General features: G+C 38.8%; 4 protein-coding genes, 1 non-coding gene and 1 pseudogene across 5 annotated transcripts; 2 read left to right on the top strand and 4 right to left on the bottom strand.

Annotated features, from left to right (window-relative positions):
* Positions 1 to 15386: 15386 nt before the first annotated feature.
* On the bottom strand, positions 15387 to 19934 carry LOC130041240 (olfactory receptor 11H6-like; the record flags this gene model as incomplete). Its single annotated transcript, XM_056133307.1, has 2 exons — positions 19034 to 19934; positions 15387 to 15409 (listed from the first exon to the last, which is right to left on the bottom strand). Coding segments are annotated over exons 1-2 (840 nt in total), but the record flags the coding sequence as incomplete, so codon positions are not given.
* A 35-nt stretch (positions 19935 to 19969) lies between these two features.
* Positions 19970 to 26657, bottom strand: LOC130041698 (toll-like receptor 11; annotated as a pseudogene).
* Positions 21378 to 21484, bottom strand: LOC130042118 (U6 spliceosomal RNA). The gene has a single exon (XR_008795095.1). It is a non-coding gene; the product is annotated as a U6 spliceosomal RNA (small nuclear RNA).
* Positions 26658 to 44759: 18102 nt separating the features above from the next.
* LOC130041699 (olfactory receptor 11H12-like) lies at positions 44760 to 45716 on the bottom strand. Its single transcript, XM_056133944.1, has one exon. The coding sequence runs from the start codon at positions 45705 to 45707 to the stop codon at positions 44760 to 44762; it is 948 nt and encodes a 315-aa protein (XP_055989919.1). The 5' UTR covers positions 45708 to 45716.
* An 11488-nt stretch (positions 45717 to 57204) lies between these two features.
* LOC130041700 (olfactory receptor 4Q3-like) lies at positions 57205 to 58182 on the top strand (the record flags this gene model as incomplete). Its single annotated transcript, XM_056133945.1, has 1 exon — positions 57205 to 58182. A coding segment is annotated over one exon (978 nt), but the record flags the coding sequence as incomplete, so codon positions are not given.
* Positions 58183 to 67605: 9423 nt separating this feature from the next.
* On the top strand, positions 67606 to 68541 carry LOC130041234 (olfactory receptor 4S2-like). Its single transcript, XM_056133300.1, has one exon. The coding sequence runs from the start codon at positions 67606 to 67608 to the stop codon at positions 68539 to 68541; it is 936 nt and encodes a 311-aa protein (XP_055989275.1).
* The last annotated feature ends 3548 nt before the right edge of the window (positions 68542 to 72089 follow it).

Raw genomic sequence — 72089 nt, forward strand, 5'->3', positions numbered from 1 at the left:
TTGTGAGTTTCTGACTCCAGCTCAATTCCTGGCACCACATACGGTCCACTCAGTACCACAGGAAGTGATTTTTGAACGCACACACACATATATATATATATATATACATATATATATTTATGTAGGAGTGCTGCTATTTATTCAGCCATTGATTAGGCTGATTGAATTTTGCATGAACTTCACCTTACTTTTTTCCCCCCATTTTTTATAATTTTATTTATTGAATCACCATGAGAGCAGTTACAAAGCTTTTGGGTTTAAGTCTCAGTCATACAATGAATCACCCCTACCTTTACCAGTGCCCATTCTCCACCACAAAAACCCCAGTATACCCCCAACCCACACCCTCCCCCTACCTGTGGGGCAGATGATTTCCAAATCATTCTCTCTATACTTTGATCACATTCAACATTTCGACATCACACCCACCATTATTATTTGGGATTTTACTCCAACACTCAGATCTGTTGAAAAGGCAACAGTAGACAATTTGTTTTCTATTGCTGGTCATGAATAATATATGATGTCACATGCTTGCAGTAGTGGCTGCGCAATTTTGAAATTCCGAAATTTTAACAATTAAATCTGGAGGGATTTCTGCCGAAACCTGCTGGGTTCTGAGATTTGCTCCTGAGTCTCTAGGATCATGGCCGTTAAGCAGCTTGATTAGGAACCAGAGAGGCCGTTTGTGGGCTGCGACTGGCGGTCTTTTTGGGATGGGGAAGAAAGGCCCGGCTCCACCCCCATGCCATGAGGCCCCACATGTCTTGTCACTGCGGGCCCGAACCTGACTGTTCAGTGGTCTCTGGGGGATGGCGGCCACCGAGCCACCAAGAGGGAACAGGTCAAAGCACAAAACCTATTCCCACCTGGGGTGGCCCAGAGCCGGTAACCTACTGAGTGGCCCACACACATTTCTGCCAAAAGCCGTTGGGTTTCGAGATTTGTTTCTGAGTCTCTGGGATCATGGCCATTAAGCAGTTCAATCAGGAACCAGAGAGGCCATGCCTCCAATTATATAGTTGAGCTGGAGGTGGCTTGTGGGTGTGTCTCTCACATACCTAACTTTTGGCCGTTTACTTTCTTGGTAAACTTTGCCCCAAGGTTTTGGGGTCTAGCCAAAGGCACAGCAGCAATTTTGGGGTATCTAGAAGTCTGAAGGCGCCATGAGACTGCTGATGTACTCGCCTCACAGGTACATGTTGACCTGCTGGTGGCACCATACCCCCAACACTTCTATAATTTGAACCAAAGTAGCTATTGAACATTATTGGGAGTATTTTCTACAAATTCAGTTTTTTAAAAAATCCTATGATAGTCCTCAAATAAGTCACATAGTAGAAGTATTAAACCATAATGTTAGAATCTATTCTTTCTTTCTTTCTTTCTTTCTTTCTTCCTTTCTTTCTTTCTTTCTTTCTTTCTTTCTTTCTTTCTTTCTTTCTTTCTTTCTTTCTTTTGCTTTTTGGGTCACACCTGGCGATGCTCAGGGTTTACTCCTGGCTCATGCACTCAGGAATTACTCCTGGCGGTGCTCGGGGGACCATATGGGATGCTGGGAATCGAACCCGGGTTGGCCATGTTGGCTGCATGCAAGGCAAATGCTCTACCCTCTGTACTATCACTCCAGCCCCTAGAATCTACTCTTTTTTTTTTTTTTAATAGTGAGACATCATGAGGTACAGTTGCAGACTTACACATTTTTGTGCTTGGGTTTCAATTATACAATGATCAATTACCCATCCCTCCACCAGTGCCCATTTCCCACCACCACGGATTCCAGTATCCCTCCCACCCTCCATCCCCCATTTCACCCTGCCTCTGTGGCAGGGCATTCCCCTTTGTTCTCTCTCTCCTTTTGGGTGTTCTGGTTTGCAAAAGAGTTAAGCCTGATTTTCAGGGAGAAATGTTGGATGATTTACTTTCCATTGATCACTTTGTATTTAAGGAGATGTTGCGCGGTTTGGAAAAAGTGTCCTGGTACCCGCATGCTAGAGCTATGCTTGTAGGAGCTCATGGTCACCGGGGTTCCATCCGGAGAAGGCGGGACAGCAGCACCTATCCAATCTGGGACCTCCTGGTGATATCGCCTCTGTTTGGGACCTGGAACATTCTCTGGGAGCTGTGAGGCCCTCCAGCTGGTTTTCTTCTTTGCTGCTGTGTGCTGTAAGATGGTGCTGGGGGTCGAGTTGTGGGCGTGACTTCCGGAATCAGAGGTTGCCTGGGAGCCGGGACAGGCCCATTGCAATTTGGAAAAAAATGTCCTGGTACCCGTATGCCAGTGCTATGCTTGTAGGAGCTCATGGTCACCGGGGTTCCATCTGGAGAAGGTGGGATGGCAGCACCTACCCTATCTGGGACCTCCCAGTGATATCGGCTCTGTTTGGGACCTGGAGCATTCTCTGGGAGCTGTGGGGCCCTCCAGCCTGTTTTCTTCTTTGTTCTTATGTTTTTATAAAGACACATGCTATATTTTGGCAAGTTAGATTTCCTTTAAACTGGAATCTTTGTTACAAATCAGTATGTTCCAGTAGAAAACTATTTAGTATCAATTCTCAGTGTAGTTTATTGGTATCCATTACATATGTATTAACTAAATTAATTCAGTAATAAAAAACAGATTCCTCTTCTTAGAAATTGAATTACCTACTAGAAGGACCACAAAATTGAATTAATATTAAAAACTTAATTCAAAATTATAGTATATTCTTATGTAAGACTAATGCATGTGGTAAATATTATCACTGAAAATGATAATAGATATTATATAGTTTATTAATCAAAAATAAACTTGTAGAAAATATAGTTTAATTTTAGGTGAAATGAGAAGTGAAATTTGGCTCTCATATATGTTTTGTGGATACCTTGTTCAGTCCTGAAGATTTTCCTAAGGGCAGCTTTCATCTCCTTATTTCTGAGGCTATATATTAGAGGATTACAGAAAGGTGTTATCACAGAATAAAACAGTGTAATAATTTTTTTATGTTTTTACTGGAGATCCTGATCCAGGCTGTTATACATCACCATAACTGACCCAAAAAACAGAATGACCACTGCCAGGTGAGAAGAACAAGTAGAGAAAGCTTTGCATTTGCTTGCTGCTGAGGGCATTCTAAGCACAAACATAATCAACAGAGCGTAGGAGCACAGAACAAAGAGAAAGGTACCATATCAGGGACAGTTGTGGTGACATAACCTATTTCCAGGAGAGAGAAATTCCCCAAGAAGATGTACATGGGTGTGTGAAGGCGTCGGTCCCACCTCACAGCACAGGCAATGGCTGCGTTCCCCATCAGAGTGAGGATGTAGGTTACTGAGAAGAGCCCAAAGTAGAGGAGCTGCATTTCTGGGCTGGAAGGAAAGCCCAGGAGGATAAAGAAGCTGACAGAGGTGGTGGTTTCTCTGCCAGACACATTCATTGGTCTGGAAGACATGGAGAGGACATTGATTATTCCACTTTAATTGGGAATGCGGGTTCTTTCTGAAGTCACCAGATTTCTTTAGATTTTATCCCAAAACAGCTTTGCTTAAACATTAAAACAGTGACTTTTATGACACAGACTTTGAACATACATATACTGATGTCATAAATATTAAAAAATAGAGATAACTTTAGTTGAGTGACTCCCCCCCTCCCTTCTTTGTCTGTTTTTGAGCTGTGCTCAGCGCTTACTCCTTGTTCTGGCAGAGCTCAGGGGACCATGTGGGGTGCCAAGAACAATAGCTAAGTCAGCTGTGAGCAAAGCAAGTGTCATACCTGCTGTAATATCCAGTTCCTTTAGTGTATACTTTCACCTTGTTAAGATTATTAGGCAAAGTCCTAGTCTTTTTGTTGTTATGAAAAATTACCTATTAATCTGCTTGTTCATTTGTTTACTTGAACTGTTGAGGCTACATTTCTTTTTTTTTTTTTTTTTCTTTTTTATTAGTGAAGCAACATGAGGTACAGTTGTAGATTTACAAATTTTGTGCTTGGATCTCGGTCATACCACGATCAAATACCCATCCCTCCACCAGTGCCCATTTTCCACCACCAGGATAATATCCCTCCCCCCCCATCCTCCCATCCCCCCATCCCCCCCTGCCACTGTGGCAGGGCATTCCCCCCTGTTCTCTCTCTCCTCCTGGGCGCTGTGATCAGCCAAAGAGGCATTGAGTGGCGAACATGTTCAGTCCAGTCTACTTTCAACCTGCATCTCCCCTCCTGGGAGGATCCTCCAAACACCCTCCACTTGGTGTTCCCCTTTCTATCTGAATTGTCCTTTCCCCTAGAATACCCAGCTGGCCTCTAAGTTATGGAGTAATTCTCCTGGTGTTGCTCTCAGCTATTCTTGGGTATTAATCTCATATTTTATTATTTTATATCCCCCAGATGAATGCTATCTTTCTATGTCTATCCCTCTCTTTCTGACTCATTTCGCTTAGCATGATACTTTCCATATTGTACCACTTGTATGTAAAGTTCATGACTTCATCTTTTCTAAGAGCCACATAGTACTCCATTGTGTAGATGTACCAAAGTTTCTTTAACCAGTCATCTGTTCTTGGGCACTCAGGTCTCTTCCAGTTTCTGGCTACTGTAAAGAGTGCTGCAATGAACAAACAAGTGCAGATGTCACTTCGGCTACACGTTTTTGCCTCTCTGGGATATATTCCCAGGAGTGGTATCGCTGGGTCAAATGGGAGCTCAATTTCTAATTTTTTGAGGAACGTCCATACTGTTTTCCAGAAGGGCTGAACCAGTGGACATTCCCACCAACAGTGAAGGAGTGTCCCTTTCTCGCCACATCCGCGCCAGCAGCGGTTGCTTTTGTTCTTTTGAATGTGGGCCAGTCTCTGAGGTGTGAGATGGTATCTCATTGTGGTTTTGATCTGCATCTCCCTGATGATTAATGATGTGGAGCATTTTCTCATGTGCTTTTTTGCCATTCGGATTTCTTCTTTGAGAAAGTTTCTGTTCATTTCATTGCCCCATTTTTTGATGGGGTTGGATGTTTTCTTCTTGTGGAGTTCAACCAGTATTTTGTATATCCTTGATATCAACCCCTTGTCAGATGTGTATTCGGCGAATATTCTTTCCCATTCTGTAGGCTGTCTTTGTATTTTGGTCACTGTTTCTTTGGAGGTACAGAAGCTTCTTAGTTTAAGATAGTCCCATTTATCTATCTCTGTTTTCACTTGCTCAGCCAGTGGCGTGTCATCTTTGAACATACCATTAGCCTCAATGTCATGGAGGGTTTTGCCAACTTTGTCTTCAATGTATCTTATGGTTTCTGGTCTGATGTTGAGGTCTTTAATCCATTTTGATCTTACCTTTGTACATGGTGTTAGGCAGAGTTCTGAGCCCATTTTTTTGCATGTAGCCGTCCAGTGATGCCAGCACAATTTGTTAAAGAGGCTTTCCTTACTCCACTTCACATTTCTTGCACCTTTATCAAAGATTAGATGATCATATGATTGGGGGGTGATGTCAGTGTATTCAACTCTGTTCCATTGGTCTGCAGTTCTGCCTTTGTTCCAGTACCATGCTGTTTTGATTATTACCGCTTTGTAGTAAAGTTTGAAGTTCGGGAGGTTGATTCCTCCCATTTTCTTTTTCCCAAGAATTGCTTTAGCTATTCGTGGGGGTTTATTATTCCATATAAATTTCAGGAGTGTTTTCTCCATTTCTTTGAAGAATGTCATGGGTATCCTTATAGGGATTGCACTGAATTTGTACAGTGCTTTCGGTAGTATTGCCATTTTGACAATGTTAAGTCTTCCGACCCATGAGCAGGGGATGTCTTTCCATTTCCTCATGTCCTCTTTTATTTCCTGAAGTAGCGTTTTGTAGTTTTCTTTGTACAGGCCGCTGGGCGGCCTGCCGAGCGTCCGGGTTCAGGGGCGGGGCTCCGCTCGGGTCCTCCAACCCACCTGGATGGGAGGGGCCGGTGTGCTGCCGGGCGCGCTGCTCCGGATGGACGCGGGCTGGGGCTTGGGGTCGCTGGGGGTCCGCGCTCTCCTCCCTCCTCCGGCTGCGCTCGCTGGGCGGCCCTGAGGCTACATTTCTATCCAGGTGAACTTTTTTTAATTGTACCAGAATAGTACTAGATATGACATAGAATACCTAAGACTAGAATACCTAAAATATGATAATTAGGAGCGATAGCACAGCAGTAGGGTATTTGCCTTCCGCGCAGCCAGCCTTGCCAAGCTGTGTTCGATTCCTCTGCCCCCTTCGGAGAGCCCGGCAAGCTACCGAGAGTATCTCACCCGCACGGCAAAGCCTGGCAAGCTACCTGTGACGTATTCAATATGCCAAACACAGTAACAACAAGTCTCACAATGCTACTGGGCCCACTCGAGCAAATCGATGAACAACGGGAGAACAGTGCTACAGTGCTACATCTAACTATTTTAAAAGATCACATCTAATATAATTACTCAACAGGGCACAATTTTATGATTGCTTCATTTGCAGCTCATACTGCTTATTCATTATGATTCTGTGTGATATTAAAAAAACTGCTATTATTCTTGAATATGTGGTGTTTATGATGAATGTGTGTGTCATCATTTAGTATTAAAAACTGCTTTGAAAAAAGCAATTGGATACATTATACACTTTGAGAAAGAATCCTGTACTTTGTCTCTAAATTATCCCAATTGAGCATCTTGGTATACTTCCATCTGAATACACACAGGTATGCCTATTTAGCTCAATTGACTTTAGATATACAACTGATTTGAGAGACTGTAACCCATTCAATGTGTCTGTACAATGTATCCATATTTCATGTGGCTACCTTTAAAATGGACCGACAGGTAATTTTCATTTTTTTGCAAATGTTCTCTTTAAACTATTTTGTCTCCCCTCCCACATGTGTTTTCATATTCCTTTATTTGCAACCCTTTCCTCGTGTTTTCTTTCATCCCTTTTAAATGGACCTTAGGTATTTTTTTTTACATCCCACTCTAATGCTCCACCTGATTTTTTCTATAGATAAATCTGAAACATGGGGTCTTTCACTTCTTTTTCTCTGCTTAGTTCCACATTAAGATAATTGCTAGTAAATCATGACCAAATTCTTCTATTTCCTTATGACCATATTTTTGGCCTATTTTTTTAGGTGAAGTAATTCTTCAAAAACATTTGTTAGGCATCTTTATTTTGAAAATAAAAGCAGGGCAGGAAAAAAACACCCAGGATAGTATCTGTAGCTTTTGTAATCAAGCTGTTGACAGCCAAATCATAAAATATTTTTGCTGAATTCTTGTTTGTCCTTCCTGGAAATATTTTCACATTTTCAAAGATTATTTAATAAATCAAGGAAGGATTTTCAAGGAGAGAATGTAGGACCATGAGGTAGGAAATTTCTTTATATATTTATATATAGGGGCCTGGAGCCATAGCACAGCAGGTAGGGCATTTATCTTGTACAAGGCTGACCCAGGTTCAATTTCTCCTTCCCTCTCAGAGAGCCTGGCAAGCTCCCGAGAGTATCCAACCCGCTCTGCAAAGCCTGACAAGCTACCTGTGGCATATTTGATATGCCAAAAACAGTAACAAGTTTCAAAATGGAGACGGTACATGTGGCTGCTCAAGCAAATCTAAGGGGCGATAGTGCTATAGTGCATTTATATATAGGAAATTATAACAGAATTCCTTGGTCAGACTGTGTATTTCACACTCTTTCATCTAACTATTGAAATGATAGCTAAACATAAATGACTACTGCGTATAGATTCTTATTGATCCTGGGACTGTATAAAAGTGAATGTATAGTCTATAAATTTCATAAAACAGTCAGCTGAATGAATTTTAAAGAGAATTCATTTATATGGGTCTTTGGGGGAGTAATTATATCTACCAATATCTTGAATTATATTTTTATATTTTAATGAACTGTCTTTTGGTTCTTTAGACATTCTTGTGTTCTGTTTATTTAGGGAAATTCTTTCTCTTTTTTTAATGAATTGCAGTTACAGACTTACAAACTTGTATGATTACATTTCAGTCATACAATCATCGAGTACCTATCCCCCTACCAGTGCCCATTTTCCACCACCAATGTTCCCAGTATCCCTCTTGCCACACGTGACCTCCACCTGCCTCTGTGACAGGCACATTCTTTTTTACTCTCTCTCTCTCTCTTTCTCTCTCTCTCTCTTCCCCCCCCCCCCTTTGGGTGTTATGGTTCACTGCATTTCTTTAAGTTTTCTCAGGTAATCTATTTTATTTAGAGGTCAGAGGCAAAAGACTTATTTCAAATAATTGTTGGTACTCACCCTTTCTGTTTTTGAATATTTCCTGGAGATAATAATTGTCAATTTAGTGTAAATCCTGCATGTAAGTGCAACAAAAATAATTACCATAACCCCAAACATGATGAATATATTGTTATTTACAGAATTATTAGTACACAGTATAAAAGAACTCATAATAAGATGAAGGTGAAAAGCAATATACAAATTAGTAAGAAAAAATATCATGGAAAAGACCTTTAATACTGGTGTCTGCTCAAACAAATCAATGAACAATGGGACAATAGTGTTGCAGTGCTATTTTTCCAGGAAATCACTTGAAATCCTAAGATTCCTTGTATATGCATCTATTTTTTGGGGATTGGGGGTTGAAAGTGGCTTGAACCACACCTGGCAGTGCTCAGGGGTTACCTCTGGTAATACTTGAGGGACAGTATGTAATATCAGGGATTGAATTGGGGTCAGCTGTATATAAGGCAAGTAATTTAACCCAAACAGTGTCTTTCCAGACCTATACATCTCTTTGTCGTCTCTCAAAGGTATATGTGAATTTATTTAAAAACATTCTTCAGATCTCAGGGAAACAAGAAAATTAATATTTTTAGTTTAGTTTTTTTAAAACCAATGTTTCATTCAAATAATTGTTTTCTCATGGACAAAAACAAATAATATTTGCAGAACTTCGATAAATGTGGCTCATTATATTGAACAGTTCATACTCTTTGAATGATTGCTGAGAAAGTTAGAGATGGAAAAAATTATGGATCACAAAAGCATATGGAAGAATTAAAAATATTTTAATATTTTAATATTTAGTTTGTAATCTGGTGAATTGCCAAGAGTGAACACTAAAAGATGCCATTCTTTTCTAACTCAAAAGCACATGTTTGTGGTACATAAGCACATGTTTGTGGTACATAAGCACATGTTTGTGGTACATACAAGCCAAGATGAAAATGTTTTATATATGTATATATTAGCTAGCATCATCGTCTTGTGACTTGAGACTCTCTCCCTCTGTCTTTATTGATTTAATGTTTATCCTTTATTATTTTTGGAATTTTTTACTTGCAGTCAAACACCAAAGTTTATTATTATTCCCCAAAGAATAAGGGAGAAGTAGAAGGAGATTTTTATTTTTGTCTTTCTTTTGTGTCCTTGTTTTGTAGATGGTTTCTGGGGAATAATTAAGAGCTATGGTCATAGGAGCAGCCATGGGTTCTGGAGGGTGACCATTGAGGAGATTATATGGTGTCAGCAGGGTGTGGCTTATGGGTGTGACCCCTGGGTCGCTGGAGACTGGGGGAAGTAGGCAGAGGATCTCTGCTGCTGGGTCCTGTTGAGCCCTGAGTCCAAGGTCACATTACCTGGGTTTCGTGGGACTTCTTTCATGTGTGAGGCTTGACCCAGCATCCGGAAGATGGCCTGGGGTGTGGCGGCAGTTGGGCTGTGGAGGACTGCTGCTGGGGCTGGGTCCCTTGGGGCGGGGAGGATTCTCACTCGCCCCCCTCAGGGGCGCCTCGAGTGAAAACAGCCAGGCGCAGAGTCCCAGACGGGAGTATAAAATGAGGCCCCATGGCCATGCCACCAGACTTTGCACCAGGCTGTTTTTACTTGGGGCGCCCCAGAGGGGGGTGGGTGAGAGCTCTCCCTGCCCTAAGGGACCCAGCCCCAGCAGCCAAACTCCATTACCCAAATGACGTCAGGCTTCAGGCTCCTTTTCGGACATGTCATAAGACACTTCCTACCCATTTTCCATAATTACCATGCCATTTTTTTATGGGGTTCAGACAGTAGGCAACAAATCATAGAAATATACCTCTCGGAAAGACTGCAAGCTACCTAGGGTATCCGCCCTCTCGGGCAGAGCCTAGCAAGCTCCCTGTAGCGTATTTGATATTGCAAAGCCAGTAACTATATCAGATCTCTTTCCCCTGACTCGGAAAGAGCTTCCAGTTGTTGGGAAAGATGAGTAAGGAGAGGCTGATAAAATCTCAGGGCTGGGAGATATAGAGATGCTCCTGGCACCCGCTCCAGTAAATTGGCGAACAACTGGATGACAGTGACAGTGACATGGTGATAGGAATTGTCATAATGACTACATGGGAAGTCTGCTATTAGTTTCTCTATATTTATCCTGAAGAAGAAAAATTATTCTTTATTCATAAAATATCTTTAGCTCATTAAATTTAGTATAAAGAATGAATAATTGTCTTTATACATGTTCAAGGGCTGGAGCGATAGCACAGCGGGTAGGGCATTTGCCTTGCACGCAGCAAACATGGCCGACCCGAGTTTGATTCCTCCGCCCCTCTCGGAGAGCCCGGCAAGCTACCGAGAGTATCTCACCTGCACGGCAAAGCCTGGCAAGCTACCCGTGATGTAATCGGTATGCCAAACATAGTAACAAGTCTCACGATGGAGACGTTACTGGGCCCACTAGAGCAAATCGATGAACAATGAGAGGACTGTGATCGTGACCATACATGTTCAATAAATTTAGTTTGCTTTTAATTATCCAGTGGATATTCATTGAATGCATACCAGGTACAACATCTTTGTCAGGTCCCAACACTATTTTAGAAATATGCCAAAAAAAATAAAGTTTTCTCAGTTTCAACATTCTATTTGAGGGAAAGGAAAATATAAGTAATTACACAGTGTATTAGAAGTAAATATGGAAAAAATAAGCAAGGATTTGTTAGAAAGAAGAATTTTCACTATAAGTAGGGAAATAAGGAACACTTAAGAGAAAAGGTGATAATTAAGTAGTGTTTTAAAATGGGGGGTTGGAGTAATAGCACAGTGGTAGGGCGTTTGCCTTACAAGCAGCCAACATGGCCGATCCGAGTTCGATTCCTCTGCCCCTCTCAGAGAGCCTGGCAAGCTACCAAGAGTATCTCGCCTGCACAGCAGAGCCTGGCAAGCTATCCATGACATATTCGATATGCCAAACACAGTAACAAGTCTCATGATGGAGATGTTACTGAGCCCGCTCGAGCAAATTGATGAACAACGGGAGGACAGTCATACAGTCATGCAGAAAAAATGAATGTAGAGATTATTAATAGTCCTAAAATGTCATATAAATCAAATTGTTATTAATGATAAATTCTACCACACATTACATTGGAAATCTAAGAAAGCATATCCTAAAAGTTCTTACACAAAATGAATTTGTGATGTGATAGATGCTAATAAACTTAGTGTGGTGATCAGTTTTGCAAATTATTATTTTGTATAGCTTAAATCAACACAGTGCTGTATGTATTTGGTATATAAATAAAACAAAAATTAAAATTGTATTCATCTTTGATACATTTCCCACCATTTTCTATTCCTAAACTGTTTAATTCATTAAATAACCATGAAATTTTGAAATCTAATTTTAATAACTTGATGTACCTTAAATCTTCAGTATTTTAGTACTGTCTTGAAAATCATTTACTTTGTGGGGTATGGTGCCGCCAGCAGGTCAATCTGCACCTGTGAGGCAAGTGCATCAGCAGCCTGATGGTACCACCAGACTTTCAGATACCCCAATATTGCTGCTGTGCCTTTGGCCAGACCCCAAAGACTTGGGGCAAAGTTTACAAAGTAAACGACCAAAAGTTAGGTATGTTGGAGACACACCCACAAACCACCTCCGGCTCAGCTTTATAATTGGAGGCATGGCCTCTCTGGTTCCTGATTGAACTGCTTAATGGCCATGATCCCAGAGACTCAGAAATAAATCTAGGAACCCAAAGGATTTTGGCAGAAATGCATCCTGTTCCTGCAGTAGGTTATTGGTGCTGGGCCACTCCAGGTGGGAATAGGTTTCATGCATTGGCTTGTTCCCCTTGGTGGCCCGGTGACCACCATCCTCCGGAGGCCACTCTATAGTCAGGTTTGTGCCTGCAGTGAAGAGACATGTGGGGCCTCACCAGATGGGGATGGAACCAGCCCTTTCCTCTCCATCCAAGCGAGACCCCAAGTCGCTACCTACAAGCGGCCTCTGTGGCTCCTGATCAAGCTAATTAACAGCCATGATCCCAGAGACTCAGAAACAAATCTCAAAATCCAGCGGCTTTTGGCAGAAATGCATCTGGACCATACAAGGTGGTCGCCACCTCAGAGCTTATTGGAAAGCCAGGTATGAGCCGGCGGTGACAGGGCAACTGCAGTCTCACGGGAAGGGGGGCAGTACTGGCACATCCTTCACGCCCTACCGAGGTCACGAGTTGCCCACCTCCCCCCGCCCCATGAGCAGCTCTGTTGCATGGTCATGGCTCCAGAGGCAAAAGGACTTAATCTAGAGCCCGGCAACTTGTGGCAGAATAGTGAATGGACCATGCATTAAACTACAGCACCATGCCTCCCCGGGAGGGAAAGGGTGTTGCTCCTTGGAAGAGCTTATTGGAAAGCCAGACCTTATTGGAAAGCCAAGTATGAGCCAGTGGTGACAGGGCAACTGCAGTCTCATGGGAAGTGGGGCAGTACTGGCTTGTCCTTCATGCCCTACCGAGATTACGAGTTGCCCCCCACGAGTGACTCTCCGGCACAGCCATAACACCAGACGCACAGAAACCAATCTCGTAATTATCTGGCTCTTTGCAGAAATCCAAAATCGCAAGGCTGCTATTACGGCCATGCGAGATTATATGATTCTCATAACCAGCTATAGAAAACAAAGTATTGCACAATGCCCTGTCAGCAATTCTGATTGTTGGGGGGGGGGAATTCTAAACAATAATGGTGCATCTTTTGTCGAAATAATGAATGTAATCACTATAGAGAAGAGTTAAGAGGAAATCATCTGCATCACAGGCATTGGGAGGGTTGGGAGGGGGAATATATTGGGGTACTTGATGGTGAAAAATGAGTACTGGTGAAGGGAGAGGTGTTTGATTATTGTATGACCAAGACTTAAACCTGAAAGCTTAGTAATTTTTCCCACAGTAATTTAAACCTGAAAGCTTAGTAATTTTTCTTCCCAAGAAATAAATAATAAATAAATAAATAAATAAAATTATGAAAAAAAAAGTAAGGTGGAGTTCATGCCCAATTCAATCATTCAATCAGCTAATCAGTGGATGAATAAATAGCAGTACTCCTACATTAAAAAAATTATTTACTTTGGTACAAGTAAGGGATTCTATCACATTTATATATTACACGGTTCTTAACAGTTAATCTATTGGTAGGTAATTTATTTACAATTTTGGTTAATTTTCCAAGATTTATTTTCTATTGAGTGAGCCTTAAGGGAGGAGATTAGGTAGGAAAAAATGTTGGTGATATGAATGCCATATTGAGGGAAGTCTTAGGGAAGAGTGCAATATCAGGTAATGCAAACTTCTGTCATACTCTATTTACTCTATGATGATTATAATTCTGGATTCTGTTAAGAGGACACTTATGAGGTCCCAACTACAACATGTGCTTCACTCAAGATTCTTGAGTCCTAAATGAGCTTTAGACAGCAAGTAAATTTCCAAGACTATTTATAGAAAAAAGTGATCATACAAAGTTAATTTTGTATATGTTTATTTTGTATATTAATTTTTTCCTTGAAGGATAGATATATGTATGTATATTGGTTCTGACAAAGCTTTCATTGGTGGGGTTGCATAAGGTCTAAGACTTTGATGCTGAAGAGAACCTGGTGGTTGCTTTAGCCAGAAACATACAAGACTCCAGAATATAGTCCCATTATGTTAACTCAGATTTTGTTCCTAAAGTAAAATACTTTCTCCTTCACTACTAGGGAAGAATTAGAAATAAGGACTAAATATTTTTTTAAAAAGTTTCAAGTGGAGATTTTTAAAGTTCTAATTAAAAATAAATTAAAAAGGCATATAGTAAACTTAGAAAATATATCAAGAAAAGAACCCAAAATCACTCATAATTTTGCTGAAAGATTATAATTGTGTCATCACTTGATCATTTGACATCCTGTTACTCATTGATTTGCTTGAACAGGCACCAGTAACGTCTCTTTTTGTCCCTGTCTCGTGCTAGTGTAGCCCAATGGCGTCTGCTCGCTCCAGGAACACAAAGAGCCTCAAACCATTCATTCAGGGTCTTGACAAAATCTGACCATCTTGTAGGTGGGCGGCTTCGTGATCTTTAGACTCCCATGGAATCCAGTCAGTAATGGCTCTTGTCCAGCAGTCGTCTCCAAACCTCATTACATATCTAGCCCATCTGATTTTCGATGCCTTGGCAAATGAGACAGCATCCCTGATTCTTGATTGTCGATGGAGGTTGAAACTCTGGATTCCTTCTCTCACTTGAGTGAAGTGTGATACTCCAAGCATAACTCTTTCGGTTCCTCTTTGGGAGACCCGAATAGCGTTCTCATCCTGTTTTCGTAGGGCCCAGGTCTCTGAGGTGTATACTAATGCAGGAAGAACAGTAGAATCGAAGAGAGGTGCCCAAAGCCAGAGGTTCTTCGTCCTCTTAGCTATTTCTTCGATGCTCTTGAAGGCTTTCCAAGCTGCTCACTTCCTCCTGCGCAACTCAGGTGCCAGGTCATTCATCATGTTGACTTTTTGACCTACGTACACATAACTGCTGCATTTGGAGATGTTCATTGTGTTGAGACTGAATGGAACATCAGGAATGAGTCTGTTTCTCATGGACATTGTCTTCGTGAGATTCAGCTGCAGTCAGCTGTGTTATATAAAATGTATTTCTTTTTTATTGCCCTAATTTCAAAACAAGTTTGGAAACAGTAGTGAAATATTTTCTATTTGGGAGAAAAATTAGACAGCAATATGTTGTTATAGTTTTTTTTCATTTTTTATAATTTTATTTATTGAATCACCATGAGAGCAGTTACAAAGCTTTCGGGTCTAAGTCTCGGTCATACAATGAAACACCCATACCTTCACCAGTGCCCATTCTCCACCACCAAAAACCCCAGTATACTCCCATCCCACACCCTCCCCACGCCTGTGGGGCAGATGATTTCCACATTACTCTCTCTCTACTTTGATCACATTCAATATTTCAACACCAGAACCACCATTATTATTTGAGATTTTACCCAACACTCAGATATGCTGAAAAGGCAGCAATAGACAATTTGTGTTCTATTGCTGGTTATTAATAACATATGGTGTCCGTGGCTGCAGTAGGGTCATGTGACTTTGAAATTCCGAAATTTTAACACTTAAATCTGGAGGGATTTCTGCCAAAAGCCACTGGGTTTCGAGATTTGCTCCTGAGTCTCTGGGATCATGGCTGTTGAGCTGCTCGATCAGGTGCCAGAGAGGCCGTTCGTGGGCAATGACTTGTGGTCTCACTGGGGTGGGGAGGACAGGCCCAGCTCCACCCCATCCCGTGAATCCCAACAAGTTTTGTCACTGTGGGCTCAAGCTTGACTGTCCAATTGCCTCTGGAGGATGGCGGCCACCGAGCTGCCAGGGGGAAACAGGCGGAGGGACAGCACCCTTTCCCCCCTGGGGTAGCCCGGCGACAGTAACCTACTGCAGGGTCCCGACACATTTCTGCCAAAAGCCACTGGGTTTTGAGATTTGTTTCTGAGTTTCTGGGATCATGGCCGTTAAACAGCTGGATCAGGAGCCAGAGAAGCCATTCGTGGGCGATGACTTTGGGTCTCGTTGGGGTGGGGAAGACAAGCCTGGCTCCACCCCCATCCCGTGAGGCCCTGTGTGTCTCGTCACTGGGGGCCCAAACCTGACTATCCAGTGACCTCTGAAGGATGGCGGCCACTGGGCCGCCAGGAGGAACAGGCAAAGGCATGAAACCTATTCCCACCTGGGGTGGCCCAGCACCAGTAACCTACTGCAGGGACTGGACGCATTTCTACCTAAAACCCCTGGTTTCCAAGATTCGTTTCTGAGTCTCTGGGATCATGGCCATTAAGCAGTTCAATCATGAACCAGAGAGGCCTTGCCTTCAATTATATAGCTGAGCTGGAGGTGGTTTGTGGGTGTGTTTCCCACATGCCTAACTTTTGGCTGTTTACTTTCTTGGTAAACTTTGCCCTAAGTTTTTGGGGTCTGGCCAAAGGCACAGCAGCAATTTTGGGGTATCTGGAAGTCTGAAGGCGCCATCAGGCTGCTGATGCACTCACCTCACAGGTACAGATTGACCTGCTGGTGGCACCATACCCCCTTGTTATTATAGTTTTCACCAGTCATCAAAACATGATTTTTAAGGCCTATATTATTAGGATATTCTAGAATTTGAATGTATACCAATTCATCTAATTAATCTCTAATATCAACATTAAGTATGATTTTTCTATCTTTTGTTTTTAACTTTTAATTTTTATTTATTTATTTATTTTGTGTCACACCTTGTAATGCACAGGGCTCATGCACTCAGGAATATGCTCGGGGACCAAGTAGGATGCTGGGAATCAAACCTGGGTCAGCCGCGTGCAAGGCAAACGCCCTAACCACTGTGCTATCCCTCCAGCCCTATTTTTAATTTTTTGTTTGTACCTGGGCTGGAGAGATACTATGGGTAGAGTGTTTGCCTTGCATGCAGCCAAACTGGTTTGATTCCATCCTTCTCAGAGAGCAAGGCAAGCTACTAAGAGTATCTTGCGTGCCCAGCAGAGCCTGGAAAGCTACCCATAGCGTATTGCATATGCAAAAAAAAAAAAAAAAACTCAAGCGGGCCCAGTATCGTCTCCATTAGAGATTTTGTTGTTACTGTGTTTGGCATATTGAATACATCACGGGTGGCTTGCCAGGCTCTGCTGTGTGGGCGAGATACTCTCGGTAGCTTGCTGGGCTCTCCGAGAGGGGCGGAGGAATTGAACTCAGGTCAGCCATGTTGGCTGCGTGCAAGGCAAACGCCCTACCGCTGTGCTATCGCTCCAAAAAACAGTAAGAATAAATCTCACAATGGAGATGCTACTGGTGCCCGCTCGAGCAAATCTATGAACAATGGGAGGACAGTGCTACAGTGCTACCTGGTAGTGTTAAGAGGCCACTTCCAACATGGGACTTGAAAAGCTGTATGGTGCCAGTGACTGAACCCAGGCCTTTGGCATGCAAAGCACGTACTCCAATCTTTTGAGCTATGTTCCATACACTGATTTGGATGATATCACCATTATTTTATCTTCATTCAATTCATCAATTTATTTGGGACAGAAAGATTTTTTACTTTTGATTTTTGGGTCACACCAGGTATTGCTCATGGCTTACTTCTGGCTCTGTGGTTGGAGTTTATTTCTGGCTGAGGTCAGAGAACTGTTTGTGGTGCTGGGAATGGAATCACATCATCTGCATCAAGGCAGTCACCTTACCTGCTGTACTATCTCTCTGACCCTTGAAAGATATTTACAACATTTATATATTCCATTCAGAATGTTATATTCTGTGTATCTCCATTGATTCACTTTTGTTTTTTACTGTTCCAAATAAAATATTTTCAGTTTGTCTTATATAAACTTAAATTCTCTTTGGTGAATTTACTTTTGTGTTATTTATGAATTTGCTCGAGCGGGCCCAGTAACATCTCCATTGGAGACTTTGTTGTTACTGTGTCTGGCATATCGAATACTCTCGGTAGCTTGCCGGGTTCTCCGAGAGGGGCGGAGGAATCGAACTCGGGTCGGCCATGTTGGCCGCCTGTAAGGCGAACGCCCTACCCGCTGTGCTATTTACGAATGACATTTTCCCTCCGTTATATTTTATTATTTATTATTTTTTTATATATTTACTTTACATTTGGTCACAATTGAAAAGATTCTTACAGATCATATTCACCTTTTGGAATTATTTTTTGTGAAAATCTGCATTAAATATCTACTAGTCTTTGGTAAAGAAATAAGGCAGAAAAAGTAAATTTCAGAGTCAATTCGTGAGTACTGAGGTACTATTTATTTATTTGTATACTTATTTATTATTTTTGGAGGTCAGTCAGAAGTACATGAGATAGAACTTTCAGTTTTTGGGTCAACCAGGTGACACAAAAGCCAACTCCTTAACTCATGTACTATCTCTCTGGTCCTGGTACATTGTGTTTTAAACACTATCCTCTCTTTTTTAGTGTAGTTCGAAGGTGAAGTTCTTGCCTTTCCTTTTCATCTATTTCTAATGAAAAAATTCAAGAAATTGTATATTGCTTTCTGCTTTCCACTACTGGGAATACTGTGTAAGGGACTTCTAGCTGTTCACATGTGAAAGAGCTTGTTTGAGAGGAATCTAGGAAACCCCAAGCGTGAGGACTGGAGTGTGTTTGATCTTGAAAGAACTATTGAATGATGGGTGAGATAGATGCACACCTAAGTTGATGTGATCAAAGCTGGGCAGAAACTGGATTCAGGAGTGGGAGGAGACAAGGATACTAAACATACATGAATGGTGTATGCGCCTAAGTGTATGTGAGATAGTGATGGGTACAATAGATGTCTAATTATTTTGAAACTGGTTTTAGAAGCAAACTTATCCAAATTTGCAAAGTATAGAAACCTGACCATTTTTTTTTGAAACCTGACCATTTGATATCAAGGTTATGTTTAGTTTTTCTTCAAAAAGTTCTGATGGCACCTGACATTTTCTTGTTTTCATGTACACACAAGACTACTAGATAATAAAACCTACCACAAATTATTTATGCAACTTCTGGTAAGATCTTCTTTGATATTTGCCTCACTGAAACATAACCCTAAATGTATTTCAGAAAATCTAGGAAACATATTTACCTTTCAAATTTATTTAAGACTATTTCCTCCACTAATTTCCTATCACTGTACATATCGCACATAAGTAAATTCAATTCTTGAGAGTTTGTCTTTGACCAAATCTGATAACCTTACACAGTTTTTTCAGGGCCTCCTTCATCTCCTTATTTCGGAGGCTATAGATCAAAGGATTAAAAAAGGGAGTCATCACAGAATAAAATAAAGTCACAATTTTCTGAATCCCAGATGGATTATCTGCAGTTGGGCTCACGTACATCACCATGACAGAGCCATAGAACAAGGCCACCACAGCCAGATGGGAGCCACATGTAGAGAAGGCTTTACGCCGACCTTCTGCTGAAGGAACCCTTAGTACAGCTCTGATCACCAGGGTGTAGGAGCTGGTAATGAAGAGGAAGGTGGAGAAAATGAGGACAGAGTTAAAGATGGCACAGGTGATCTCAGTGGCAGGAGATGGCACGCAGGACAACTTCATAAGGGGTCCTGGGTCACATAAAAAGTGATCAATAGTATTGGGGCCGCAAAACGGAAGTTGGGCTATGAGATAAACTGGGAGGAGGAAGCAGGAGAAACCACACACCCAGCAGCAACCTCCCATTCTGATGCAGCGCCCAACAGTCATGATGGTGGGGTAGTGCAGGGGTCTGCAGATGGCGAGGTACCTGTCGTAAGCCATGACAGACAGGACAAAGATCTCAGTAGTGCCCATAGAGAAGAAGAAGTAGAATTGGGCAAAGCAGCCAGAGAAGGAGATTGTGTTGGTCTCAGAGAGGAAGTTGGCTAGCATATTGGGGACAGTAGAAGTGACATACCAGATCTCCAGGAAAGAAAAATTGGCGAGCAGGACATACATGGGAGTATGGAGGTGATGGTCCCACCACACTGCACTGATAACGCATAGGTTTCCAATTAGTGTCAGGGCATAGATCATTGAAAAGAATGAAAATAGGAGGATCTGAATCTTCCAGGTACAAGAGAATCCAAGAAGAATGAATTCACTCACAGGGCCAGAATGGTTATTTTCTCCTGGATTTTTCATTATTTTTTCTCTTAGACCTGCAATAACAAGACATGCCCATAAAGGATTCTGTAGAAGTTTTCTGTAGAAGTTTAGATGTTGTCTGGATTTCTGTTAAATTTAATTAGTAGAGTAGTTTAAGGTCGCTTAAATATTTTCAACATTCTTTGCCTGGTGTGACTTTGAGGAAATAAAGAACTTGGGGTGTCGGTGCATATTTTAACCTTTACTGAGTGATTACATGGTTTTCATCAGTCATGAAAACATGCTTTTGCTTAGTGTCCTAAGTACTACACAAAACTCTCCACTACTATCTTCGCGTCATTTTCAGTAATCTTGATTTTTTTCCTTCTCTTTTCAATTCACTCTCAATGATCTGTATATTATCCCTTGGCATGAAAACCATTCATGTGAGATGAAGTCAAAATTTATCTTCCCAGTTATGAAGTCTGTTCATTAAAACCCTGATTTATCTACCCAGTTTCTTACTCAGTATTTCCTTTTTGGAATCTAATGTAACTAATACTTAATATACCTATGACTGCACTTAGGATTATTCTTTTTTTTTTTATTTATTTTTTTATTTTTTTTAATTTAATTTAATTTTATTTTTTTTATTTATCATTTTTTTTTATTAGTGAAACACCATGAAGTATACTTATAGACTCACAAATTTTTGTGCTTGGGTTTCAGTTATACAATGATCAAGTACCCATCCCTCCACCAGTGCCCATCCTCCCCCACCACGGGTCCTATCATCCCTCCGACCCCCCATCCTCCCCCCCCCCCCCCCCCCGTCCCACCCTGCCGCTGTGGCAGGGCATTCCTCCCTGTTCTCTCTCTCTTCTTTTGGGTACTGTGTTTTGCCAGAGAGGCATTGAGTGGCAGTCATCTTTGGTCTATAGACCACTTTTAGCATGTCTCTCCCACCCTGGGAGGGTCTTCACAACACCCTTTATTTGGTGCTCTCTTCTCTATCTGAGCTTCCTTCTCACCTAGCACATGTGGCTGGCCTTCAAGTCATGGAGCAAAATTCCTGGTACTAATCTGAGCCCTTCCTGGGTGTTAGTCTCCCGTTTTGTTGCTTTATGTTCCCCAGATGAATGCAATCTTTCTGTGTCTATCCCGCTCTTTCTGACTCATTTCGCTTAACATGATACTTTCCATGTAGTACCACTTGTATGTAAATTTCATAACTTCATCTTTTCTAACAGCTACATAGTACTCCATTGTGTAAATGTACCAAAGCTTCTTTAACCAGTCATCTGTTCTCGGGCACTCAGGTTTTTTCCAGATTTTGGCTATTGTAAAGAGTGCTGCAATGAACAAACAATTGCAGATGTCACTTCGACTATACATTTTTGCCTCTCTGGGATATATTCCCAGGAGTGCTATAGCTGGGTCAAATGGGAGATCGAATTCTAATTTTTTGAGAATCGTAAAAATATGGAACGCTTCACGAATTTGCGTGTCATCCTTGCGCAGGGGCCATGCTAATCTTCTCTGTATCGTTCCAATTTTAGTATATGTGCTGCCGAAGCGAGCACAACACTTAGGATTATTCTTATCCTAAATTTGATGATCCTTTTTTCTTCACTATATCACCAAATGGCACCTCCGTTTAATTCATTTACTCAAGCCACATGATATCCTTTTAGTACTCTACAACAACAAATTTTCTACGTCTTATGTTCAAATAGTTCAGAATCTGAATAATTTTTAGCTTTCTCATCAGCTTTCTCTAAAATGAAATTTTCCCTTAAACAAGTACAAAAGGCATTAACCAGGCTGCTTTCAATTCTATTTTCATTTAGGCCTAACTGGCATAAAATATAATATTTGCATTGGGGGTACAATATAATTATTTGATATTTAGATATGTTACAAAATTATCACCAGAGCAAATCTATTTTTTATCATAGTTAATGCTTCTGTTTTTATATGCTTTGAGACTATTATCTATAGGTTCCTAGATTGGCAGCTTAAAAAGATCTGATCCTGCCAAAGACTTGCTTTGAATCCTTTAAATATACTTAAGATAAACCGCAGTTCTTTTTTTTGTGGTCTTGGTAGAAAATGTTATTTATTTATTTATTTATTTATTTTCTGATAATTTTATTTGCCATTTCTTAAATTTTTAAAAAAAATTTTATTAGTGAAACACCATGAGGTACAGTTGTAGACTTACAAATTTTTGTGCTTGGGTTTCAGTTATACAATGATCGAGTACCTATCCTTCCACCAGTGCCCATTCTCCACCACCAATGATCCCAGTATCCCTCCCACTTTCCCATCCCTCCCATCCCACCCTGTCTCTGTGGCAGGGCATTCCCTTTTGTTCTCTCTCTCCTTTTGGGTGCTGTTAAAGCTCAAATTCTTTACCATAGCCTATAAGGCCCCAAAACGTCATACATATTCTCATTCCTGCCACTCTAAGCTCTACTGATCCCATTTCTGTCTTGTTGATACCCAAGTCTTCTGTTGGGCCTGTTAAAAGGCCTGAAATGTTTTTAATCCATTTTCTGCCATGTTCTTTACTCCACTGTTAATACTCACTTTTATCACTTCATCCAGATTTCTGTTTACAGTTGAAGCCAGAGAGTGGCCTTCCCTAATTTAGTCCTTCTTTGCTTCTGTTTTCAGTCTTGCTTTAGATTTCATCAAAGTATAAAGCATGACTTGGTATTGTATTTTAGGTTTACTATGCACTTTCAGTCCCAATCACTTAAGTATAGGAGTGTTTTTCTTTTTTTTTCCAGACATATGTCCAGAATCAATTCCTGCATACTATACTTCTCTTTTAATAGCTGTTGCAGTCTATGAACACACCTTAATTGTGACCAGTTAGGAAAACAATGACTTAAAAGAAATATTTTAAAAATGAAAAGAGTTTTATTCTCCAAAGCTTAAAAACAAAAGCCAGGTAACAAAGATTAAGTGTTATGGGTATACACTCTTAGTCTAAGTAGACATAACCTTGGCAGGAGCCTACTGACGACAATCCCTAGAAATCTCTCTGAATCATGTTCTCTTTCTCTATGAGCCTACTTTGGACTTTCTCTATTGTTGCTCAAGTCATAATAATACTCAGGGTTTGCATGTGTGTATATGCATTGTTTTTTCTGACTTTCACTCTGCTTTGGTATTGAATTGTCCACATCTTTAAATACAGGCATGTTTTGGTTATTTAGCATAATCTTTTCCTTATAAGAAGGGAGAAATCAATTTAAAACTTCTCCCTCTTAAAGAAAACATATTTGCAATTGTTAAACATCCCCCCTCGTGAGATTAGCTAATGTATTTCAATAAAAAATGTTCTCATATTTGATATTTTCATATTTGGGTTGAGATTTTATGAACCTGGAAATCTGGTTGTATATAACTTAAATAAATGAAACTATAGAATAAAGCTGTTAGTCACTATTTCTTTTCTATACTGTTTTGTGGTTCAGCTAACATCTTATTAAGGGAAATATTGTTATTCTTATTAAGTACATTTACTTAATATTTATAAAAAACAGATAACATAATTTTTTTTTTTTGCCTTTTGGGTCACACCCGGCGATGCAAAGGGGTCACTGCTGGCTTTGCACTCAGAAATTACTCCTGACATTGCTTGGGGGACTATACGGGGTTCTGGGAATCAAACCTGGGTTGGTCGCGTGCAAGGAAAACACCCTACTCACTGTACTATGACTATAGTCCCCAAAACACTAGTTTCAATGAAAAAAATCCAAATTTATATTTTCTCTGAAGAAAATATAGCATGGGATTAAAATAAAGTGAAGAAGACATTAGCAAAAAGAAAAAAAATCTGAGCTGAAACTTACCTGGAGCTATTGGATTATAATGATAGAATATGGTATAGAATAGATGTCCACATTTAGGTTTCTCTCTTCTGGAATATGTCGATCATGCCATCTTCTTGGTTTCTCATTTAGGCTGGAGAAAATGTATCATAAGGTCAAATACAGAGGTATAGAAAACTTATATGTAGGTTTTCTTAGCAGGTTTTTGAAAAGGGTGAATTTTATGGCGGTAATAATGAGTATAGAAATTATCTGAAGCCCACACCACGACCATATTGCTTACACACAATTGTAAAGGGTAATGGGATTTTTCCTCATTTGGGGGGCATCAATCACACCCATACCTCTGAAGAATAGTATGTTATATTCGCATTCTGAGCTGTGAGTTCTCCAATCTGGACTACCCATTTTAGAGGTGCGGTGGCCTAGAGCATTTCATGTGTGCACTCAAGCCTCACTCCTGAGCTCTTATCATCCCTACATTTTAATAAGTATGTCAAAGGTATTTTTTTCCCTGACCCTCCTGGATTATGCAGCTTCTCCCAGTTGCTTCATCTAGGGATAACAATGAGAAAGTTTTGGCCAGATCTCAGGAAGCATTTTTTTAAACTAAAGTCTAAATTGGTCTAGCCTCTGGGGGTAAAGGGAAAGATGATAAAATATGGACACAAACAAAAAAATCAATTTTCTTGGTTCCATAGAGATAAGACAGTAGGTAAGGCACTGGTCTTGCATATGGCTGAATGGATTCTATCTCCAGCACCCTATATGGTCCCCAGAGTGACTCTTGAGTGAAGAGTGATTTCTGAGTGCAGAGCCATGAGAAACCCCTTAACACTGCTGGATGTGGCCCCCAAACAAAAAAAAATCAATTTTTCTTGAGCTTTGGATTAGAATATGAATGATGGTTAGAAGCATTTGTATATATCTATATTGGAGCAATAGCACAGTGGGTAGGGCATTTGCCTTGCTCGTGGCTGACCCAGCCAACCCGGGTTCGATTCCTCCATCCCTCTCAGAGAACCCGGCAAGCTACTGAGAGTATCTCACCCGCACGGCAAAGCCTAGCGAGCTAACATGACGTATTCTATATGCCAAATACAGTAACAAGAAGTCTCACAATGAAGACTTACTTGGCCTGCTCGAGCAACTCGATGAACAACGGGGGAACAGAACAGAATGCAGTTGTATTTTTCCTTGAACTAAATTTAGGAATGAAAATATATAGACAAAAATCAATGAAACTAGAAGAATAAAGACAGGTGAGTTATTGCAAAGAATTTGCAAAACACCTCAAAAACTTACTCCAGGGCTGGAGCAATAGCACAGCGTGTAGGGCATTTGCCTTGCACACAGCCGACCTGGGTTCAATTCCCAGCATTCCATATGGTCCCCTGAGCACCGCCAGGGGTAATTCCTGAGTGCAGAGCCAGGAGTAACCCCTGTGCACTGCCAGGTGTGACCCAAAAAGCAAAAAAAAAAAACCCAACAACTTACTCCAGTTATTCCTTTATTTCTATAATTTTTATAGCAGAGTCCCAAATATACTGTGGTAATGTTGAGTGAGCTTTTTGGATCAGTAATAACTGTTTTATTTGTACTTGCTTGTAAACTATTGTCCCACAAGTTTTGCGATTTTGTTCTGTCAATCTCACTTCAGCAAGAGAAAAATAAGTTAGCTATTTCAATAAGCTTATGGTTGCCACAATCAATAATACATGACTTTATAATGCATGAAAGTGGGTGATGAGCTAATCTTGTTGGATTCCACATTGGTGATGTAGAGTTCTTCGTAACTTCTTGGCCTCATATGCGAAGAAGTACAATGAACATACTTTAGCAAGTTTGTATAGAAGAACTTTGAGGCTTGAAATATGGAAAATGAATAAAAATGGAAGAACACCAATCTTCCAAATGCTTTCTAATATGTTATGCCAAGGTATCTTCATCTGTGCCATTTTCAATGAGGAGAGATACTTCGGACTATACCTATAGTCTACCTTTCTGAAAGGTAAGGTCAACCTTTCTATCTTCCAGCCTTCCAGCTGAGGTGATAGCATTGAGGGCCCTGCAGGGAATTATATCTGCATAGTTGACTCTCTCTCCCACTGTCTTTTACCCTCTGTCTTTTGTCAGGTTTTTAAAAATTTTTTTTGAGTTGCTCACCAAAGATATCCACACACAACCTTTCCTGGAACAATTATAAATAGTTCCCCTTGTGCTTTCAGCAGACAGGGCAATGGTAACCAAGCAGATGGTACTAAGCTTATTGGGTCTAGAAATTGCAGCAGGAAGAAAACAGTCCTTACCAGTGAGTAGGAAGTAGTCAATCTTATCTCCAGATTGCAACATATATTAGTTAAAGCATAGGTGCATTCTGTTCTGTCCAACTCCAATATGCCTCTCAGGACGGGCAAGAAGAATCTCACACCCATGTCTTCTGGCAGAGTTTTCTCCAGGATGGGAGTGAGTTCTTCCTGCACCCAGGCTTGGGCCTGCCCAGTATAGGATACAAAGACATCAAAGGGGAAATCAACCTCTGAGGAGCCGCCCATCCAATTTCTAGTGCCAGGCATGGTAAAGGCAAGGTCACTTAGAACAGCCAAGTGGTATAAAGAAAGTCAGCAGGAGAGAAGCTGGTTAGAAAACTCAAACTCAAGACCATGTGGGAAGTGACCAGAGGAAGTGAGCAGAATCATATTAAGGTAATCAGAGGCATTTGCCCTAGAGACATAGTTTTCCAGCCCATACACTAAGGTTTGGGCTCTTTTCTGCCCACATACCTACCCAAGACCTTTCCCAATGCCCCTTAAAGGTGATAGCTGAGAAATAACACACATATTTAGGCATGTGGGGGGTTTAGATTCTTGAGGCTGTGGTCCAGCCTCAGGGCTGAGTCAGACTTGAGTAGCAACAGTCAAAGGCTCGAGCCCTGAAGCTGAACCCACGACTCCAAACTTAACAGTGTGGGAGACCAGGATTCTTGATTCCCCAGTCTTAGAATTACCCAGGCACAGATGGCTCAGCTTCTGGGTCACTGAAGCTTTGAGCCTGGAAGATTCAGAGAGGGAAGGGTTGAAAGAGAGGAGAAAGTCATCTTAGTTTTAGGACCTTAATTTGGTTCCAACTCAGATGTAAGGTTTTGGCTATCTCAATCCCTCCATGTTATCACTGAATATGGTGAATATGAGATTACCTCTTGCTGTGATAACATCATTCTGGAGTTAAGAAAAAGCAGGGTAGGCTCTATGGGGCAGAGTACACAACTTATTGTGGGATGTGCCTAGAATTCTCAGGTTTGAACTGCCCCATCCTCTGGGAGCATCAAGTGTGGGCCCAGCTTATTCATAGACAGACTCTGAAGCCTGGGCAGGTCATTCAGGAACCTGAAGTTGATGCCGTTAGGATCCCAGGTAACTCATATGATGTGGGGAGGAGAGAGACAGGAATCTTGAGAAGGATATCTACTGTTTTCTCTCCATCCAGGGTTAGCTTGGGAAATCTTGGACTGATGAGTCTGCTGTGAGCCTTGCTCTTTGCAGGAAAGCCAGTCCTAGACCTCACCTAGGCCTTTGGGTCCATTGACTTTGCCTCTTGGAAAAGAATTTCAGGAGGAGACAGGCAGTGAAGTAAAAATATTTGGAAGTTTTGAGGAGGGGGGTGGAGAGACAAAGGGGTGGGGGTAGAGTAAAATGTTCAAGCGGGCTTTTCCAGAATTGAGATCCACAGTACATACTCCAGCATTGAAGGTATCAAAGTATAGACCTTAAGAGGAGAGTTGTGGCTTACATATGTGTGCAGCACTACATGCACTAAGTAACAACATATATGCTCAGGCAATGTTTGCTGCACATGCTTCCTTTGTTCAATGTCTCTCTTACAGAGTTTCTTCCAACTGCCTTATGTGGGCCTTTCTTCTTCTTCTTCTTCTTTTTTTTTGGCGGGGGAGGGTCACACCTGGCAATGCACAGAGATTACTCCTGGCTTTGCACTCAGGAATTACTCCTGGTGGTGCTAGGGGACCATATGGGATGCTGGGAATCAAACCCTGGTCAGCCGCATGCAAGGCAAATGCCCTAACTGTTGTATTATTCCACCAGTCCTGCCATGGGGGCTTTTCTAACTAGATAAGAGTCATTGCCAAAGAACTCCACATCGGGAACCATGGCCTAGCATGGAACGAACACAGTGAGAGACTGTCTGAGTTCATCATGTCGACCAAGACAATTCATGGTAACTCACAGTTTCAGAAGGCCGAATCTAAACGTGGGACATGGGAGTCTCCCTGTGGACGGTTCCACAGCAAAATTGACCACATCATATTCAATCCACAGTTTTGCCTGTACAATGTTGCTGTTGTCCCAAAATTCCAAACGGGATCCAACCACCGTCTCCTTCATGCGAAATTCTCCTTCACAGAGCGGGGAGAAAGGGCTGCAAAGTTTAAGAAGAGAACTCCCAGAATGACCACCAACTGGGAGCTCTTTGGCACTATTGCTGCAACATGGGAAGATACCAACGTTGACAACATTGATGAAGAATACAATCGACTGGTTCAGCACCTCCATGATTGTGTGAGGAACACCAAGAGGGAGATAGCCACAAAAAAAGTCTGTCTTCGAAAACTCTTGAGCTTATTCGTCAACATGGTTTGGCGCATGCCTCAGGCAACTGGAAGCGAATGTCTGTGCTCGCAAAGCTGTGCAGAGATGCAATAAAGGAAGACCTCAAAGAGAGAAGAGCAGAAGTGCTAGTAGATGCAGCAGAAGTCAGGAAAAGCATTTGTAATGCCCGCCTATTCTCCGCCAACTATAAGACCAAGATGACTGCCCTCCGATGTTCTGATGGATCTATCACATCTTCCAGAAGGGCAATGGAGAAGATTATCCATGACTTTTACTCAGATCTTCTTGATAGCCATGTCCACCTGCCCACATGCCAAATTCCGCAGGATGGATATGTCATTCCCAATGTTCTCCCTTCCGAAATCTGACAGGCCATTTTGTCAGTAAAGAAACAAACAGTACCTGGCCCTGAACACCTGAAGAACCTGCTGTCAGTACTCATCAATACACTGGCATGGCTCTTCACATGCTACCTGTCTGAATGCAAGGTTCCATTTCAATGGAAAACCAGCAGGACTGTACTCCTGTACAAGAAGGGAGACATCCATGACATTGGCAACTATTGCCTGATCTGCCTATTGTCTGTCATCTACAAGCTGTTCACTTGAGTCATCCTGAATAGGATTGGCAGAACACTAGATGAGGACAACCATGCGAGCAAGCCAGTTTCCGAAAAGGATTCAGCACGATTGACCATATCCACACAATAACCAAGCTCATTGATGTTTATTGGGAGTTCAAGATGCCACTCTGTCCAACGTTCATTGATTTAAAGAAGGCCTTTGATTCTGTTGAGACGGAAGTGGTCATCGAAGCCCTAGCCAAACAGGGCATTCAAACATCAGGATCCTCTGTGAGCAATATTATGGATTCACTACCAGGATCTCACCATTCTACAAAGAAGTGATCATCGATGTCAAGAGAGGGGTTCGGCAGGGTGATACTATTTCACCGAAACTCTTCAGTGCCACCCTCGAGAATGTCATGCGATGACTGAAATGGGACGAAATGGGAGTAAAGATAGACAGTCGGCAACTACACCACTTCCACTTTGCTGAAGACATCATTCTCATAACACCAAACATTAGCCAAGTGGTACAAATGCTGGCCGACTTCGACCGTAAGTGTGGAAAGGTGAGCCTATAGCTGAATTTCACGAAGACAATGTTTATGAGAAACAGGTTTGTTCCTGACCTTCCATTCACTCTCAACGGAACGACCATCTCCGAATACAACAGTTATGTGTACCTACGTTGAGAAGTCAACATGACGAATGACCTGGCACCTGAGTTGCACAGGAGGAAGAGAGCAGCTTGGAACGCCTTCAAGAGCATTGAAGAAATAGCTAAGAGGATGAAGAACCTCCAGCTCCAGGCACAACCTCTTTGATTCCAGTGTTCTTCCTGCATTAACATACACCTCAGAGACCTGGGCCCTAAGAAAACAGGATGAGAACACTATTTGGTCTCCTAAAGAGGAATGAAAAGAGCTATGCTTGGAGTATCACGTTTCACTCAAATGAGAGAAAGAATCTGGAGTTCCGACCTTCATCGATGGTCAAGAATCAGGGATGCTGTCTCGTTTCTGAAGGCATCAAAAATCAGATGGGCTGGACACATAATGATATTTGGAGATGACCACTGGACTTGAGCTGTTACCGACTGGATTCCACAGGATGTCAAAAGACCGCGTGGTCGCCCACCTACAAGATGGTCCGACTTCTTTGTCAAAACCCTGAAACGATCGGTTTGAGGTTCTTTGTGTTCTTAGAATGAACAGACGCCACTGGGCTACACTAGCACATGACAGGGACAAATGAAGTTGTTACTGGCAACTGCTCGAGCAAATCGATAATTAACGGAAAGTCAAGTGATCAAAAGTCATTGCTAGGATGGTTGCCTGTATAAAATCTCTAAGGGCGGCCAGACCCATTGTATTTTCTGGTTTTGGCATATTGAATACGCAACAGATAATTTGCCAGGCTCTGCTGTGTGGATGGGATACTCTCGGTAGCTTGCCAGGCTCTCCGAGCGGAATAGAGGCTTTTGGAATAGCCTCTTATTGCCCTTTCAGGTGTTCCCATGGTTCCAACTATATTTGAACCTTATCAAATATGGTGCAGCAGTCCTGGAAAATGGGTATTAAGTGTCTTATGATGGTCCAGAAAGTGGCCTGGAGCGTGGGGGCAGCTGGGTACTGCAGGTAGTGGAGGTAGTGGAGGTAGTGGAGGTCAGCCAGTGAGGTATTTATGTGGTACTGGTAGGGTGGGTCTTCTGTGCGTAATACAATCCCTGGGTCGCAGGCAGTTGGTGAAAGCAGACAGGGCAGGGTAGGGTGGGGCTCCTGGTTTTAATCTCTTCGTCACCTGTGGTTGGTGTGAGCAGGCAGAGTATCTCTGTTTCTAGGTCCCATTGAGCCTTGAGTCCAAGGTCTCAGAGTTCCTCTTGCCTTGTTCTGTGGGTCTTCACTCGTGTGTGAGTCTCAGCCTGAGCATCTGGAAAATGCCCTGGAGCATGGCAGCGGCTGGGTAGTGGAGGTAGTGACCGCCCACCTACAAGATGGTCAGACTTCTTTGTCAAGACCCTGAACGATTGGTTTGAGGCTCTTCATGTTTCTGGAATGAACAGACACCATTGGGATACACTAGCACACGACAGGGACAAATGGAGACGTTACTGGCGCTTGCTCGAGCAAATTGATGAGTAACAGGAAGCCAAGTGATCAAGTGATCAAGGGCAGCCAGAAGGTAGCTCTGATGGCTCTTCCCCTGGCCACCCAGATTCTGGGGGGCTCGGGCTGCTCTCCCAGCTGAGGCAGCCCGGGCCATGGGGCAAATGGTGGAGGAAGCGAGGACCAAGCCAGTTGATTGATAAGATGGCATTTATTTCATTATCCCCACGTGCCTGCCACAGTCTCTCTGAGCCTCCCATTCTAGTCTCCACTGCTCCTCATTCCCACCTCCTCCTGTCTCTCCTGCTCATCTCTTAGTGCTCTATCTCGCAGCCTGGGCTCTCTCTCTCCATGTGCCTGCTCTTCTATTCATCTACATCCTTCTCTCTCTGTCCCTCTTGCTAGTCTCTCCACACTCCATCTTGCTGCCCTGCTCTTTCTCACTCTCTCCAACTACCCAGCCCTCTGGACTGATACTGCACCTAGTCTGGTAGCCAAATCAATATAAAAAGCCCTTCCCGAGAGCCCACCAGTTTCAAAGGAAACACCACCTTAAAGGCATACCAAAACTTTTCCTGACTGCCTCGGAAAAATACCCCTTAAGGTGTTTTTCTCCTTTCCTCAGTCCCAAAACTCAATCAACATTTTAATACTAGTTATTTATGTATAGACACAGTAAGAGATACACTGACGCTTGTAGAGCAGCTCTCCTGGAACATCTTGCCACAGACTCAGACTACAGAGCTCAGGCCTAACCCTACCAGAGTCTGAATCTAGTTATTACTTTTTGGATCATGACAGCATTTTTCCATGACCAAGTTCTTAACTTATAGTTAAGCATTATGGCACCTTGGCCAGGCCCATCTCGATGCCAGGGTAACACATAGCTTACTGCTTGCCCTGGTTCCATCCAGTCCCTTGTGGGGATCCTGCTTCTGGGGGCGCTAGGAAGTAAAGGCAGCTGAGGCTTAGGTGAGAGAACAGATGCCGAGGAGGAAAACAACACTGAGAGTCATATTACAAAAACATAGCATATACTATCTTCTTGTGTCCATACAAAAAGGACATTGCTCTGAATAAACTATGCAAAGAACTTAGGGAGAAGAGTAAAACAATATTTACAAGTCAACAGAGCACAAAGAAAGAAGTTACAAATAAAGACAGAGGAATGGGAGTACTGTGATGGGAGCAACCCAATAAACTTAAACTACCTGAGGCTATGCACGAAGGACAAAACACTGTTAACCTACAGTTGCCAAGGGGTAGGGTTGGGAGTAAGTTGATGGTTTTCTTTGATATTCCTTTCCTGGGCTTTGTTCCTGCTGGAGCTACTCTAGGAGGTGGGGTTTGGCCTGGCCTTCTCCGAGTTTGTGCTGTAATAGGTAAAGGTCTTATTAGGCCTCAGTTCCTACGCGCACAAGGTGCTCACAAATAACCAAATTATTTAATGAAAAGCAATTCTCACTTCTTCTAATTTTGGGTTAGTTGATTTCCTTGCTTCCCGAGAACTCATTGCCATGGGAGCCATTGCCTGTCTACCTGCCTGTCTGCTTCAAAGTAAAGTGCAGGTTAGAGAGCTACATGTTAGCAGATCTGCATCATCTCCACTGTCTTCCCATTGTTCATCGATTTGCTCTAGCAGGCCCAGTAACGTCTCCATTGTGAGACTTGTTGTTACAGTGTTTGGCATATCGAATACGTCACAGGTAGCTTGCCAGGCTCTGCCATGCGGGCGAGATACTCTCGGTAGCTTGCCGGGCTCTCTGAGAGGGGTAGAAGAATCGAACCTGGCTTTGCTGGGTCAGCTGCGCACAAGGCAACACCCTACTGCTGTGCTATCGCTCCAGCCTATGCATCATTTATGTTCCAAATTTGGTTCTTCTCCAGACTAAGTGCATGAAGCTAAAGTAGCCTGTCACTTTCCCAAGCAGTTTTGCTGCACCTGGTCCCACACAGAGAGGGCGTTCAAATCATACAATATTGAACCTAGCAGAGCCGAAAAATTTGGAGAATTCCTGTGGACAAGAGTCTAGAAACTCATCATATAGAAATTAACCTTGCAAAACTCAGGTCGTTATAGATATGACTGGAAATACTTCATACGGAGACATTCTCTTTTTATGATTCTTTCCTTGCAGTTTGAAAGGTGAATTTTATAAGTCCACACAAGTTCCTGACTATTATTCTTGCTCTTTCTCTCTATTGTAGTGTCTAAGACATTTCAGAACCTAGAACAGATCACAGATTAAGCAGACACAATGAGATTCTAGAAACTCAGAACAATTCAGGGCTGTGAATTATCTTTATTCTTGGAAAATCAATTTAGAAGAAATGACCAGTTGCAACACTTAGATATCCACAATGACAGATGTTCATTTGGCCAACTGAATTGTGGAAAACTTTAACCCAAATGATCCTCTTGAGCTCTGGTTAGCCCCGGTCTAGCTTAAGGCTCTGACCTCCCCTGTGTAGGACTAGATCTCTATGGAAGTGAAATCCTCAATTTTTTCTTTCTTCCTCCCCTGTTTCCATAGTTGCCCTTCCATCTTGTCCACAAAGTGCACCTAATACTGAGGCCACAATTTGTTAAGCATTGTGCAATTTAAAGGAAGACAGTGGACATAGACTTGAAATTTCTCAGCAAAGACCTTTTCTCATTCCCGACAGAAGAGGTCCAAGTGCTTTTTCTTCTGCGATTTTTTTCCCCACCTCCACTTTTCAGTTAAATTGAAGGTAGGGTGCCAGGGCAGAGGAGAGTAATTCATGAGCCTCCTAATCTCTTTCCAATCTGCATGGTTTCCTCCTTATTTCCCTTTTCCCCCCCTATTTCTTAATTTCCTTTTTTTTTTCTGCCTGGTTTGGGTGTCTTTGGCTCATATCCTGTTCTCTTGATGTCTGAAGAAATGAATTTTTCCAGAAGAGTTTTCTTCCTTAAGATAAATGCAACTGGGGCTGGAGCGATAGCACAGTGGGTAGGGTGTTTGCCTTGCTTGTGGCCAACGTGGGTTCGATTCCCAGCATCTCATTTGGTCCCCCAAGCACTGCCAGGATTAATTCCTGAGTGTATGAGCCAGGAGTAACCCCTGTGCATCGCCAGGCATGTCCCATAAAGCTCCCCACCTCCCCCCAAAAAGATAAATTCAACCAACTAGCCCCACTGTTTCTCTCTCTCCTCTCAGTTCTTCTATCAGCCGTACTACTACATGCAGCAGATTAAATAGAGGCAAACCAATCTTTTTTTGCAGGGAACTTCATGTTCAAACTGAAGTCAAGCACATGGAGAAGGAAGGAGGAGAAAGGAAATTTTCTATTTAAATGGTAGGAGCATTTATTTCAAAGGATATGAAGCATAGAGAAGTTTCTGTATTCAGAACTAACACTGGGTTTTGGTAATTTAGTATGCCAAAGAGAGAAGTATCACACTCTGATTCATATTGTGCTCAACCTGACTGAAACCCTTCTTTTTATTTCTTTGTTTTTTCTTTTTGTTGCTATACCTAGCAATACTCAGGGCTACACCTGTCTCAGTCAGTGATCAAGGGCTGCTCCTGGAAGTGCTTGAGGGACTATAGGATATTAAACAGGTCTCCTGTGTGCAAAACAGGAGCTCAGCCCTTTAAACTGTTCTCCGGATTGAAACTCTTAAAATTTTTTTCCTGGCTTTGTTCTTAGAGTAATAATTACACTAATATGATTATAGAGAAATTATGTTTTTTTCCTCATCTCATATATTCAGGCTTTTTTTTTTTGCCAGTACCAAACAAGACACTTTTAAATATTTTAAGATATACTCAGAATTTTTGACTAAAACACGAGGCTCTATAACACTTCAATTATTTTGCTTGTTTTTTTTTTTTCTTTTTGGGTCGCACCTGGCGATGCACAGGGGTCTCTCCTGGCTCTTCACTCGGGAATCACTCCTGGCAGTGCTCAGGGGACCATATGGGATGCTGGGAATCGAACCCGGGTCGGCTGCGCGCAAGGCAAACGACCTACCGCTGTGTTATTGCGCCAGTCCTTTGCTTGTTTTTATAAACACTTTTATTTTTCAAAAGTTTTCCTCGCTGCCAAATATGTTTTTCTTGCTGATTCCTTAGTAATAATGATGTGTTTGATTATTAAACTCCCAAAGATGCAGTGCTGAGAAAGGGTTTATTCTAGACTTTCATCACTATTTTAATTTTCTTAATTTAATTTTTTTAATTCCTAAAACATGTGGCAAAGTGTGTAAGCTGCATACTTCTAATCTAGTTCTCTTGCTTGCTAATATAACTTGAAATCTAATCTGATGACCTTGTACCCAACTTGCAAAATTAAATATTGCAACTACCTTGTATATAGAGATTATTTTGTCAGATATTTCTGCTTAATTCAAAGTATAAAGGAGTATGGGTTACCTTCTTTCATACACTCTTAAGTTTCAGCTGTTATATTCGAATAATGATGTAGCTTTGAGGATATAAATATGTTCAGAGAATGTTTATCAAAAAGCAAGAAATTCAGGAGAGATAGTACAAGGGTTTTGATACTTGTCTTTCATGGCCAACTTTAGTTCAATCCTCAGCACTACATATGGCTCTTGAGTACTTCCAGGAGTGATCCCTAAGCACAGAGCCAGGAGTAAGCACTAAGCATCATCGAGTGACCCCCAAATAATTTTCTACTTTTCACTCAAAAGTGGAGCTTGAGTCTGGTGCCTTAGACCGCTCGGCCATCCTGACACCCTGGGCTGGAGCAATAGCACAGTGGTAGGGTGTTTACCCTGCACGTGGCCGACCCCACAGACCTGGGTTCAATTCCTCCACCCCTCTCGGAGAGCCTGGCAAGCTACCGAGAGTATCTCGCCTGCACAGCAAAGCCTGGCCAGCTATCTGTGACGTATTTAATATGCCAAACACAGTAACAACAAGTCTCATGATGGAGACATTCCTGGGCATGCTCGAAAAAATTGATAAACAATGGGTAGACAGTGACAGTGACTCAAAAGTGGAGAGAGCCTGAATCCCTAATGATACCTTGGAGCTACCTGACTTTCAACTGCCATGGGCTGCCTACCTCTGAAAGTTTATATGTGAGAAAAAAGAAACTAAATTTTTATCTTACATAAGTTATTATTATATGTAGCTGAATCGAAGCCTAATATACACAACAACTCTGGACCTATGGATATACCTTGAGTTTATTTTTGTTTTTGTTGCTCAGATTGATCAAACTTAAGGTAACCAAATTATTTAATAAAAAGTAATTCTTATTTCTTCTAATTTTGGATTATTTGCTTTAATTTAGTTCAATGATAATTAAAATGTTGACTTTTAAAGTAACTTAAAGTAGTTTTCCTAATAGATAAATAACTTCTGTTATTTAACAAAAGATGGATATTTAAAATCATCTATTGAAAAGAAAAAGATTCATGTATTCTTTTCTTTTCTTTTTTTAAAAAAATTTTTATGTAGGAGTACTGCTATTTATTCAGCCACTGATTAGTTGATTGAATTGGGCATGAACTACACCTTAGTTTTTTTTTAATTTTTTTTAATAATTTTATTTATTGAATCACCATGAGAGAAGTTACAAAGCTTTTGGGTTTAAGTCTCTCTCATACAGTGAAACACCCATTCCTTCACCAATGCCCGTTCTCCACCACCAAAACCCCCAGTATACCCCCATCCCACACCCTCCCCCTACTTGTGGGGCAGATGATATCCACATTACTCTCTCTCTACTTTGATTACATTCAATATTTTGACACCAGACCCACCATTATTATTTGGGATTTTAACCCAAGACTCAGATCTGCTGAAAAGGCAACAGTAGACAATTTGTTTCTATTGCTGATTATGAATAACATATGATGTCGTGTGGCTGCAGTAGTGGCCGCGCAATTTTGAAATTCCAAAATTTTAGCAATTAAATCTGGAGGGATTTCTGCCAAGACCTCCTGGGTTCCAAGATTTGTTCCGGAATCTCTTGGATCATGACCGTTAAACAGCTTGATCAGGAGCCAGAAAGGCTGTTTGTGGGCGGCGACTCGGGGTCTCATTGGGATGGGGAGGAAAGGGCTGGCTCTAGCCCCATCCTGTGAGGCCCTGTGAGTGTCTCGTCACTGTGGGCCCAAACCTGACTGTCCAATAGCCTCTGGAGGACGGTGGCCACTGAGCTGCGAAGGGGAAGCAGGTGAAGGGACAGCACCCTTTCCCCACTGTGGTGGCCCGGTGACAGTAACCTACTGCGCATTCCGGATGCATTTCTGCCAAAAGCTGCTGGGTTTCAAGATTTGTTTCTGAGTCTCTGGGATCATGGCCATTAAGCAGCTTGATCAGGAACCAGAGAGGCCGTTCATGGGAGATGACTTGGGGTCTTGTTTGGATGGGGAGCGAAGGGCTGGCTCCATTTCCATCCGGTGAGGTCCTGTGTGTCTTGTCACTGTGGGCCCAAACCTGACTGTCCAATAGCCTCTGGAGGATGGCGGCCACTGGGCTGCCAGGGAAAACAGGTCAAGGCACAAAACCTATTCCCACTTGGGGTGGCCCAGAGCCGGTAATCTACTGCAGGGACTGGACGCATTTCTGCCAAAAGCCACTGGGTTCCGCGATTTGTTTCTGAGTCTCTGGGATCATGGCCATTAAGCAATTTGATCAGGAACCACTGAGGTCATGCTTCCAATTATATAACTGAGCCAAAGGTGGTTTGTTGGGTGTGTCTCCCACACACCTAATTGTTGGCCGTTTATTTTCTTGGTAAACTTTGCCCCAAGTTTTTGGGGTCTGGCCAAAGGCACAGCAGCAATTTTGGGGTATCTGGAATTCTGAAGGCGCCATCAGGCTGCTGATACACTCACCTCACAGGTACAGATTGACCTGCTGATGGCACCATACCCCTATCATATTCTCTTTTAAAAAATGTTTCTACACTAGTTGTAAACAGAGATTTAAATTAGAAATAAAAAAAGGCGATGAAAAATAAAATCATGTAGAGAAAGTTGTTCTATTAGGGATTGGAGATTCATTTAATTGTTTGATAATCTTCTTGCTTTCCCTATTCTTTTCATTCTAAGGAACAGAAGAAAAAATATAAAGGCAGAATTTGCTGCTAAAGCTCCTCATTCAGAGAAAGAGTAGATTCTGTACAAAATTAAAGTATTGGCAAGTTAACTAACTTTACTCCTCTTCATAGAGTGACCCCTAAATAAAAGTCTTTATGAAGCTCAGGAAACACATACATTACAAGCAAAAAGACAGATTTTTTTTTTTGTGATGGGAATCAAATCCAGGGTCTTACACGTGTAGTACTAATATCCAGTTACTGAGCTACATCACTGCCTGCCTTCTCCATTCTTAATAGTTTGTTTTGTTTTGTTTTTGTTTTGTGTTTTAGCCACTAGGAGAACTGCTTCACAGATCATGAGGTGCTGAGGATAAAAATTGGGCTTCCTACATACAAAATTCAGCCCAGTGAACAGTCTCTCTGAACCCATTCTAATTTCTTACGGTAGGAGGAAATCTTAAGTAAATAATATGCTTAAAAGCATTGCTCTCAATTATATATACCTTTCTAAACTTAACTTTTTTTTTGTTACTCAATATTTTAATTCTTTTTTTTTAAATTAGTGAAACACCATGAAGTACAGTTGTAGACTTACAAACTTTCATGCTTTGGTTTCAGTTATACAATAATCAAGTACCCATCCCTCCACCAGTGCCCATTTTCCACCACCAATGAACCCAGTTGCCCTCCCATGTCCCCAATCTCCCCCATCCTACTCCGCCTCTGTGGCAGGGCATTCCTTTTTGCTCTCTCTTTCCTTTAGGGTGTTGTGGTTTGCAATAGAGGCATTGAGTGGCCATCGTGTTTGGTCTATAGTCTACTTTTGGCATGCATCTCGCATCCTGAGCGAGTCCTCAAACTACCCTTTACTTGGTGTTTCCTTCTCTATCTGAGCTGCTTTTCCCCCAGCATGTGCTGCAGGCTTCCAAGCCACGGAACAGACCTCCTGGTACTTATCTCGACTATTCTTGGGTGTTCATCTCCCATACTGTTACTTTATATTCCCCAGATGAGTGCAGTCTTTCTATATCTGTCCCTCTCTTTCTGACTCATTTCACTTTAGCATGATAATTTCCATGTAGAACCACTTGTTTGTAAATTTCATGACTTCATTTTCTAAAAGCTGCATAGTATACTATTGTGTAGATGTACCAAAGTTTCTTTAACCAGTCATCAGTGACGGGAACTCGGGTTTTTTTTTTTTCAAAATTTTGGCTATTGTGAACAGTGCAGCAATGAACATACAAGTGCAGATGTCATTTTGACTGTACTTTTTTTTTGCCTCTCCGGAATATATTCCCAGGAGTTGTATTGCTGGGTCATATGGGAGCTCAATTTCTAATTTTTTGAGAACACTCCATACTGTTTTCCAAAAGGGCTGAACCAGTCGGCATTCCCACCAGCAGTAAAGGCGAGTCACTTTCTTCCCACATCTGCGCCAACACTGGTTGCATTTGTTCTTTTGGTTGTGGGCCAGTCTTTGTGGTGTGAGATGATATCTCATTGTTGTTTTGATCTGCATCTTCCTGATGATGAGTGATGTAGAACATTTTCTCATATTCCTTTTAGCCATTCGGATTTCTTTTTTGAGAAAGGTTTTGTTCATTTTATCACCCCATTTTTTGATGGGGTTCGATGTTTTCTTCTTGTAGAGTTCAACCAGTGCTTCGTCTATCCTTGATATCAACCCCTTATTAGATGGGTATTGGGTGAATATCCTTTCCCATTCTGTAGATTGTCTTTGTGTTTTGGTTACTGTATCTTCTGCGGTGCAGAAGCTTCTTAATTTAATATAGTCCCATTTGTTTATCTCTGTTTCCACTTGGTTGGTCAGTAGCATGTCATCTGTGAAGATACCATTAGCCTCAGTATCGTGGAGGGTTTTGCCGACCTTGTCTTCAATGTATCTTATGGATTTTGGCCTGATGTTGAGATCTTTAATCCATTTTGATCTGACTTTTGTGCATGGTGTTAAGTCGAGGTCTAAGCCCATTTTTTTGCATGTGGTTGTCCAGTTATGCCAGCACCATTTGTTAAAGAGGCTTTCCTTGCTCCACTTCACATTTCTTGCTCCCTTATCAAAGATTAGATGTTCATACATTTGGGGTTGTATGTAGGGATATTCCACCCTGTTCCATTGATCTGTAACTCTGCCTTTGTTCCAGTACTATGCTGTCTGATCTTGATTTTTTTCTTTTTGGGTCACACCCCGCAATGCACAGGGGTTACTCCTGGCTCTACACTCAGGAATTACTCCTGGCAATGCTCAGGGGACCATATGGGATTCAGGGAATCGAACTCAGGTCAGCCGCGTGCAAGGCAAATGCCCTACTGGCTGTGCTATCATTCCAGCCCCCTAAACTTAATTTTTAAATTACCCCTTCACCCGTACTTGAATGAAATATTGTCATGGAAATATAAGAAATAATCACATTCATACAAAAGAGGGGAAAAGTTCCAAATATTCTTTCTTATGTCACTCTGCATTAACTTGTATAATCATAGTTTTTCATGGTGTGTCCCTTCTTTGAGTAGTAGAACATTGTATTTACTACATATTTTTTGTACTTTTTCATGAAATTATTATCTTAACAAAAATTTTCATGTTTTCTAAGTGCAATTTTGCTCTCAGTAATTATTTGTGCTATTAATTGAGATTAATTTTTAAATTTTTTTGTCACCAATTTATAATATTGTTAGTAATAGAGTTTCATACATAAACTTTTCACTCAATTGAATTTTGGCCTTCATTGCTATGCAGTTTAGAAGGTAGTTACAGAGGACATAAGCATGCTTTCCAGTAAAACAAGTATAAGGAACAGCAGATTTCTAACTGACATTGAAGAATAAGATCTGATCCTTTAAGTAATCTTGGATAATATTTTTGGGTTCAGTTTGAAATAAACACAGCATGTAAAAGGCTTTCCTTGTATGTAGCTGACCCAGGTTCTATTACTGGCACCCCATATGGTCCCCTGAGCCCCTCCAGAAGTGATCGCTGACTACAGAGTCAGGATTAAGTTTTGAGCACCACCAGATGTGTCCCCAAAACAAAACAAAAAAGAAAAACACTACTTGTTTTCTTTGAGTCTCTTCTATCCTATGAGATTTCTATCCTAACTGTCTTATAATTTGTGAGGGTAAACTGAGAAACCATGTCAAAATGTCTTGTAAATGATAAAGATTCTTACAACAGTTCAAATTGCAATGAACTGTATAATACTTATATAAGATCTTATTCTGATTGATTTCATTTATTCATCACAGTTACTCTGTGATGAAAGCATTATCATTAGCTCTTTTTTAATAGATCTTTAAAAATCAAGGAATAAGGCAAAATTGCATAAAGTCACATAATTAATAATAATAATATTTAGATTTGAGACCAATCCATGTGATGCCAGTACTAGCTCTTTTCCAGACTAGAAATGTATGGACCCTATGGATAGATGTCTTTGAATCAAAAATCATCTCCAACTCTTTATTCTTATTTCATCCTTTGTAAATTGGAGGTGCATTAATATTGGCCTGACCTCTGGATTGTCAAAGGCAGTAGATATAGTAAGTTATGTGAAGGATTTATAAAAGTGTCTGGCATACCGCAGTGAATCAAATTATTAATCATTATTCCTCTCAATATTATCAATAAGAACAAACCTATATTTGGGAAACAAGCAAATTTACATATTTTACTCTTGTATATCTGTAACACTGTCCTCTCATGTGCCCATGCCTAGCAGTAGGGCATTTGCCCTGCACGCAGCCGAACGAAACGAAACGGGTTCAATTCCTCCACCCTCTCGGAGAGCCCGGCAACTACCAAAAGCATCTCGCCCACATGGCAAAGCCTGGCAAGCTACCCGTGGTGTATTCGATATGCCAAACACAGTAACAACAAGTCTCACAATGGAGATATTACTGGGCCTGCTCGAGCAAATTGATGAACAACGGGAGGACAGTGCTACAGTGCTATGAATATAGAATATATATAATGTTTGGATTTATGAATACATTTTACTTTGTATGAGAGATTTGGCGTTTTTATATCACAAGAATTTAAGGCAACTAATGATTCACACCTGAAAGTGAAAAGTACTGACATTTTTTTCATTTTCCCCAAGGAAACCACTAACCAGCACAATCATTTGAAAATACAGTCTAGCTGTAAATGCTCAGATAAAAAAGAAAACTTGTTTTACCACCCCAACCTTATTACTGAAATGCTTCCTGACTCTGAAAAATACATGCATATAAAACTTATAGTGGTATGTAACATGATTTAATACAGAGGAAAAGGCTTTGAATTGTTTGTAGTGTTTAACTTATAAGAAGACATCATTGAAAAGTTAATGACCACACAAATAGAGTAAAGTAAAAGTAAAGGCCCTCCCGTTGATCGTCGATTTGCTCGAGCGGGCCCAGTAACGTCTCCATTGGAGACTTTGTTGTTACTGTGTCTGGCATATCGAATACTCTCGGTAGCTTGCCAGGCTCTCCGAGAGGGGTGGAGGAATCGAACTCGGGTCGGCCATGTTGGCTGCGTGCAAGGCAAATGCCCTACCGCTGTGCTATTGACCACACAAATATGTTAACTTAATAACAGAAGGTTTGAATTTCTGACATTACGGTAGAACTATTTTCTGCTTTGTCTCCTTGCATCCTTTTGATTACTTTGAGCCCTTGTCTGATCTCATGACTTTAAAATTCTGTTCTCAGGATATGATAAGTCATAGCACTTGAAAATATTCTCAATATCTACTTAAATAAGAGATAAATGATTGAGATCTATTTAGACTAATCAAGGAACTTAACTTCTCACGTTAAAAGAATTAAGAGCTGTTATATCTGGGACATCCATTTAGATGCTCGCAAATGCAATTCTACCTTCTTCATATCTTTATCAAGATATTTTTGTAAGATAAAGTTCTTAAGGTAAAAATGTTATTTGCATTATATGCATATAATTTTACATACTAGATTTTATGGGAGTTTTGTTTTTTAATTAAATCATGAGTTCTAATTAATATTGCTTTTATTTAACAATTAAAAGTGGAAGTAATGATAATGATCAATAAAAGGTTTGTGATTGATGGAATTTCTAACTCCCTGAATACTAATTCATTCTGTAAATTGTCATTCTAATCTAACTTCTGAAAACTGTATCCTATGACATAAAAAGTTACAATATAAATCATATTGAGTGGTATATTATGCTCGCAAAACAGTGATTATAAAATTTTGCTTTATTATGGGAACAAGTTTTATTCTTTATGAAATAAAACACACACATACACATATGAAAATAGTTGCTTGGCAGTGATGAAATTTGGAGATTTTTCTTACTTAAAATTTTCCTTTGGTGTTGGAGCGGATAGGATGTTTGCCTTGCATGTGGGCAACCCGGGTTCAATTCCCAACATTCCATATGCTCCCCCAAGCACTGACAGGAGTAGTTCCTGAGTGCAAAGCCAGGAGTAACCCCCATGCATAGTTGGGTGTGACCAAAAAGCAAAACAAGAAAAATTTATGCCCCCAAGGCAGAGCCTGGCAAGCTCCCCATGGCATATTCAATCTGTCAAAAACGGTAACAACAAGTTTCACAATGAAGACGTCACTGGTGCCTGCTTGAGCAAATTGATGAACAACAGGAGGACAGTGCTATAGTGCTATGTTATTTTAACTTTCAGCAGCAAATAGAAATTAAATATTTTTTAAAAAGTTAAGTAATGTATTACCAATTATACTATTTTTCTCTCCAGTTTTGTTTTTATTTTCTATTTATTTGCTATTTTTGGGTTACACCTGGCGATGCTCAGGGGTTACTCCTGGCTCTGCACTCAGGAATTTCTCCTGGCGGTGCTCGGTGGACCATATGGGATGCCGGTGATCAAATGCAGGTCAGCCGCGTGCAAGGCAAATGCACTAGTCGCTGTGCTATCGCTCCAGCCCTTCCCTCTACAGTTTTGGAGAGATATATTTTATTATCTACAATTTAGTAGATTTGCTCATTAAGTGCTGATTCACACAGATAAAATATATTACTATTCAGATAACTACATTACTAAATATTTTGATTGATACTGTTGTATTTGGAATTAGATTTGTCAAATTAGATTAGTTCCAATGGAACTGGGAAAAGTGAAATATGTAAAAAAAATCACATATGACTGGATGTCATTAAGCCAACATACTATTATTGTCCCACAGATATCTTGGATAATTACTTCTAAGAATTTATTTACCAGGAATGACCCCATTACAATAATAATAATGTCAAATATGATGGGAACCATGGTCAAATAAATTATGGTCATTTTATTTACAACTGAGTAAACCAAAATGACACAATGATTTGATCCTAGAATCATTAATCTAAGTTATCAAATTTAACATGATTTTTTGTCACATATAAATCATATAAATTATCCAAAACACGCAAATGCATACATTCCTAATTAACATACAATCTAGTTGCCAAAGAAGAACTTAACATTTCGATTATCTATGCCATCTTCCTGCTTTATAATTATTGTTGGTCCTATCATTACTTAATTTCATAAGCTGATATGGTTCAGTATCAGATTTAGACGTGAACATTTATTAAACGATATAATTCTGTTTGTTTCTTTGTTAGGTGATACTGACCTGATAATGGTGGGCTCATGTAGTATGTTTTACGTTATATTGACACTCCCTAGAATTTTCCTCAGGGCTGCCTTTATCTCTTTGTTCCGGAGGCTATAGATGATGGGGTTGAAGAGTGGGGTCACCATAGCATAAAACAAAGTTGCAATTTTCTGCATCCCAACAGAATTTCCTAGCCCTGGGCTCACATACATGACCATCAGAGACCCGTAGAATAGTGATACCACAGCCAAATGAGACCCACAGGTGGAGAAGGCTTTATGTCTCCCAGTGGCAGAAGGCATACGTAACACAGCTAACAGGACAAGAGAGTAGGACCCAAGGATGAAGAAGAAATTACCAAAAATAACTAATGAGCTGAGAGTATAGCAAAGCAGCTGGGTTTTAGGGGCAGAGGTACACATTAACATAAATAGTGGCCCTGGGTCACACACAATATGGTCAATGATATTTGGACCACAAAAGGGCATTTGAGAGATGAGGACAATGGGGATCAGGAACCACAGAAATCCACACACCCAGCAAATAATGACCAGTTTGATACATAGAGGTGTGGTCATGGTATTAGGGTAGTGCAAGGGTTTACAAATAGCTAGGTACCTATCAAAGGCCATGACAGTTAAAAGGAAGCATTCAGATGTTCCCAAAGCAAAAAAGAAATAAAATTGGAGAAAACATCCAGCAAAAGATATAGACTTATTTTCTGAGAGGAAGTTGACCAGCATCTTGGGCACAGTAGAGGAGACATACCAGATTTCTAGAAAGGAGAAATTCCCCAGGAATATGTACATGGGGGTGTGGAGTCGCCGGTCACACCGCAGTGCACAAACAATGGCCCCATTCCCTGATAGGGTCAGAGCATACGTTGTAGTGAAGAATGAGAAAAGCAGGACTTGAATCTTCCACTCACAAGAAAAACCTAGGAGTATAAATTCTCTTACAAAAGTAAAACTGGAGTCTGTCTCAGAGACATTCATTGTGTCAGTAACCTGAAAGTTCAAGAGATATAGCAGTATCAGTAAGGCAAGTTTCAAATGTGTTTCTTTTTAAGAATGAAAAGAAGATAATCAATACAAAGTTGTTTTTCAATAAAATCACCAGGATGAAAACATAGTTTACTTTTCCTAGATTAATTATTCTGAGTTTGGGGTATAATAGGTAGCTGATGGTACAGAAACAAATGCTTGCCTATTTAGGTGGCCTATTTAAGTAATAAGGTCTCTCCCTTATTATGGTATCATGATAAAACAAGGTAAAATTAAGCTCACTTTGCAACCTATTAATTTTTGGGTAAATGTTCTAGAAAGACTGTAATACATTAACATAATGAAAGCACTAGTTTATTTTCCTAAACCTTACTATAGAATCACAGTGTCAGTAAAGAAGCTTTATATTTATATCTTATAAATTCCTACTTATATCTCAGTTAAATTTATGACTTGGGGCTGGAGAGATAACACAGGGAGTAAGGAACTTGCCATACATGTGGCTGATTGATTCTGGCTCTATTCTCAGCATCATTTGTTTCTCCAAGCCTCCAAGTACTACCAGGTGTGCCCATTGCCACAGTAAGAAAAAATAATATATTACTTAATATATTAATTTAACATAAGAAATAAATGGATATATTTTATAGTGAGTTGGGAATAATTTTAGAGTTTATATTTCTGCTTTTCTGCTCCTTTTGCTCTTGGCTTTAGCATTATAAAAATGTAATGCTATAATGTTACTTACCAAATTCACTTTCAATCTTGTGATATTGCAATTTCCTCTTTCGAAAATAATTCTTGCTTTCTCTTTTACCTGTTGAAAAAATTTCAAAATAAAATCTAAGAATGGGAATTTAGTGTCTGAAGTCTCTTCAAATAAAATATTTTTTATACTCTGTCTAAAATAAAATAATTCTACTATATTACAGAAATAAAAATACATTTTTTATAAGTAAATTTTCTTCACTTTATATTCTCATGGAAAAGATGCTAAGGATCCAGTTGGATCTAGTTTTCTTGCACAAACACATTTTTCAACAGGAATTTTTCTTCCACTCTATTCTCTATATCAGTGCTCTAAGAAGTCTTTTAGAATGATTTTGTTAAAACTGTGTTTGTAGTACTTTCAGTAATAAATGTACTTAAAAACCTTTCAAGCCAGTAGCCTTACTAAATCAACATTAAAAAATTATGGAATAAAAGGAGATTGATATTGAGGTGTCATGATTCTCTACAGTGCTCAAGAAATAAAGACATCATAACTTTGAAATTGACCAGCTCTTTCAAGTACCTGTTTGATAAGTCATATTCTTCTGTTGCCAGCAAGACGGAGCTTTATTGTGACACAAAAAGTAAGAAGGCACTTTCTTTATCATATATTCTCCTGGGACTTGGCCTCTAAATCATTAGGAAAGTTCTCCTCCAAGCCACTGGCTCCATAATTAGATGCTCTCTGAAGAAGCAGTAAAAAGCAGCACCAACTTTCTGAGGCATTGTCATTTATAGAATGACTTGTCCATCTCAAGTATGATTCCCCAAAGTTTCCAAGTTGACAGAGCTTAAGAAACAGGCCAATGTTTCACCAGAAATTCTGGTAGGAAGTTTGGGTATGTTGGTAATGTGAAGAAAAAAATTGAAGAACAATGTGAAGGACATAAAAACAAAATTTTATAGAAAATTTATAGAATTTATAGAATTGAGAATAACAGCATAGCATGAATGAAACAAGAAAAATATGTCCAAATAAAAAGTTCCCATAATGCTTACTTTTCATTCTTCTTTTAACTACCTTCTCCATCCCTGAATTTTGTTTAATTATCTTTTTGTTTCTTTTTTTGTGATATCAATCTCACACTGCTTGTCATATTTGTTTGTGCACTTTTATATTTTCTCCTCTTCCATATTGTAAGAACTTTGAATGAATTAATGAATTTTTGGATTAACAGAATGGTCTTATTATTTTGGTTTTTAAGCAAATGTTTTTTTCCTCTATCATTTTAATAACAAGTTAGACTGTAACTCAAAATGTTATATTTTTTGGTTAAGACTGATTTGTTGGGGTCAGGAGAGAGAATACAATAGGCTAGGGTGCTTGTCTTGCATGTGATCAATTTGGATTTGATCTCAGACACTGCATATGATTCCCTGAGGCCAGATGTGATCCCTTAGCACAGATCTAGGAGTAAGCTCTGACTATCATAGGGTATGAACCCTCACACTGACTCTCTCCCTGTAAATGACTGATTTTTTTTTTATATATTAAATGAACTTGTCCAAACTTCATAAACCTAGTTTACTTGTTTCACTGATAAGATGAGTTAGCATTACTTCAAAATATCTAGTATATATAGTTGGGATTGGAGGTAGCTCAGAGGTCAGGTACACATACTTTGCACGGTGTAGAGACCCAAGGCCAAACCCTGGCATTGCATGGGCCTCTGAACACTACAATAGCCAGGATGGCCTACCACATTACTAACCGGAACACGGAACTCTCTGGCTGGGTTGGCTGGGTGGAAATTAGATCCCCAGATTCCCTCATTACTGTTTGTGAGTCAGTTCTTCCCTCCAATGTAGAATAATGTGTTCCATTAATTAAATTTTATTTCTGATAAATGATTTTGCTACCAACAGTAGTCATATTGCTCGGTAATATATCTTCTTGCACATAATTCCCAATATTTGGCTGACTTTAAGATCTGAACAAATACTAAATTAATAATGAAAAATACATAGATACTTATCCAATTGAAAATTAAAATTAATTATCTAAAACACTGATTATCATAGTCTTAATTTGCCTCATGCTTTTATATATTTCAAAATTACAATCAGATAATTCTGATAGGATATTTACTGCATCTATAACATGTTAAGGCAGAAATTTATTTTTGCATCTATAAGGAACACAAAGAGGGATGTGACTATAAAAATTAATGAAATTGTGCTATTTTTATATGCTAGATGTGTGTGTGCCAGAAATTCTTGAGTAACAACTTTCTTTTTTTAAAAATTTTTTATTAGTGAAACACCATGAGGTACAGTTGTAGATTTACAAATTTTTGTGCTTGGATTTCGGTCATACCATGATCAAATACCCATCCCTCCACCAGTGCCCATTTTCCACCACCAGGATAATATCCCTCCCCCCCAACCCCCCCATCCCCCCCTGCCACTGTGGCAGGGCATTCTTTTTGTTCTCTCTCTCCTTTTGGGTGTTGTGATCAGCAAAAGAGGCATTGAGTGGCAAACATGGAGTAAGAACTTTCTTATTTTCTCTGTGCTAGCAAGTAAATGGATGTTGATATTCATTTTAATCCATTCTGACTTCATATAAATGACAGAGATTTGTTTTCCACAATTTGGACACTAGAAAGTTCAAGACTAAGATTCCCAAAGGTTTAGTGACTGGAGAGAACCTATTTTCTTATTCACAAAAATGATCTTACAAAGAGAAAGAAGCAAGAGGATACTGAGGTGTTTTAAATAATGGCATTGTTCTCCATTCACTAGGGATTCATCACATGATTTTATCATCTCCCAAAGCTCTCATCTTTAAATACCATCACACTGGGAGTTAGGCTTCAATATATGAATTTTAAGTGGACACAAGAATCCAATCTATACAAACTAATTTGGTTAAATTTCATAATTAATATTGGTAATTGACACTGTTAAATACACTGGTGGCAAAAAAAATAGATGCAATAATCCAAAAGTTTTTGTTTCCTAAGATCAAAGAAAAGTATATTGTTTTCATGTTTAAGTAACTGATTGTTTCTAAGTTATAGGACAGTGGGTAGAGCCCTTGCCTTGCATGCAGGTGACCTGAGTTAGATTCCCATCAAATTAATGGTCCCCAAATCCTATCAGAAGTGATCTCTGAGCATAGATCCAGGAGTAATCCCTGAGCACTGCTGGGTGTGGCCTAAAAACAAACAAACAAAAAACAAAAAGAAAAACTCTCATATGTTTGTGCAAACATGAGAAATAAAAAGGTAAAAGACCAAAGATTGACATAAAGCAAACTTACAGAAGTTTGAAGAGTAAACTTTTGTTTTAAAGCACTGCAAACACATGCTCTGTTAACATCAAAATTATTTTGGATTAATTTATAGTTCTGTTCGTTCCAAATATAAAAAGGGCATTATGATGAGACCAACATGCAATGACAGTAGAGACAAGGGCCAGAAAGATTATTCCACAGTTGGAAGCCTGCCTCTTGAGCTGGGGGAAAAGGCAGCTGGGATAGAGAAGGGATCAATAAGTCAATGATGGTTGGAGGTATCAATGATGGTTGGAGGGATGGGAGATATGTGCTGAAAGTAGATAAATGACGAAACATGTTGGCCTCTCATCTATACTGCAAACCATAATGCCCATTAGTAGAGAGAGAGTCAGAGGGAAATTGCCATTGTCTGCCATGGGGGAGGGTGGGAGTCGGGGGAGTGGGGAGAGGGATACTCAGGACTTTGGTGGTAGAAAATGTACCCTGGTGGAGGGATGGATGTTTGATCACTGTATGACTGAAATTCAATCATGAAAGCTTTGTAACTGTAGCTCACGGTGATTCAATAACATTTTTTTTAATTAAAAAAGAAATAAAAAATAAAGAAAGAAAGCACATTATGCCAACTATTCTTCTAGGAACTATTTCTTAGGATAAAAATGATTTGACAGTTAAATTTTTATCTAGAGAAAGAAGATAATGACATTATTTATTTTTAGTGATTCTTCATGAGTAATTGCAAATTTCTTAGTGAGGAATTGTAAAATTTTGTGATAAACTGTAACTTGTAAAATTTGAGTGAGTAACCATAAATTTGATCTTTATTTAGAACAGTAAGTCTAGTAACTGGGCATGTCCTTTGCAGGCACTTTGGAAGCTTTGATGTTGGGATTGGAATGGAAGATACTGACTCTGAATAGAATTTACTAAGGCTGATGAGGACAGAATCTTCAAAGGCTCAAGAACTGCTTTCTTGCAAAATATTAAGATGAAGATAATTTAAACAACAGCAGCCTAGGGAATCCCAAGGCTCATTAGAGACTGAGCAGTGGCATTAAGGTCCACAAAAACCTTACATACAGCAGAACCCCAGGGACAGGATGCCTTTCTAGTCACTGCAAACAACCCCTCATTTAGGGTTTGACTTATAAGGATGCAGTTAGGGTAGACACTGGACAACTGTGATGGTCATCTGAAGATTTCTTATTTTTGCTGACCCGGGACTCTGAAGAAGGGGCTGGTGGGATGACTAGCAGGGAAACATATTCCATCTCTGAACCCATGTAGCTCCTGACATGCAACAATGTAAGTTTCTCAAATAAGTCTGTTCAAGACTTTGCTCACTTACTTCCCTAGCTGTTCTTTGAATCTTTGAAAATGAAGAGCCTTCTATTGTCCATGGTCTTTGTCTCTATATATTCTGAAATTCATCACTTTTTAAATTTAAGAAATCATAAAAGTTTTTTTCCCTTGATTTATACACTTAGAAACAGTCACAGAACAGTGAGTTTTCCATAACACCAGGGAAATCTAGGGCTACAACTCTTTAAAGGCATTTCTAATGTTTGAATAAAATAGAATCAAATTTATGTAACAGACACCACTGCATTCATGGTTGTGTTTCTTAAGCCTATCTAGTACTACCAGTGTTCTTCTCAGATTCTTTCATCTATTGAATCAAAAATTTCTTTTTTGGGGGGTTAAATATTTGTTTTCCTCAAATGCAATTTTAACTGCAGTATTTCGCAAAAGGCAAAAATTTTCAGAGCAGAAAAATTATCTATGTCCTTCTCAACAGGAGAGATACCATCATGAGTAACATCTCCAATAAATATTATCTGTGTCTGGTGTTTCAGATGAAATTTGAAAACACATTAGATACCTCCAAACAGAATTTATATGACATTTAAACTCCAACTAGCAAATCACTTTCCATCACTGTTGTGATCAAGTTTATTACTGAGAAAATCTAAGTTTAACATGGACGAAAATAATCAAAAAATAATATAATGATATAATATAGTATACTTGGGAAAACCTCTCACAATCTCACAAAAGTAAATAAACTTTACTCCCTTTTTGGTATTTTCTACATAGTACTTTATGATTTCTGGCTTAGAAAACTCAAATGACACATACTTAACTGTCTATAAGTAGCTTTGATATTTTTTTTTGCATTTTGTTAAGACTCTTTTTATATGACAAGAAAAATCATTAATAAAGTAAAATAACTAGCAGGAAAAACATAGAATAGGCAAAGTATTCCTAGTCAGAATATATACTTTTTTTCCAATAAGAAAACCATTTATCACGAGTAAAAAACAAAAAAAATATTTCTAATTGGTGACAAGTGGTTCATAGTAGAAAATGAAAAAACAATTCATAGTTTCAGTCTTTGATTTTTTAAAAGTGTTTGATTATGTTCTCTTCTCTCTGTGCTGCTTGGGTTTCTTGCATAAAAACACATATATAAATTTTTATGTGTATATATTTTTAAAGCATTCTCAATTTTTAAGATTTATTTTACAACCTAAAAAACGCATATAATTTTTTAAAGCATTCTCAGTTTTTTTTAAATTTTATTTTTATTAGTGAGACACCATGAGGTACACTTACAAATTGTAGACTTACAAATTTTGTGCTTGGGTTTCAGTTATACGATGATCAAATACCCATGCCTCCACCAGTGCCCATTTACCACCACCACGGATCCCAGTATCCCTCCTATCCCCCATTCCCCCCCCATCCTACTCTGCCTCTGTGGCAGGGCATTCCCTTTTGTTCTCTCTCTCCTTTTGGGTGTTGTGGTTTGCAAAAGAGGCATTGAGTGGCAATCATGTTTGGTCTATAGTCTACTTTCAGCAAGCATTCTCAGTTTTTAAGATTCATTTTACAATCTAAAAATATCTAAAATTGACTTTTGTAGATGCTTAGGTTATTCTCAGAATGTAAAATGTGATATATTTGTTAGAACCTGATCTTACAGGAAATAGAAAGTGATGAGATCTAACATTTTTGACTACTGCGTCCCCTTGCTCCAGGAATGGTTGTCCTGGGAAATTACGTTGTGTTGGAAGGTGGCCTTATGGAATGAACATCCTTCATGCTGGTGGGATACAATGCTCTTTTCACTCTTTACAAAACAGTCACAAGCTCCTTTTATTATGATAATAAGAAATTTTAAAGATGTAGAAGTTGAAAATGTTTCTAATAAACAAAATTTTTATTAACATTGAAAATGAAAATTTTATGTTTATTGGCTTGTATTTCCAAACAGCTGGAAAGCAGAAAATTTCTTCAGTCAGTAAGGAAATCCAAGATAATTGGAATCAGTTTATAACTTAATTACAACTCAAAAATCAGGATCACTGTCACTGTCACTGTCCTCCCGTTGTTCATCCATTTGCTCAAGCGGGCCCAGTAACGTCTCCATTTTGAGACTTGTTGTTACTGTGTTTGGCTGGGTTGTTCATTTTTGTTTTTTGAATTTTAAAGATTTTGATGCCTCCGTTAACAAAATTCTATTATTCTGATTTCTTAGGAACTATGAAAAAATTATTGCACTGGTTTCAAAGTATGAAATATTACTTTTTAAAGAAACATATCATAAACTGGGACTTAGGAGAGTTTATAGTAATTTTGTTTATAATACATCTATCTACCCTCTGATTTGCTTGATTTTAAATGATTTGTTTTAATAAAAGTTTACTTTTCTCTTTATAAAGTAATAAATATGCATTCCAGATAGCTACTTTTCAGATACTATATAATCAATTTATGAAATATAAAATTTCTCAGAAATAAATGATACAATTTATGATCTATGCTTTTTCATACCTTATTCAGATTTTCAGAAACTTTAATTTTTTATAACTTTTATGCTTTCTCAGTTTTTTTTTATACTCACAATTTTTTCCAAGATGAGACTTAAAATTAGATCTAGCATATTACCAAAAGCTTGACTTAATTCTAATTAGGTATTTTAGATAAAAGAAAAGAGCGTCACAATTTGAGCTCCGTAGGGAAATTTGCAATCCTTGTACTATCCAAAGAAGATCAAAAATATTCCTATGTGTCAAAGCATAAGTAGGCATATATATACACACATATGTATACGTATATACATATGTGTGTATATATATGACATAAGTAGTTTTATGTTCTTTTGCATTATTTTGTTTCAAATGATTCTAGAAGGTGATGTTGTTCTTTTTATTATTTATGAGATTATAGAATTTGAAGCACCTGACTCTATAGACCAGAAAAGAAATTATCATAACAGTTATAACAAGTTATTCAAAAGTCCTTTGAGCCCTAAATCTTTCTTTCCATTTATTTTTAAATACTGTGCTAGGGAGACAATTCTTGTTATTACTTTCCTTTCTGAAATTCTGGTATGTTTCTTCACTGCTTGTGTAAATCTCAAATAGAATAAATAGCTATCATAAAGCTTTCCACAAATGATTGAGAGAACTAACAGCAATGTGTAAATAGGTAATGGGATAGAAAATTTTTTTTTGACTAACTCAAAATGTTGTCTAGAGCTGAGTCTTGACTGAAAATATGTTAATGTAGATGTGAATATACCTAGTAATTCTTTTTATTTTAGAAAAAATTATTTAACACTTAGATGAAAGGAATAAAAAATAAATGCAAATGCCTAAAGAATCACATTCTCTGACTACTTCAACACATAGCAGTGGTCAAAATAGTAAATTGTGGATGGATAAATAATAAATGGATCCCAGAATTTAGTACATAGTAACAACCTGTGCCAACAGTCTTCATACTTTTAATTCTCAACCATTTCAGTGGGATAAATGTACCAACATTCCATTATTTATTTTTTATACTTGCCTATCCAATTGGGGATTTAATGTAAGTCTAAAGTAGGGTGAAATGAATGAATCAATATCTTAGTGTAACCTTTATTTATCTTGAATATACCTACCATTGTCAAAAAGTCAAGAAGTAGAATAAATTTGATTTTCCCAATTTTCAACATAGATCATAGTGAGCCTTTTTAGCATTGTCCCAGTGACATGAATCATTTGACTTGGTTTCTTTTGGTGGTTGGAATCTTTCAGCCTCATCCTGAGTTTTACTTTTCCCTTAAATTTTACAGGTAAATGTTAAATTCCTTCTTATCCAGCTACTATAAGTTTCTCAACCTCTGTCATTTGGAATGTTAAAAAAAACACACAGTTTTCTCTTTAATCTTTCTAAATAAATACTTCCCTAATTTTTTCTCATATCATAACTACTTAACTCTAGACAATGTAGAAATTCATAGTACAGAGCTCTTTTCCTCTAAATATGTCAGCTTCCTTCCACCAATATTACCTCACCCCATCTACTTAAGCAAACTCATTTTTTTGGATTTAATTGTCATAGTTTAGGTCACATATTTAACAGTGTTGATTCTTATGCATATCATAATGTCACATCTATACCACCAAGTTACTCAAGGTTCCTGACCAATATATATTACTGTATCTAAATCCTCTTTCTCCATGACCATATTTGCCTCTCCCTTTTCCTTGGAATTCTCAGTTTTGCAATACTTCGTGAAGGATTTGCCCACATTTCATACTTTTTATCTACCTGTCTTACTAATTTATATACCACAGATAAAGTGAGAACATTTAATTCCAGGATATATATATATATATGTGTGTGTGTATGTGTATATATGTGTATATATGTATATATGTATATATATATATATATATAAAACGTACAATGCTCAGAAGCAAAGAAATCATATTGTTATCAAAAAATGGAAAGAGAAAGTGACAAACTTCTGCAAAGAAGACAGAGGGTCAATATAATATATATATGTACATATATATATATACATGCTTATTGTCATTTATTGTCAGGGAAATCCAAATCAAAATGATAATGAGGTATACTATCAGCACCAGTGAAAATGGCATATATCAGAATTCTTTTTTTTTTTTTAATTTTTATTAGTGAAACACCATGAGGTACAGTTGTAGATTTACAAATTTTTGTGCTTGGGTTTTTATTATACAATGATCAAATACCCATCCCTCCACTAGTGCCCATTTTCCACCACCATGGATCCCAGGATACCTCCCACACCCATCCCCCCTATCCCACCCTGCCTCTGTGGCAGGGCAATCCCCTGTGTTCTCTCTCTCCTTTTGGGTGTTGTGGTTTGCAAAAGAGGCATTGAGTGGCAATCATGTTCAGTCCATAGTCTACTTTCAGCATGCATCTCCCACCCTGGGAGGATCCTCCAAACACCCTTTATTTGATGCTCCCTTCTCTATCTGAGCTGCCCTTTCTCCTAGAATGCCTGGCTGGCCTCTAAGCCATGGAGTAATCCTTCTGTTACTGATCTCGGCTATTCTTGGGTATTAATCTCCTATTTTGTTACTTTATGTCCCCCAGAGGAATGCAATCTTTTTATGTCTATCCCTCTCTTTCTGACTCATTTCGCTTAGCATGATACTTTCCATGTAGTACCACTTGTATGTAAATTTCATGACTTCATCTTTTCTAACAGCAACATAGTACTCCATTGTGTAGATGTACCAAAGTTTCTTTAAGCAGTCATCTGCTCTTGGGCACTCAGGTTTTTTTCCAGATTCTGGCTATTGTAAAGAGTGCTGCAATGAACAAACAAGTGCAGATGTCACTTCGACTATACATTTTTGCCTTTCTGGGATATATTCCCAGGAGTGGTATTGCTGGGTCAAATGGGAAGAGCTCTTTTTTTTAAAAATATTTATTTATTTATTTTAACTTAAAATATTTTTTAATTGAAGTACAGTGAGATATAGAGTTAGAAGATTGTTCATGATTGGGTTTCAGTTATATAATGTTTCAACACCCATCCCTTCACCAGTGTAAATTTCCTACCACCAATGTCTCTAGTTTCCCTTCTGGCCACTTCCACTCCCTTCCTCCCTCCCTCCCTCCCTCCTCCTTTCTCTCTCTCTCTCTCTCTCTCTCTCTCTCTCTTTCTCTCTCTCCTTTTGGGTATTATAGTTTGCAAACAGATACTGGAAGGATATATACTCATGTATATATCCCTTTACCTACTTTCAGCACTCAGTTCTTGTCCAGAGTGACAATTTCTAGCTATTATTATCATACGGATCCCTTCAGAGTTTTTGTATTAAAAGTGTGCAATTTTACCTATTAAAAAATACAACAATCCACATGCTTTCTTTACCTCATGCTTTAGGTGATTGTTTCTCTTCCTGTCCTCTTCTCCTTGTAGCAACATTGTTGTAAATATAATCTAAAAGCACTGTAGGAGCAAATAATCAGAAGAGATGCAAAATGTTCTTTCTTCATACACATATGAATGCATATTTTCTTACAGAACTCACTTAAGTTTTTATTAATCTTGAAATTAATTCTATAAAAATTACACTCAAAATACCATCACATGTATACAATCCTTCTGTCTATCTGACTTAAAATATCTTGTTTCAATTTCATTTCTTTTCTAGGTCACTTGGCATTATCGACTTGAAAAAAAATGAGTCTCAGGTCACAGAATTTGTTCTTCTGGGCCTATCATCATCCTGGGGCCTACAGATATTTCTCTTCTTGATATTTTTGTCACTTTATATGGCTATTGTCCTGGGAAATCTCTTAATTGTGGTAACAGTGAGGGCTGATGCTCACCTGCTTCAGTCTCCTATGTACTACTTTTTGGGCCATCTGTCCTTCATTGATCTGTGCCTGAGCTGTGTTACTGTGCCCAAGATGTTAGGAGATTTCCTACAACAGGGCAAGATCATTTCTTTTTCTGGTTGCCTGGCCCAGATCTACTTCCTGCACTTTCTGGGAGCCAGTGAGATGTTTCTGCTGACGGTCATGGCCTATGATAGGTATGTTGCCATATGCAATCCTTTGCACTATCTGACAGTCATGAACCGCCAGCTATGCTCTCAGTTGGTTTTTGCCTGCTGGTGTGGCGGTTTCATCCACTCTATCACACAGGTCATATTGGTCATCCAGCTGCCCTTCTGTGGTCCCAATGAACTGGACAACTTCTACTGTGATGTTCCACAGGTCATCAAACTAGCCTGCATGGATACATATGTGATAGAGGTGCTGATGGTCTCCAACAGTGGTCTGCTCTCTCTCGTCTGCTTCTTGGTCTTGCTCTTCTCCTATGTGGTCATTCTGCTCACCCTGAGAACTCGCTTCCGCCAGGGCCAGATCAAGGCACTTTCCACCTGTGCCTCCCATCTAACAGTGGTGAGCCTCATATTTGTGCCTTGTGTGTTCATCTACCTGAGGCCTTTCTGCAGTTTCTCTGTGGATAAGATAGTCTCTGTCTTTTACACAGTGATCACACCTATGTTGAACCCACTCATCTATACACTCAGAAATGCTGATATGAAGACAGCCATGAGGAAACTGAAGAAAAAACATGTGACGTTTTATTGCCATATTGATAAATAAATGGAAGAGATGTTTTTATAAAACTTACTCTTTCTTAGGATAATATTCACTCACCCTGTTCTTGAGTAAATGCCAGAAGACAAATTTTGTGACTGGTATAAAAGAGAGGATAGCATAAAATTATACTGTCATACTCTTGGTTTTAGTTGGGAGGCATATGAGGCTTTCCAAGGGATCAAATATGAAGAAAGAAACTCAGAAGTACTTGATGGCTCACAAACAGAAATTGAGTATTGGAATAATAAGGACGCTGGCCAGAAAAGATCAACTCTTCTCTTTTTTGTCTGTCAGTAGCCTTCATTTATTTAATTTGTTTTACTTTAAACTTTTATCAAATAACACAATTAATTTATCTCCTTTTGTGTCACATTTCTCAAGGCTTAAAAAAATTTAGTGTAAAAAAGTTTCTTCCAATGTCTCATTGAACTATTATATGAAGCAGTGTGATTTTCTTTTTGTCCTGTCCTTAACAAACCCTGAAAATAGCACTAACCAATCTCTATCTGAGTGTTCTTCCAGGAACTGTGTTTGTTTATTTGGTAGTGTGCCAAAGTTTAGCAAATAGTTAAATGACTAATTTGAATGAAACCATGAATAATAATAATGTAAAATTTAATTTGATTTTATAAAATTAAAATTTGGGCTGGAGTGATAGCACAGTGGGGAGGGCATTTGCCTTGCATGTGGCCGACCTGGATTCCATTCTTCTGTCCCTCTCAGAGAGCCTGGCAAGCTACCAAGAGTATCCCGCCCGCACAGCAGAGCCTGGCAAACTCCCCGTGGCATATTTGATATGCCAAAAACAGTAACAAGTCTAACAATGGAGACATTACTGGTGCCGACTCAAGCAAATCAATGAACAATGGGAGGACAATGGTACAGGAAAATTAAAATTTAGTTTTATAAAAAATCTTATAAATTTAATTTATAATAATAAAGTTTATATGTGAACGAAAGGAAGTTTGGGTGTGCTGGAAGAATAGAGGCATTAAGTATTCTGTATAGCAGTTTCTCTAGGAAAGATATCCATCCCCTTTTACCTCTAGATTTTCTTTGAGTGAAATTCTCACAATTTCACACGGCAGAGTCTGGCAAACTCCCCGTGGTGTACCCAATATGCCAAATACCAGTTACAATATTGGGTCTCATTTTCCTAACTCTGAAAGAGCCTTGAATGTGGCATTTTTTAGAATCTCAGGGCTAGGATGAAGGAGACGCTACTGGGGCCTGCTCGAGGCAATCGACGAACAACAGGATGATCGTCATCGATTGTGAAATTCTAGTGGAGATAAATTGATAAGCTGTCTCTTCAACTGACCATAATATTTAAGAGCTTTGAAGAAAAGAGGAAACAATAAGTTGTGTTTTAAATCACTATGTACCTGGTTCCTGGTCCTTGAGGTATTTATATGAGTTGCCAATGGACTGGAGCAATAGCACAGCAGTAGGGCATTTGCCTTGCACGCAGCCAACATGGCTGACCCGAGTTCGATTCCTCCGCCCCTCTCGGAGAGCCCAGCAAGCTACCGAAAGTATCTTGCCTACACGGCAGAGCCTGGCAAGCTACCCATGATGTATTCGATATGCCAAACACAGTAACAACAAAGTCTCCAATGGAGATGTTACTGGGCCTGCTCGAGCAAATCGATGAACAACGGAAGGACAGTGACAGTGACAGTGACAGTCAATGGACTGTGAAAAGAGGTATATAACTTCATTTTTACAATGAGCTCAGATTTGTAAGCATGCTTGCCCAAGATCAACAACTTAACTTGTAATTAACAAAAAAACTTTGAGTAATTAATATTAATATTTTTCCCCAGAAAGGTTATTTAACCCAATGAAATGGACTAATGATACTAATAAGATCTATAGTTATATAGAAGCTACAGAGTTAGGAGATGCCTGAAGATTGACTTAAACATTTATATTTAAAGTTATCTATTTCTGACATAAGACTGCCACTTTTTATGGATATTGAAATATTGTAAATCCTATTTATTAAAAATGCTGTGGTGAACTTTTAGAAATATTTATATATACGCTTATATTTTTCCCTAGCAATTGATATGGAGAGGTTTTAATGATTACTTAAATGAAAATTATACTTTAGATTAAAAAATTGAAATTACAATCAATATTAGTATTTTCTAGCCAATTTGCAATATCCTTCATCATATAAAGAGCTTTATTTGCATTGTAACAAAGAATAACTTTTCATTTTTATGCTTAGAACAAATAACCTTTTATTTAAGAAAGCATATGTATGTATATATAGCTGCAGAATGCTCCTCTGTAGGAGCAAGGCACAAGCCTCACTGAGGTTATTTATTAATAGAATGAATGGTGTCCCTGTGAGGGAACATACTCTCCTTTTTTTTTTTTTAAATTTTTTTATATACTCTTCTTTCTAAGCTCATAAAATTTCCACAGAGATCTACTGCCTGTAATAAACTTCAAAGGAGTAGAAAAAAAAACTGTGTGTGAATTGAAAGGAGCATTTGGATAAACTATTAACTCCATATTTTACCTCAGAAAGAATTTACTGAAACCAAATATTTTTCATCTATCATAATCTATCATAAAATTATTGATTTATTGTCCTTTATTCTCTTTATGTTTATTTTATGTCCTTTATTCTTTTTATGTTTTATGTCCTTATTATGAGATTGTCATAATTCAATAAATGAACATTTATAAGTATCTTATGAGCTTCTGTTACCTAGGGGAATTGATAAAACCTATAATGTATATACTCACAGTGAAGTATGATTCCCATCTCCCTTCTTCGTTTATTAATTATTTTGTTTTTGGGTTACACAGGTGATACTTGGAAGCTGCTTTTGGAGTAGTGCTTGGAGGTTACTCCTGGCCGAGCTCAGAGGATCACGTAGTACTGAGATTCAAACCTAGGGACCTCATATACAAAGCATGTGGCACACATCTTTTGTTTGAGCCAGATTTCTATCTCTTGAGTGAAAAATTCTTGGACTTCTTTTATTCTTGTCAATTTCTTCCTCTTCAGATAGTTTCTCATATTCAAGGTCTATCATTTCAACTTTTCTGGGGGAAACAGAATTAAGCACAGAACATTGTGTGATATTCTACTGAGGTTAAAGAGACTCTTCAACAAATTCTCTGCAACGGAACATTGAAGAATAGTCACACACACACACACACACACACACACACACACACACACACACAAAACCTCCCCCAAACACAGCTAAGAAGTCGGAGGAAGAGTGGAATATAGATACTCTTAATGCCAAATCTTGTTTTGTAACCAATATGGGACAAACTAACCAAAGTTACATCTTTTAGTCCAGGAATTGCAGTTGTGTATCCTGGGACCTGTGTAAGCCAACACAACGTTTTGACTCTTATCTGAATTAGGGACTGTCCATCTGTGGCAAGAGCTGCTATTCTAAGTTGAAGGTGGAAAAGTAGTAGAATGATTGACATCTACTATCCAGCCCTAGGTTAAACAAAGTCACACTGTCCCATTCGCATCTGCTATCATGCACACATCTGGTCCGGGTTTAATGGTTAAACATGTGATAAGAAACCAGGTCTTGGCAGGTTCAGACTAATCATATTAGGGAAACTCCTAATTATATGGGTTCTGATGGACAACTATATGAGGGCAAATACAGATACTCTGCTAAATATTGGGCCTGTTTGGAGGTACCAGGTTAACTAAATTTGGAACTGTCCACCTGAATTGTACCAGAATTGCACCAGGATTTCCTTGCTGTCTACACTAAAGGAATGAGATCACAGCTGCAATCAGGCACTAGCAACTGTGAATGCTTGAGGTAGAATGGTTTATATTCAAAGAAGATATAAAATTACAGGGGAAGTAAATAAAAGAAAGCCAGAGAAATAAACATTAACTTCACTGACACCCAAAATTTATATAGAAGATGACAATCAGGAATTTGGTGTGTCAAAGAAGACATACAGAAGTCCAACAGACACATGGAAAGTATTCAGGGAAATACAAAACTAAATTACAGTGTGATATAACTTCATATCAGTGTGAATAGCCTAAATTAAGAAATCTGGTAAAAAGCCCAATGCTGGTTGGGATGAGTTAAAAATTGGTAGCTTTATTCATTAGTGGTGGGAGTATTGTCTGGCTTAGTCTCTCTGGAAACAATTGATGACATTTAAAAAAATAGAACTCCCACATAATCTAGAGATTTTATTCCTTCATATTTATCCTAAGAATACAAAAACATTAATTTGAAAAGACAAATTCATCTATATTCATTCCAATGATATTTATAATAGATAAGATCTGTAAACAACACATGTTCCCAATAACAGATGAATGGATAATTTTGGTTTATATACACAATGGAATGCTATGCAGCTATAAGAAGAGATGAAATCTTATCATTTGCTATAACTAGGACTGAACTAGAGAAGTCAGAAGGAGAAAGACAAATACCAGATAATCTCACCTAAAGTGAGTGTAGTATAAAGGCTCAAAGTAAAGCGATAGACATGGCCAAAGAAAATAAACTCTGAGATGCTGTGAACAGCTGGGAATCTCATTCTGAAGCCAAGTTATGATCCACTTACTGTCCTAGATCTGTCCATTTCTCTGATTCGCTAAACTATTTTCAGTTTCTTCATATCTTTGTGTTTCTAAACATATTGCTTTCTCTGATAGAGTTACTGACACATGTTTTTCATTTTTTCTTTTTATGTTTTTTTTTATATCTCAATTTAGAGCCTTATTTCTGGAAAATTATCTGTGATCTTGTTCTTGTAGAGTTTATTATTTGATTATTATGACAATCATATCATGATAAACTTGACTTTTTTTAGAGTTAGCACTTATCATCTCTTTACAAATTTGTTCTCTTTTTTATTATTTTGGGAGTGGGGCATACTCAGTGATCCTCAGAGTTGATTTCTGGCTGTGAACTCAGGCATTATTTCTAGCAGGGCTTGGGGGCAGTGTATTGGGTACCAGAGATCAAAATCAGGTAGGCTATATGCAAGGAAAGTGGTAACTTGCTATACCATGTCTTTGTCCTGTTATCATTTTTTGTAGAGTCTCACAGCTTAGTTATATTGATATTGATGTCTCATACAGTGATTAGCAAAAAGAAAAACTCAGCAAATGTATAAATATATACTTACAGTATTGATTTGATATATTTTAGTATGATTACCAACATAACCTTGGCTTGCACCTCTATCAACCTCTATCAACCACATCATCATGACTTTTCTTTGTAGAGAGAACAATTTAGATTTAGTTTCTTAGCAACTTTGAAATATAGAATATGTAACCTAGAGGTTACAGTCATTATATTGTCAGAGTTTATCATTTTCCAGCTGCAAGTCCCTTAACATCTTCCCAGTTTTCTTACCCATGGTCACTGACAGCCACCATTTTGCTTTCGTTATACAATTTTATTTCTTTAGATTCTGTGCATAAATACTGTATTTGTTTTTTACCACCTGAAAAAAATGTTTTTGGAAGTGAGGAAAGAAAAAAAAGAAAAAAATAAGAAAAAATACAAAAACAAACCACCAGAAAAGACTAGAAAAGAGTAGAATAGGGTAAGGAACAAAGAGAAAAGAAAGAAATAAATATGTGACAGTCTTTAATTACAAAAGATATTTGAGTGGAGAATCAGCACAAACAGAAATAGCATTGTCAGTCATTTTCTTGTCTAAATCACCACTTAATTTACAACCTAGATGTTATGTACTATCACTATCACTATCACTATCACCCTGTTGTTCATCGATTTGCTTGAGCAGGTGCCAGTAACATCTCCATTCTTCCCTGTCATGTGCTAGTGTAGCCTGATGGCATATTGGGGGCTCTTTCAGGGTCAGGGGAATGAGAACCATAATTGTTACTGTTTTTGGCATATCAAGTATGCCACGGGTAGCTTGCCAGGCTCTGCCATGTGAGCGGGATACTCTTGGTAGCTTGCTGGATTCTCCGAGAGGGATGGAGACGGGGAAGCCTCTAATCATCTTTACGGGTGTTCCCAGTCAGGCATATATGTGGGCAGGATACTTTTGGTAGCCTGCTGGGTTCTCTGAGAGTGAGAACTAGACAAAATTAGCTTCCGGGAGCTTGGTTTTATAGTCTCTGGATCTTGGCCTTTGATGGGGTTACTCGGTGGTTGGTGGGTGTAACTGTCTACCTACTGGAAGATGGGCAGTCTGGGTGGAGGAGGCCCAGTCCTGAACTGAGCAGGCTTGGAGATCTCAGCCCCTGGTCCTGCACACCTGTGTTCCTCTGCTGGTTCCTTCATGTGTGAGGCTCTTATGAGTGTGTGGAGAGTGGTCTTAGCAGGGCTGAGGCTGGGTCCTGGAGTTCTTCAGCTTCTGGGTCTTTGCTCAGGGTGAAGAGGAAAACTCAAAATGCCCCCCTCCAAGGGGTCCCGTTATATATTATAATATATATTATAATATATAATATTTTATATTATATGTTACATATTATAGAACAATAAAATGTTGCCAACAACAAAAATCTCTTTTATATTACAATATGATCTTTTTTGCTTCTGAAATCACTAATCAAGGTGAGTGTTATCTGAGTTAATACATTTTTCTTGTTAGAGTTGAGTCATTCAAAGAACTTTACGGTTGACTTGAAAGCTCACACTCTAATTCAGAGATATATTATATACTCAATTTCAGAGGTGCAATGCCCAATTCTAGTCAAGCCCTCTTGACCTGAATCCCCTAAGAACTCATTCTGGGGCCAGATATATGGTACATCAGGTAGGTCACTTGCTTTGCACACAGCCATATCTGGCCTATATTGTCCCCTGAGCCCTGCCAGGAGTTATACCTGAGCACAAAGACAGGATTAAACCCTGAGCACCATCAGCATCGCCCAAAGCCAAACCAAACCAAATCAAAACAAAAGACAAATTCGAAACAAAACAAAAACAAAATCCTTAACTCATTAAATAATAGGACTGAGGCAGTGTTTTTATCATGCCACACAACTATTTTTCTTGCATACTTGAGTTACAGCAAATAATTTCTTTTAGTAATTTTATTAAACAATATTTTGTTGTCAGTTTAATGATCAAGTACAGTGATTGTGAACATCACCCTCTTCCTTTGATCAAACGAGTAAATTGTGTGAAACTGAAAAAAATCATCTGAACTTGCTTATAAATTAATTATTTGCCAACCAGCCATCAATATAATTTTTCAAGGTGTCATTTGGGTAAATGTTACATTGTATTTCTTCTGCCTAATATTCTGTAGCTGCTATCCAGTCACTGTCCAAGTAATTCCCATAGGGTTGTGATGAAACACAGAAGATAAAATTGCTGGTGGTTTCTATTTCTTGGCAGCCAACATCACAGATAGTTCTTGTGAATGAATCTCCTAGCTATAAAGGCATACATTAGAGACAGAGAGTCAGAAAGAGAGAGCGAGAGATTCAGTAGGTGTCAGATTCAGAGAGAGAGAGAGAGAGACAGACAGACAGAGAGAGAGAGAGAGAGAGACCTCATAATCTATAGGTATAATCTTATTGACACATACATAAGAGAAAAAAATCACTATTCAGTCTCATATTTTCCTATTGTGAATATTTGAATATAGATTCCATTTTTGTCTCAGTAAGGTTTATTCATCCAGGAAGATCTCAGGTTGTCCAAGTTCATGTCGTGGGACCACATTCAAGAAGGCGGCAGAAGTAAGTTTCCCATCTGGAATGACAAGTTAAATAATAGGTGAAAAGGCATGGATACTTTTAAGTAGAATTGATTAAAATTCTATTCCAAGACAGTGAGAAATGTTTAAATTCTTCATTCATTTATTTTACAGTATATGTTCTGGTGACTCAATAAAATAATTCAGGAACTAGAGTATTATAGCTTAAATGTGTACTAACAATATTTCAGTTGGAATTTAGTCTTAGCTTTGCATAGCAATAAAATTTACCAACTTAATTTCTTTGTACTTCATTTGTTTCACTGGTTATTTAAGTGGAATAACATCAGGTAACCCCTAAGGTTCTTTCTACCAATAGCAGTATAGAACATTATGTACTTTAAAGGATTTAATGAGAACATTCAAAGGCATTACTCTAAAATGAAAAGCAGTAGGATTTTATTAATCTTTTCATGCTATCCACATAGTACTAGAATTATCCTAATAAATATTAAGTGAAACAATAACAAAATATTGGTGCTTTGTAAAAATTATATATGTATATCTCCATATGTAATTTCCATTGCATTACATTAACTCATTTAAAAATTCTTTTATCAAACTTTTATCTTTTTGGGGGAGGTGTTTGGGCCACACCAAAAAATGCTAAGGGATTTCTCCTGGCTTTCCACTCAGTAATTATTCCTGGCAGTGCTCAGGGATACAGTATGCTGGAGATTGAACCCAAGTGTGAGGCAAATGCCCTACCCATTGTACTATGGCTCTGGCCCTGATTCTTGAATTCTTTTTTTTTAAAAGACTTTATCTGCCAAGACACTAATACACAAAGAACTTGCTATAGGATAAAGTTTGCTGTTAGGAAAGAGATCCAAAAAGATTCCTGAGCATAGAGTCTGTTTGTAACTCCTAACTTAATATTCCCAATACTTACATGTTACGTTCTATTGTTACACACCTTTTATGCTCCATAAAACTAGCAAAGGGAGTTTAAGTAATTTTCCTAAAGTTGTAGTGCTAATAAGCTGTAGAACTAGAACTTGAACTTTGGCAAGTGAGATTTCAGGCTTCTTTCTATCAAGTTACCTTCACCACATTTAATTGCTGCTTTCCTCTGCCATGGGAGTGATCTTTACTTATGATAGCCCAAATTATTCAAGAACAATTGCAACTCCTAGATTTAATTTGCAAAACTCTTTATGATATGAGCAGAAAATTCTTTTAAATCATATATATCAATATTTCCAATTGTAGAAAACATGTTATCATTCCCCTCAGAAGGTGATATGATAATTTACATATATTATTCTATATGTTCTATTAGCTAGTCCTCAAACAACCTTTTTCTACTACCCATTCCTCTGTCCCATACCTTACATTTAAAAAAAAGTAATTAATTTAAGATTTTTATGTTCTGAAGTGTTTTTGATGAGAAAGAGGAAAGAGAATGAAGTTATGATTGGGAAAAAATATTTTAAATCCAATAGAACATTCTCTACATTCTTGTTTGAGAGAAAGGAATTAAAGGTCTAAGTGTGATATAAGATGTGTAAGTCAGTAATGTAGCAAGAAAATGATTTATTAATAATTTTAAAGAAATACTTTTATTTACTATATTTATATTTGTCATTGAAAATACTTTCACAAGATGGTTCCTGTTCGGCTTTCCCTGCGTTCAGTGGTCTATAACATTTACTTAATTTTTCAGAGAACCAGAGTCACTCAACCAGTCCTACCTGGGCCCCCATGGAAGTGGCCAACAATGTCACAGAATTTATATTCCTAGGACTTTCTCAAGATCCTGGAATGCAACTGATGTTCTTTTTCCTATTTCTCCTCTTCTACATGGTGATCATGCTGGGAAATCTGCTCATTTTGCTTACAGTTGTTTCTGATCACCGACTCCACACACCCATGTACTTCTTCCTTAGTAACCTGTCTTTTGTAGACATCGCTTATTCTTCAGCCACAGCACCCAAGATGATTGCAGACTTTATTTCTGAGAAAAAGACTATTTCCTATTGGGGCTGTGTCGTTCAGATGTTTACCTTCCACTTTTTCGGTTGTGCTGAGATTTTTGTTTTGACCGTCATGGCTTTTGACCGTTATGCTGCCATCTGCCAACCCCTTCGTTATACCACCATCATGAGTGCCAATACTTGTATTGCGCTGGCATCGGTGTCCTGGTTAGGAGCCCTGGGCCATTCTTTTGTTCAAACCCTCCTGACCTTTCAGTTGCCCTTTTGCAATGCACAGGTCATAGATCATTACTTCTGTGATGTCCATCCAGTCCTGAAACTTGCTTGTGCCGATACAACTCTGGTAAATATATTGGTGATTGCCAACAGTGGCCTCATTTCCCTGGGATGTTTTCTCATTCTTATGACCTCCTACACAGTCATTCTGTTCAGTCTTCGAAATCGGTCCGCAGAGAGCCGCCGCAAGGCTCTCTCTACCTGTGGGTCTCATTTCACTGTAGTAACTTTATTCTTTGTCCCATGTATCTTCATTTATCTCCGCCCATCGACTACTTTCCCTCTGGATAAAGCTGTATCTGTATTTTATACTACCATCACCCCCATGCTCAACCCACTTATCTATACTCTGAGGAATGAGGATGTGAAGAATGCCATGAAACGGCTATGGAATCGCAAGGTCTTGAAGGAAACGCAGAAGGGATAGTTAGTCACAATTGCAAAATACGAGAACACATTAACTAATAATTTCACTGTTTTATAACATTCATAACTTTCAAAGATTTTCTCTAAAATCCAACAATCTTGTACTTTTCAATTAGCAGGGAATAACTTGCGGCAGTATCATTCCCCTGTGTTTAGGGGAACTTGAATTTAAACCTTTCCAGATTGGCAAGGTTTACCTCCCCTTCACAGTGGCTAACTGAACATCCCTACTCAGTATCGCATTTAACAGCTTTGTTTTTCTTATATACAATTAGTACTCTAAGCTTTGTTTTTCTTATATTCAATCTGTACTCTAAGCTATAATTAAATTATTTATAATGGGGTAACAAGCATAAAATATCTTAGAGAAATTCAAATAATTACTTCCAAAAGAAGAAATTTCAGTTTCTCAGGAGTTACTTCCTTGCCCGCCCTCCCTCCCTTCCTTCCTTCCTTCCTTCCTTCCTTCCTTCCTTCCTTCCTCCCTTTTGTCACAGTAAATAATATAATAAGAAAAATAGATTCACAAAGATATAATTATAATACAGAATAGAAAATGCACACAATAGACATAAAATGTACACCACATACAATGAAGTACCTAATAAAGGTTAACAAATTTTTCAAAGATTGAATAAAAGGCAGAAACTTACACATGTTTTGGTATGGATCAATTTTTAAAGTACCTGTTGAAGAATCTGGATACATTATATCATTCCAATATTATGTTTTTGCTGAAAATATATCCTTTTTAAAAATAGAATAATTAAAACTAAAATTAATAGACATTTGAATTTTTGACATCACCAATAGAGATATTTCTATTAGAAATGTTATAGTCTAAATTAAAAGTTTTATTTATTTACAACTATTATAATTATAATTTTGTCACATTTAGTGGTGCTTAGAAGCTACTCCCAGCTCTGTGCCTAGGGGTCACTCCTAACTATGCACAAAGGGCGATGCAACGCAAGGGAATGAACTGGTCCTCAAGTATGCAAAGCATATACTCAGTCCATTAAGCCATCTGGAGAATATATTCAAGTTTCAAAAATGGTAAAATAGGTAAAATGTTTTTATTTTATTCTGTGTATCTATTTTATATTTATTTCATGCTGTGTTCTTTGTAAAGTTAGAGAATTGAAGATTTGGTTATTCTTAACATAAAAAGTTACTTTAATTGTGAGGAATCTTACAAAGTCTGTTTTGCAACACATATCTTTCAACAAGTTGGCCCTGTTTTTGTTCAACAATATTTTTATGTACCTTGATCTATGCTGTATGTATTTTATTACATGGAATTACATAGTTTTTTTTTAGTTTTTAAAAATGCATTCTGTCTCACTTGCACAACTTATTAAGGAGGGAAAAATGCATATATATATATATATATTTCCTATGTGAACAGAGCTTGATGTATCATGGATATGTGTGGCAGATTCTGCTAGTATTACCCCACTATGCACTGTTTCTTTTTTTCATTAGTAAAGAAGATGATATTAGCAGTACCATTAAAACATTACATTTATCAGTTTCTCCTTTGCAGTTGAAAGAGGATAGTAGGATGTTGACATTAATTGGTGAGTGGCACCTTTGAACACTTTTCAAATGGTTTATCTTTAATACAATTCTTTTGTATTTAATCATTATTATCATTTTGCTGTTTTCCCCTATAGCAATTTTTCACATTTTCTTTCCTTTGCAAAAATGAATTTTTCTATAGTTTGTTCATATGTAATTAAATAATTTTTAAATAAAAATAAATTATTGTATAATTTTGTGTATGCCTGACATTAAATTTACAATGGCAGTCTACATTAGTGCTTTTTTTCCCTCATAAGAGATAAAGAAATAACAGCAATAAAATAAGGGGGAGAAACTTTAGACTTACAAAATAAGGAAACTAGACAAATCTAACTCTGTAAGAGGATTCCAAGTTTTTGGTTGAATTTTTAAACTTCTTCCTTAATTAATATAATTGTTATTTGAAGGAAAAAAGAGAAAGTGAGCCTTTGGAATTGCCAAGAAGACTTATGTAATCAGAGGTAATAGGGAAAGACGCACTTAACATTGCATATATATCTTCACACTGATAACAGAAAATATTTGCAATTCTGAAATGAGACATATGAAGCCAAAACAAGAGAATGAGATATCATTTTGAATTAAAAATGAGAAAATTAAACAAATCAATAGAGGTTTGAGTCACAGAAGCCTAAATATAATTAGAAAAAATATATAAAAATTTATGAATTAAATTCATAATAAGGCTGGAGCGATAGCACAGCAGTAGGGCGTTTGCCTTAAAAGCGGCCAACATGGCCGACCCGAGTTCGATTCCTCCGCCCCTCTCGGAGAGCCCGGCAAGCTACCGAGAGTATTTGATATGCCAGACACGGTAATAACAAAGTCTCCAATGGAGACGTTACTGGGCCCGCTCGAGCAAATCGACGATCAACGGGAGGGCCTTTACCTTTACCTTTATATAAAAATAAAAATGGAAAATAAAAAAGAAAAACTAGAAATGTGAAGAATTAAGTCAAGGCAAAACATTTTTTTAAAAAAAATTTTATCAATGAATTACCATGGGATATAGTTACAAACTTACGAACTTTTGTGTTTGCTTTACAGTCATACAATGATCATTTACCCACCCCTCCACCAGTGCCAATTTTCCCCCAACAATGTTCTCAGCATCCTTCCCACCACCCCCGCCCCCTACCCCACCACCCCACCCCGCCTAAGTGGCAGGGCATTCCCTTTTATTCTCTCTCCTTTTGAGTGTTGTGGTTTACAATAGAGGTATTGAGCAGCCATTGTGTTTTGTCTATTGCCTACTTTTGGCACGCATCTTTCAATCTGAATATGTCTTCCCAACGTCCTTGCTTAGTGTTCCCTTCTCTATCTGAGGTGCCTTTTCCCCCCAGCACGTGGGGCCGGTTTCCAAGCCGTGGAGCAAACCTCCTGGTTTTTATCTCTACTACTCTTGGGTGTTAGTTTCCCATTCTGCTATTTTATATTTCGTAGATGAGTGCAATCTTTCTATTCCTGTCCCTCTCTTTCTCACTTATTTCACTTAACATGATACTTTCTATGTTGATCCACTTATATGCAAATTTCATGACTTCATCTTTTCTAAAAGCTGCACAGTATTCCATTGTGTAGATGTACCAAAGTTTCTTTAACCAGTCATCTGTTCTTGGACACTCGGTTTATTCCAGATTTTGACTACGGTAAACAGTGCAGCAATGAACATACAAGTGCAGATGTCATTTTTACTATACTTTTTTGTCAAGACAAAACATTTATTGTACGTTTATTTCAAGAGAACAAAGATGGGGTACAGAATTTAAATGAAACAATACAAATAAAATTAGAACAAAAAGGTACAGAAAAAAATTCACTGAGTGCCCATCATGACAGTGAATGCTGATACCTGTTATTATAAAATTTTATTACTCTAGAATTGAAATTACAACATTATTAAGAAAGAGAAAAAAATAGTTTCAAATAGTGATCAAAATCAAGAGGCATTAGAATGCTCAAGAG

The sequence above is a fragment of the Sorex fumeus genome, unplaced genomic scaffold (genome assembly GCF_029834395.1).
Source record: "Sorex fumeus unplaced genomic scaffold, SorFum_2.1 ptg000098l, whole genome shotgun sequence".
NCBI lineage: Eukaryota > Metazoa > Chordata > Mammalia > Eulipotyphla > Soricidae > Sorex > Sorex fumeus.

Bases quoted from the DNA above. Each gene is read 5' to 3' on its own strand.
- LOC130041699 (XM_056133944.1), bottom strand. From the start codon at position 45,707: ATGAATGTCTCTGAGACAGACTCCAGTTTTACTTTTGTAAGAGAATTT.
- LOC130041234 (XM_056133300.1), top strand. From the start codon at position 67,606: ATGGAAGTGGCCAACAATGTCACAGAATTTATATTCCTAGGACTTTCT.